Below are 72,089 nucleotides of genomic sequence, written 5' to 3' on the forward strand. Positions count from 1 at the left end.
TATTAAAATTAAAAAAAATAGCTTAATGTTTGAAAACACATACGAAAGCGCATTGCATATTCTACCTAGCATGTACTGCAACATCTCATAGTGTCCAATACGCGTGTCTGAAGCTGCTGAGTGTTAACCGGCGTTTCAAACAGCTCTTGGGGTTATTTTTGGATGGTAAACATGACGCAATGGCACGATGTCGTCTTTTACTATTAGAATGGATATTTTTAAACTTAATTCTTAAAATCGCTTAGCATAGATTTGCATGAATGCCATGTAGGCCATGAGTTTACTTTATACTTATTTTTACTCAGTATTTTCCGACCGGAATTGTGCTCGAAATGAAATTCAATAATGCATCATTAAGTATGTTTACAGTCCATGCTGCTAATCGTTTTTTACCGAATAAATGGAAATTCGATTTTCAACACGGCATTCTTTAATGGTAGCGACGACAGTTTTCCTGCAGCTTTTCCAAATCTGTGAGGTGTTTGCTAAAAGGTTTGAAAGTCAAATTATCAGTTTGTACTCAGATTGTCGCCGATGCAAGCCCAACGTCTGATGGTTTCCATGTATAAATCACCTTAAGCCGACTACTAACTTTTTCCCAGAAGGCATTTCCTCCACTATTTTATGCGAAAGATGCTTGAGCTCATACTCCACAATTCAATGATAGTGTAGCGTCCACGCCACTAGCATTAAATACAAAAATGTCAACGGATCACTTTCGGACAGTCGGCTTTAACTCGCTTGAGTAGCAAAAACTAGCATATAAGGAAAGCATTTTTTATTCTTTGATATCAGAAGGTTTTGACAAGTCAAGCTGTAAGGATCTTCGATCCGAACACGAGAATAAAAGAAGTTACCACCACTTCAATAGCTACGGCAATTCCTTAAGTATGCCCTGCACAACAAGGATTTGTACCCAAACGTTCTACGTCAGTGCACGTTGTGCAACGTACATTGAATCCGTAAGCTTCTGTATAATGCCTCGTTAAGCCGTCTTCGGCGGACGAACAATAAACAATAATAATAATAATAATAATAATAATAAATCTAGAATCTGGATTTGATGCCACGGACCTAAAGATAGCTATAGATATGGTGTATCATTCTATTCTGGTGGCTAAATTAAAAAAGCTAAGGTTTTGTATAGTATGGTCGATGAGCCGAATCCTATCTCTCCTGTGAATTGTATTGCATCAAGCTTAGGAATAGTGTCAGTGTCAAAACACTTCGGTTCGGGCAAGCGGTTAGGATGAACGTTTCGAGTGGTGAGAGTGCGATCATGTAACGTGGATATTTGTTAAGTTAATATAGTATTGTAACACGTGTTGTAATTTGGGTTATGTGTCGTGATTTATTCGGTGTCCTCCCATCGGCCAGAAAGAAACATAAAAGTACATAGAAAAAAAATTATTACAGTGTTTGGCGTTAGATAGGATGTGTCGTGTTACTTACTAAATCGCGTAAAAACGAATAACAAAAGGCGTGAAATTGATAGCGAAATGCAAAACGATATCGCAAGAACTAGATATGGAATCGCGTGAACAATCTACTGAATGCCAAGCTGTTTACGTATATGCGGATTCAAGAGTTGATACGTTGCAAGAGTTGTACAACTCTTGAAGATGGGTCTAACGAGACTTGTCACTCGACCGAATCACCCGAATGTAAAGGTTTTGAGAACAGAAAGAACTAACGAAAGAGAGGAAACTGATTGGAACTGAGAATTCAAATTTGTTATGCACGTGAATCTGTATTGCGTGAAATTTGGATATGTATGACGAGGTATCGCTTCAGGGGGGACACTAACGGTTAGTTGAATTTAATAAAAAAATAAGAATAAAAAATACCAATGGGCCACATTTCAGCCGTGCTTTATTCCGTGTTGTGGAGTATGAAAAAGAACGCTGTGCAGTCTGGATGCAGGTATAATCTGGAGTGCGTTGAAATGTTCTAACTGCAAAGGCCTCCATCGACTGCAATTAATAAAAGGTACCCAAAAATATAAAGGACTCATTTCATGTACTTCTTCATTCAGTTTTCGTAAGACCCGCCAAATTTCTCGGCCGTTATAACTTTATCTGGCAGTCCAGGGTTTGTTGACTCTTGGTATAATCCATTTTCTTCAATATTACCTCCAAATATATTGATGTAGGGCATCTTTTGGACGTGCAGAAACAAAAAATAAAGATTATTTTTTGAAAAATAAAATCGAAATGTAATGCTTTCAGGATGGAAATCTAGCAGCTATAACTAAGGGTCCCCTCGGCCACTCAGTCCGCTTCTGTCCGTAGTTGAATAGTCATAATCCTACGTATGGAGATGGATCCGGTGCCACCACAGTGCTCGAATAAATCGTGTTAGACTCTATTTACTATCTTCATCTTCATCTGAACGTTTTCCAGTCTTGGTGCTCCACGAATGGCTTAGAGCTTTGCGCTGACAAGTGTGTTGTCGTAACATTCGCCAGAAAATGCAGCCCACTGTTATTCGAGTACGTCATTAACGGATCTGCCCTTGTGCGTCAAACTGAGTCAGGGAGCTTGGAGTGCCTCTTTGATGCTAAATGGAGCTTCCACGACCAGCTAGAGCACATTGCCACTAAGGGCAACCAGCTAATTGGCCTGCTGAAGAAGTTCGCTTTCATTGACCAACCACTAAGACGAACCGTTTTTGGCACAGTGTTCCATTAGGATAGGTAGGTAGGTACTGACGCTACGACACGACAGGAACGTTCCAAAATCCTTTCCGGATCCATCCCCCATTGTGGTAGTACTACTTGAAGTATTAGTAACATTGTTAAGTACCCTTGAAAGTCAGTTGTCACCATATGTTGTTACCAGAACATGTATGAAATAAAAGAGTTTATGCGAGTTTCAATCCGTATTAAGCTGAAAGGACCTTCAAGACATTCGTTAATAAAGAATTAAGAAAAGAATCTAATATTGTATTTTTCGAAATTTATTTTGTCACAATTTCTCAAACCCCAAGAAATAATATATCCAAAAATCATTGCTTAATGCCTTTTTATATTGCAATTTTTCCTTCTTAACAATGCTTGTATTACTCTCAAAACTCATTTCCGACTAAGATCGAGCTAACGTTGCAAATTGTTGAATATCAGATGTATGTGTTATATATACTGTAATGAACGTTTGTTTCTTTTCGTTTTCTTATTTTCATCATTGCTTCCACATCCGATGGTATTGCCTACCGCGTTTTATCCCATGTAGCTTCATGTTTATTTCTATTTGATGATGGCGTAACAGATAATTAATTCACGATCCGCGGTAAGGGAGCAAATGATTGATACGTTTAGCCTCTTCATTAAAATGTTTTCAACTGGATTGTTGTGCGCTTTTTGATAAATTCAGTATTAACAAAATTTGTTTGCAACATAAACAAGTAACATCTTTTTTAGGGTTAGCATTTAATGAGGAAATGAGAGCTATCATTTTTAGATAAAAGATATCCGCCTACGGCGACGACTTGTCTTATTAAGCTAGTTTGGTGCTATAATAGCGGTTGTTGATTCTTATTGTTCCTAGTGTTGGTTCCGCGCTTGGGTTGGCCTTTCAGAGGTGCGCCGTTTTTTCTGTTAAAACGCTCTTCCAGCATCAGTTCGTGAGCTGCTAAATCCATTTCTTCTTGTGTCATATCTAGCGCCTCTTGCATTTCCATTTGAGCACAATGTACTAAATCGAGATCACAATATTTACCCAGTCCTTGTTGCGCCAGTACCTGCAACACAGATAGCAATAGATTCAAGTAAGTCGTACAATTTCAACAAATATATCTGCAGATCCATCGTATTACGTGATGAATAAATTCGAATACAAATTTACATCGTCAAGTATGCGTCGTTATTTTTGCACCGTGTTCATATTCTGTTCTGATTTTGTTGTCAGTTTTAACTACACATAATAGCTATTAATGCTATTGACTGCTGTTGACTTTATGTTCTTTCGTAGGGATCGGATGGTTGAGTCGAGTATAGAGATTCGTTTGGCACGCGGATCTGCACGAGGACTAAGGTCACTAACTACTAAGGTCGTGCCTGACATTTCTGACTTACTACTTACTAGACTTATTTTACCTCCTAGCCGGATATAATCAGTCCTTGTTACGAGGGATAGGTCTGGATGGGATTTTGGTCCGGTCCGATCGTGTGAAGACCGGCGACCATCATGCCACCAGACACTCCCGCCACGAGGGTTAAGAATTGATTTTTATCAAATGAGAAACTGTTTGTGCTGCAGCAGCTACATGATGTGCAACTTGACCAGTTGCAAAATCCAACATGTGACAGTACTCCTGAATATAATACTCATGCATAACATGCCAGGCATCCCAAATGCATTGCCTATGACGGTTTGGGGAGTAGTCTTCAAATGCGAACACCCTCAAATGAAAGTTCTTTGCAAAACAAGCCCAACTTTGATAGATAGTCAGATAGAGAAGTGTACTTACCCTTCCCACAAGACTTTCGGCCGACCCGATAACTTCGCCCGACATTTTTTGGGTTTCTTGGGGACTACCCGGCGTTGAATGGATAAGACGATCTTCTTCGAAATTAGCAACTTGATTATCTGAAAGCAGTAGAAAAACCGAGATCATCGCTCATTAAATAATTAATTAAAGACGCTCATATCACACAGATCTGGGTACTAAATTTGATCGAGGTTTTCAATGATTCAAAGTTACTACGTGACATTCAATGTACAAGAATCTTCGTGTTTTGTCACGATCGTACAATATATCAAGTTAAGCAGAACTCGATGTATTCTTTTGCAATCTTCAAACGCTGTTACGATGTTTAACATTGTAAGATTTCACCTCTAGTCTCATACAAGAGACTGGTTGTTTGTTTCTTGTTTTTTAGAAATTTTGGACCGTTTTGTACAACATATGGACACCATATTTATTATCTTTTTATATTTCATAGTAGGTATTTTTATGTAAAAGTAGTTCAAAATTCACATTCTTGTTCAAAATCTAACGTGTCGTTGTAATTTTAACCGAGTTTGTAATTTAATAGACGTTAATCACATGAGTTATCGGCTATAACGTAAATAATGTACTAAATATATCACTTTTCTATTTAATCTTTTTCCTAAACCTCTTTCTTCAAAACAAATTGTATGGTTAGATTTGTATTCAAGTTTTTGTACAGAGAAATCATACATTTGGTATGGTTTGGTTTGTATTCAAGTTTTTGTTCAGATAAAATCAAACATATATTATTTCAATATGTTAAGTTCTCACGATTGCGAAAAGAAGTACATCAAGTTATGCAGCTTTTATTTGACAAAAATATTTACAAAAAATAAAAGTTAAGAGTATTAATAACAGTAATTGAGAGATTACGTAAATAAAAAAGCAGAAATTTAATATGCAAAACTGAGAAGCGTAATAGAATTGTCAAAACAGATCAAACTTTGCAGATTTTTTATCATTTGACAAAATCAAACTTACGCAGCGTAACTGCGTAACATAACTGTCAATGCACCTGCATATTATACAAACTTTTTTAAACCATAACTGTTTTATGTAAACCTATCCAGGACAATGAAAATTAAAGCTTGTAAATGTTTCATTTATCATTTGTCAGATTGCTTAATATTTTTATTTACTTATACCAATTGTAATGGCTCTTAGCCGCATTATCAGATTGCTTGATATGCTATACATCAATTGCAGAAATCAGCATAGGTAGGTGTAGGGATAAAGTTACATTTTGAAATGAAGAAAAGTCCAAATAAGAAAGACATGTTTCAATTGTTCTCGCGCTCTAATCAAGAATTACGCACCCACTGAAAACCACATTTTCAATATTCTGTTGCTTTGGATTGTTGGGCTCTCAAGAAACAGGTGATGGTGTTATCTGTCCACGCCTTCGGAGTGGATGGCGTTACCATGTGCTGGATCTGTGCATCAATGAGATTTGTACGATTTGTATCAAGTGAGGCGTCATTTTTGACAAATGGATAAAAGAAAAGAGAAACACAAACGATAAAGTTTGCATTGTACTAGTTTTGCTTGGTGCAGACATGGTTTGATTAAGTATATCATATAGAAACAAATTTATTTCAATTATTATAGTTTCGCTACCAAAAATCCCCATTACTTCCTCCGAACTTCAAACGTGCTTGTGTACAGAGCTTGATACGGTTAAGGTGTAACCCCATTTTATGGAACTGTGTCGAATAGTAAACTTACCAATCATTTTCAAGTTCAATTTGTTGTGCGAGCCGATGTTAATACTAGTAGCACTTCGGAGGCATGGCATTGCAATTTAACAGAAAAGGAATATTAGTAAATCGAGAACAAATCAATTTCAATTGCAATGATAACGTATACTCACTTGGCAGTCACCCTTTTCAAGTTGGACGAATCATCTAAAACGAGTGGGCGTAGCGGAATGTCACCCGGATTTCCTACGTTACTCGTCCCAAACCCGTTGCCGTAGCTTCTTCCAAGTGGTTCATCATGTACGGCATGCAAAATGCTTTCAGCTACATGATTGTATGTATTAGAACTGTTCACACAGTTCAGCTTTGGCTTTATATCAGTTTGGCTTGACCCATCATTAGGTCCTGTTAAAACTGTATGCATAGCAGCAGAGGCGGCCATGGATGTGGCAGACATTTTATTGTTCGAACTCCACTTTTGTTTAGATCCAAACGGACCCGGACGTCGAATGGATGACCACACATTTCCAAATAGAGTATGGTTACGCTATCGGATGGGAATTAAAAGTTAGCTGCATTTTGGTCAATCTAACGACTCTCACGACTCGACATACCCGATGCGACGGCTCCGGATTGTCATCACCAATTTCCTCCAGGTTGCCTGAGATAGCCCGCTTCAGTTCGGGACCCGCTTCATGTAATGTTCTCAGTCCAGCCTGCAGAGTCATAGTGCGCCGTTTATTCTGATCGCTGTTGAGCTTATTATCGTTCTCTTTGCGCTTTTTGAACCGTCTAAAGTAATCTTGTATCAAAAAAGTTGCATAAAATTTACCTACGGTTACCTCATCATCTACTCCCGGCGGTGGAACGACCTGATCCAACAGTTTCGGATTTGTTCGCTTCCAAATCTGTTTGATTGTGTTCCGTAATTCTGCATTCGCATCATCGATATTGCCCTCAGTTTTGATCTTCAGCGAGGTGCGCACCACAGCGAACAGTGTCGCATTAAACAGCACCGTACCGTCACTGTTCAGGGGCATATTCATCGATACAAGCCGTTTACAAGCGACTCGGTGCGGACACAGCTTGCCAAACCCGAGCGGTGGAGATATTTTGCGCAACAGTGTTACCACGTCGAGATGTTTGATGCGACCCTTCGCATCAGGATCGTATTCGCTCCACAGCCGCACAAACTCGTCTAGATGATGCGGTCCCAGTATGGACCAGTCTCGCGTAAGATAGTCAAAGTTATCCATGATGACCGCCACAAACAGATTTATGATCAGGAACGAACATAACACGTAGAATGAGATGAAATAAGGGAAAGCAATATTTGAACCACATCCTTCGGGAGAGCCTGCGTCATCTGATTTTGCATCACAGTTCACCTCTCCCGCACGAGAGGAACAATCCAGCATTATGTCTTGCCAGGCTTCGCCGGTGGCTGATCGAAACAGAACCAATACCGCTTGCGGAAACGTTTGAAAGTTATTGTTTCGATGTATTGATGTGTCATCGTCCATAGCTATTTTTCCAAACACCTTAAATAATGAAAGACATAATTTTAGCGTTTTGTAAAGCTTCAGAACTTGTGCGAATGCCTTTTGCAAATGGCTTTAAGGTTTGGCTTACCTGCATACCAATTACAGCATAGATGAAAAACAACATCACTATTAGTAATGCAACATACGGCAGTGCTTGAAAGGACTTGATGAAGGTCCACAAAAGTGTACGAATTCCTTCCCCTCTGGCCAACAGTTTAACCAACCGCATTACACGAAACAGTCGGAAGAAGTTTATTGAAATAATACTAGATCCTCCCTATAGTGAGTAATAAAGGAAAAGATGATATATTATCCTGCTATAACTGATATGAAATGGCAATACGGTCTGACCGTTCCTCACGAATAAAAAAAACTAATATAAAACATACTAACCTTCATTCCTTTACTAATGTTAACTTCTGAGTATACGATGTCGATGAAACTACCGAGCACAATTATAAAATCGAACACGTTCCATGCATCTCCAAAATAGTTCTACAATACAGTAAAAGTTAAATAATAGGCCAGTTGGTACATGTAACGTTATTTCCCCCTTACCTTAAACCTAAACGCTGCTAATTTAAAAACGAACTCTAGTGCAAACACCGCCGTGAAGATTAGGTTCAACAAATCGAGAACTTCGGTATAAATCTCTGGTTGGCGATAAAATTTCATCGAAAGGGTTATCGTGTTGATCATGATCAGTATAAATATCATATACTCAAATGGCTGTGATGTAACAAACCACCACACTTTGTATTGTATCCTGTGTTTCGGTATGTAACGCCGGATCGGTTTCGCCTTCAACGCGAACTCTATGCAATTACGTTGGTTCTTATCCAGATCGCAGTTTTTATACTCCTGTTCGCCTTCATTTTGGAATGTGACGATAACGAAACCGACAAAGATGTTTACCATGAAGAATGCTATTATGATGATGTATATTATGTAGTATGCCGCAACTATTGGGCGGAAATTGTGTATTGGTCCGGAATCTTCTTCGTGGGAGTCGATCGACACATACAATAACCTTTAAAAAGAAAGTTGACAGAAGTTTGTAATACAGCGTTGTTGTTTTTTCAGATCTTTGATAAGTTCGAAAAAAACGGTTACAACCAAAATTATTATAAAAAATCCCTATGAGTTGAACAAAAAAACGATTGGAATGAACAAAAATGGTTGTTTTACTCAAATAAATATATCAAATCTCATTTACCAAAAACTCAATCTGCTTGTTGCAATAAGCTAAACAACCAGCTGAATAACGAAAACAGTAGTTTTAAAATAATAATAGCAATTTTGTAACCATAGTTAAAAGGATAATGATAACTAAACCATTCCATCATCAAACCCGAGAACTTGAACATAATCCTAAATGTATCTCACTGAACTGCTTACCCAGGCCATCCTTCAAAAGTAGATACAGTGAAGAGAGTCAGCATGGCTTTCGAAACGTCGTCAAAGTGGAAACGGTTTCTAGACCAATATCTTTCTTTTGAAACAGGTTTATCTACGTTGCCATCTTCATATACCAGATAAGTGCCACTGAAATTAGAACAAAATATCACACGTGAAAGTTTTAATATTGCATCCGCCACATGCGTCATCATTGGAATAGTTTTCACTACTCATACTCACTGGCATTCTGATTCTTGCATTTTCGAGCCATCAGAGCACGAAAAGAACTTGCCCTAAATGAAGTGGAACAAATATTAGGTATACTGGTTTTTGATTTCCTGTGAAACTAAAGCATCTCAGCTTAATTCACACCTGTCACAGGCTTTAAATATATATTAACCATATCATCCTACAAACCGTCAACTTCTAGTTTTGTAGTTTAGTTCAATAAAAAGCATTACATACATGGAAGTTATAAACAAAAAGCACACATCAACTACTGCAGATTTCAGTCAATTGGGATGCATTTATCGAAACATATTATGGACAGATGGGCTGTGACATAAGTGCAAAAAACAGCTCGGTTAGAGCAAATTAAAAGCATGCAATACATGCACACATATTCACTAACTATAGAAAACTATTCACACACTCGCTACTACACATATGTTCAAAGGATAGAAACTCAGAAATTTAACAATTTAAACGAAACAGTAAGCAAAGTCAACGAGTAAACCGATATTACCAATTGCCAAGGAATAGTTGCACTATTTTTTTTTATTGTAGCCGGGAAATTGCATAATATGAGAATGTGATGAATGTTCAGAATTGGGTTTTCACGTTAGTTTAGTTGCAATGCACCCATTGTAGTAAACGATACCCACAATATTGTAATAGAATACTACCTTAACAGGCTTTTTAAGCGCTACTGCCAAGTTAGATAATGTGGCGGATATATATTTTTAACTAAAAAAACTGAAGAAGCATAATCATAACCATGATGATTTTCATAAAAAATTAGCAAAGTTTAATGGAATTGAGTCGCGCCAAGGTTTAATTGCTTAAATATTTTTTCCCACATCTCCTCATACGTAAATACTTACAGAAATTCATCCATATCTGTGGTAATGATAGCAAACGTGGAAGATGTTTAATCAAAATTTTGTAAAAGGTTGGTCATCATCGAGTTAACCAACAATATCTTTGCTTTTCAACTAGTTTTCATGATACATATGGCATCAAAAAATGGGATTGTAATGAATGTTTATGCTATGCATATCAGACGCCGCAAACATGACCACCACCTTCATTGTTGAATCACCCTGATGTCTGTCTTAATTAGTACGATAAGATTGTTTTGTATTTAAAGTATTGACGATTTACCTATCCAAGAATTGAAAAAAAAACCCAAAAAAAGGTTTAATTTGTTTGATTTAACGATGTATATATTTTTTTACTTTTATCTCCTCGTCTTATTTACAAGTTTGTCGAAATGGTACAGAATTTTGTTAATGAAGTTTTTTACTGATGGTTGAGAAAAATGTTTACACCGAAAAACTTTGGCTGTAATGATTTAATAAATCAAAAATCATTTGAACGGTAGTAGCAAATAACTAACGGTTATCGAAAATGGCCAAGTCTAGTTTTAACTTAACTGGTACATTAATATATTTCATAGGATAAAATAACAGGTTTATTTCTTTTTGCTAAAACTTTCTCCAAAAATACCATTTTATCAAAACTATTCCTATTAATGGTCTCTTAAAAATATAATCCATAATCTAAAATTAAAAATATTTACTCACTTGAAATTATGAACGGAATGTTTTTATAGCATTCTAATTTGATTTCCGTTTAATCAACATGCATTTCGGCATGCAAAAATACTCGTGTATAAGTAATTTCACGGATGAGCAAGCAATTTTGAGAAAAATTGTGACCTATAGGATTTTCTATCTGTAACAAAAAATTAAGTGGATCGTGACGTGAGTTTTCTAAAACTACATTCACTATAAAATTCATTCAAAATATTCTTAATACTTAAGACACAAATAACAGTTGGTGGTAAGTCACCACGGAAATTGTATGTGTTAATAAATATTGCTAAAGAATAATAACAAAGTGTCGGAAAAAGTGATAAAGATGACACAAACCACAACGGTTAAGCAACATGAACAACAAAATTATTCTTACTGTAAATATATTTATATATATACATAAATGAGCAAATAAAAACTGTATATGTATAGGACAACAAATGGCATTTTGCTACTACGTAACAAAAATTATGAACCAATATAATAACATGTCAAGCTCTACTGAGAACAACTAAATTAACATCTTACATGATGATTCTATGAAATATTAGAAACAAAATATCATAAACAGTAGGGAATGAAAATAAAAAAGGTGTGTAGGTGGCAAAGTAGATCATATCATAGGCCTAACTAGACGGCTAAGTGAAACAATAACAGCCAATAAACGAGCTATCAATTACCTTAAACAATTGTACTCCAATCACAGCAAACATAAACTGCAAGAGGTACGTCACTAGCATAATGTTGCCGATCGTTTTGATGGCAACTATCACACATTTTACTACGTACTGAGAAGAATTTGGGTGTACGGGAAAGAGTTATAGTTAAAAGGGTTGCATTTTATAATGTTTCATGGTTTTAATATTTTGCTTTTCATGGTTTTTCTTTTCATAGCTGATTTCCTTTTTTTTCTAAATTGATAGATTTAGACGCTTGACGGCCTCACTGATTCAATACGGAATAGGTCTTTTTAGTGTATTACGGTACTTTGAAATAAAACTAAAGAGTTTTATCATCAAACTTTGAGATGAGATAACATAATAAAGTGATGTCATATTGCCTTTTTTATGTTTCATTTAGTTGATGAGCTTAAATTTCAAGTTTTTCACTCAGATCTTCCTTCAAATGTAAGGAAGGAATGACCAACTTTTGTTGTTAAAGTTTATGTTCCGATTTTGTTCAAGTTCTTAGATATTACCTTTACCTTTAAATAAGTTCTGGAATTGCGTATGTTTCGTTTATGCCTTTTCTGTCTTTTTGTTAGATGCGACTAAAAGTGTAGATTTTGTCGAGCTTCAAAAAACCTTTTTTACAGAATAAGAAACTGATTTAATTCTTTGTTCTAAAGTGTTACGATAAGAATCAGTCTCCAACCAGTATCTAGTATATAGTATTCATTTTTCGTAAATCTCGACGAGATAAACAAAAAAAGAAAAAAACTGATACAGACAGAACTAATCCATAAAGAATAAAGCGTTCGTTTTAGATATTCGCAAAGGGAATAAAATTGGAAGCTAATTATAGCTGAAAGTAAAAGCCTTGATTAAAACTATAATTGAAGAAAACATCAACAACACCAAAGGAAAATTAAGTATATAGCGCCCTTGTATGGGACACCGAATAGCGTTGAATAATGTAAAAGTGGAAAACACAATATCAGGAAAAACACAAGTAATAATCTGAACTAAAGAACAACTCAAAGTAAACGAAATTCCAAATCAAACACAAATCTCAATGTAACAGAATCACGTCGGGCCGCTTTTTGCGTCCTACCTTATACAACTGCACTCCAATTACGGCGAACATAAACTGTAGCAAGCAAGTGACCAATACAATATTGCCGATGGTCTTTACTGCTACTATAACGCATTGCACAACATGCTGAGAATTATATAGAAGAATCGAAAAGTTATAAAGAGGTACTGAATGCATAAATCTGAACGAAGCATACAGTTCAACTAAATCTAGGCATACCAAATGCCCAGCAACGTTCTGGAAGCAAAGGCTAGAAGTTACATATCTGCTATGAGAATATAAAAAAAATGTGTAAAGTCATGGATTGTGTCCTATAGTATCCATACTTAGCGTGCACTTCCATACGTAAAATGCACTGCAATTAGTGTGCATTCTAATCAAATTTTGCTCGAGTGCACCGGCTCTCATAACACTTCCTATAAAGAGTTGTGTACACTCTTAGCTCCAGTAAATTCAAATGATACTTCTCAATCAATGCACTATGGATATAAATCTTGCATCTTGAAAGGATCACTATAATAATCAAAATCAAGCAAAGGAACAGAGCGTAGATCCTCATTTAATTACCATTTCCTGGTCCCACATTGTAAAATGTAACATTAAACATCTTACCTTCAATCCTTTTGCACGATTAATTGCACGTAATGGTCGGAGAACACGAAGTACACGAAGTATTTTTATCACAGAGATGGCACCAGAACTAAAATGAAGCACAAATTATACAAGTTTGCAAATTACGTTTCAAATTATGCATTATCAGTCTTACCTGAAGAACATTGATATCAGCGACACACATACGACTAACAGATCGAGCAAATTAAATGCCGATCGACAGAATGCACCATCATGAAACAAAAATCCATAAGAAACTAGCTTCAACAGCAGCTCGATTGTGAATACCGATGTAAAGAAGTAGTCAAAATAGTTCAATATTTGATTCCTTTCGCTGTTCGCATTAAGTGGGTCTTCTGCCGCCAACATCGCCGAGGAAAACATAATACAGACGAGAATAATGTTGCCGAAGGTGCTATGATTACATAGCCAGTGGCAGAATATGCGAAATCTAATGAAGAAAAAAAACCAAGCGATATTAGTACTGATTTGTAACATAATGCAGGAAAGGTTTGAATACTAAACAAAACAGGGAATGAACCGTTCGTTAGGTTTGCACGGGTAAAAACAATTATATTTACAGGAAATAAAAGACGATTATCATTACAAATTTGCATTAATCATGTCGATTGTTAGTTCTTACTAAACCGTTACTTGATTGACCAACAGCTTTAGAGCGGCGAGGGTACGGTCGATTTGCTTTTCTACAAATCGTACATACCAGTGCATAAGAGTAATCAAGCATAATCAAGCAGAACAACCGTTATATCAAATTGTTCGGTTTATACAAAAGTTCCTGAACCTCATTGTACAGTAAGTCTAACAACTGAAAATAATCAATGAAAGGTCCAGCAATATGCGTTCATGCCTTTAATTAAAAATGTAAATATAATCGGAAGACGTTAACGTCACTACCAATAATTGAATTTAAATTTCCGAATAAGTTAACGCTGTTAAAAACTATTATTGACCATGGACAAAATTGAAAATAAAATTTACATATCTAGACATTTAATGACGTATTGTTAATTCTGAAGACTTGCGTCGCTTGGGATAACACGCATTAGTAACGTAGAGTTAATACATTAACGGAAAATTTATCAATAGCCGGTGGGTAAAATGCGTACTAATTCATCTGTAGCAACAAGGATATAGCAAGGAGAGCTAAAGAGTCCAAGGCACAAATGTTGGGAGTTTGCAGCTGTCATTTATTGACACAGGAAGGGTAAGCAATTGCGATATTATGCTAAGTCAAGACTATTATCTATCATCAACCTGTTTGTCTTTGATAATATAAAAAATGCTGAACCCTCCGGTATTGGTACAATTGTATTGATTACATTCAACTCAGACATTCGCCGAGGTCTAGCCACTCTAAGCCCGTCATCTTGTGAATCTGTATTGTAAAACATTGTAACAGAAGTAAACAGAAACAAAAAAACACGTTAGTATCATAAACTTGGGGCACTCGACAAAATGAACGAACTTTCATGGATTCCACATATCATGTGAATAAATTTCGAGTAAAGTCGTTCTATTTGTTGAGTGCCCATTCAAAATTACCTGTTGGTAGGCGAGAAAATGAGCAGAGCGTTCGATTTTGGAATGGGTTTTTTTGATTTCTTCACACTCAGTTCCGATAAGCGACGAGGACGAGCTGAAGCAGTGGGCGGTTCGTCAAATGTCTCACCTAAGAAAAACAGAAAATTTATTGTTCAATTACTTGCCTAGTTTTAATAAGTTTAGTTATGTTTAATGTAATGGCACAGGAATTGAAATCTTTTCGAGCATAACCTCAGAATACTTAGTCGACTTCTCAATCTTTCATGATCTACTGGGATTAATGATAAAGTCAAAGCAGAATGATTGTCAAAGCAACATATTGGTATCTTCTCACTCCCTATAGAAGAAATCAATAGATTTTCTCTTACTCGATTCTTAGCTTATTTGATTATTTTACTAACCTGGAGTGTCTTGCTCTTCATAACCTTCGTCGTCTTCTGCAACCGGCGTTTTAGAATCCGAATCATGGCCATCATATTCATCAGATCTTAGATTGTAAAAACCATAACAGCAAGTTGATAAACAATTCACATTAGTAATTTTTTTAATCTCTGCAAAAAATTCATAATGTAAAACAAAAAAACCAAAGTTACTCACATGTTCATAGGGTCATTATCAGAATCCAGATTGTCTTTGTCGTGCTCCATAAACCCATCGTCCCCGTGCTCTGTTGGAGTTGGTTCGTGAGATAACTTTTCTTCTTCTCCCTCGGCATTTTCCCCTTCCTCTTTTTCAACAGTCGTTAGTGAATCCGCATCTGCTAAATTATCCACAGCAATGGCTAAGAAAACATTTAACAGAATATCTTTTGGTCGGCTGGTTAAGGAAAACCGTTACATGTATATCAAAATATTACGAAATATCATCTAATGTATGTTAACTCTGCTTTTTCAAAAGGATACAGTTGCCGCAAATGAACAGAATGATGAAATAAATGCTTGCAATAATTCCAAGAGAAGCCACTCCTCCATATGCTTGAATTCCATCATACATAACTGCGTTCCAATCTTCGCCGGTCAGTATCTGTATGAAAGAACCATTATTGAGCAACGTTTAAGACATCCAAACTTATACTTAGACATCGCAGGGCTGTTCATGATGTTGTGGTAAAAAAAGAAACTCACCTGAAATACCGTCAGCAAGCTTTGAACAAAACTGTCAAAGTTCGAACGAGGCTTATCGATTGAACTGTTAAAATTAAACTTTCCTCCAAACACTTGCATGCCCAGTAGCGCAAATATAACAATAAACAAAAACAGCAGTAGCAAGAGAGAAGCAATGGATTGAATAGAGTTCAATAAAGATGCTACTAAATTCGAAAGAGATTGCCAGTATCTGTAAAAGGGGGAACAATTATAGACATGTATTAGTTTTATAATGAAAGCCCACTACGGTTGCTGTCTCAATTTAGCCTAAACAGACACTCACTTAGTTACTTTGAACACACGTAGTAATCGGACGCACCGCAGGACGGATACCCCGAGAGGAGGCATGATTTGAGTGCTTGTTAATATCATCTCACCTATGCTACCGATCACGACAAAACAGTCGAACCGGTTGAATAAGGACACAAAGTATCCCTGAAAACCTAAGCTGTACATTTTTAGAAGCATTTCCATAGTAAATAATGCTACGAAAAACATGTTTGTGTACTCTACGATGGTAATTAAAACAACAAAAAAAAATAGATTAGTACTTCACGATTCACGAAATACATAAACGATTTGGTAAAATGATGCATTTCAGTTCGTTTCCCTTAGTGCATCCTTGCAAATTACAATCAAAAAGTTCACAAACTGTATTCAAGTTTTTCGTGTTGCACACTGCTGACCAAAGACGTTCGATCCTATGAATTTAAAATGATTTTGTATTAGAAAGATTTTAATTTGGTTGAGTGCTACTATTACGAAAAACTGGAACGAACTTCTGTTTGTTTGTGAATCTTTCAAGGATATGTTGCAAGAACACACTACGGCACTACGGGCCAATGTAACAATACTTGCAAACACAAATCTTACCTTGGAAATCATCCAACCACGGTGGTTGTCGATAGTGTTCAGTAGCTAAAACGCCGGTATTCAAAAATACCAATATGATAATAAGCCAATAGAATGCTTGCGATTTCACTGCTTTACGGCAAGCTCGCCGCAATCGCCGATTGACACGATCGATCGATTTCCGTTTTCTGGCAAACCATGATTCATGCTGCACTTCCCCATCTTCCCCAACGTTATCCGAAGAATCGAGCTCGATTGTATTTTTCATTTTTCCTTCCGGCATTCCACTTGCATCATTGTCCGGATCAATGTCCTCAGCTTGCGTAATCCAATCGAGATACCCGCGAAGGTCTTCCTCAATCTGTTGTTTTTCTCGAAGTTTTTGAAAATCTCCACGGTTTTTCGCCTTCGTACGTTCTTTAGAAAATTCACCGCTCAACACACCAAGAATTAGATTCATCACGAAGAACGCACCAAGAATAACCATGGAAATGAAGTACACCCATTGCCAACTGCTACCCATAGCATCTTCAATCTAGGAAAATTAAAGTATATATTTAACCACTTTTAGGGAAGGAATATAAAATGGAAGATACTCACATAATAAAGCATATCCGTCCAGCCTTCCAGTGTAACGCATTGGAAAACCGTTAACATCGACAGACCAAAGTTGTCGAAGTTGGTGATTCCGAAGTTGGGTCCTTCCCAGTAATAACGACATACCATCTCTGGTGATATGGTGTCACAATGAAAACCGTCCTCTCCACACGGATGGGGGTCATCCATTATCTCTCCTGCATCGGAAGCATTAAAATGAAGGTTATTTTAACGGTCAATACTGAATGGGTATTTGAGAAGGTACCGGTCTCGTTGTGGAAGCAGGATTTGTGTAGTTTTCCGGAGAAAAGCTCGAGTCCAATGATAGCATAGATGATTATCACAAACAACACCAATAGGGCTATGTGTAGCAAAGGCACCATGGCACGTAAGATGGAATTCAAGACGACTTGCAAACTAGGTACTCCAGATACTAAACGTAATGGTCGAAGAACACGAAACGCACGGAGAGCTTTCACATCGAATCCCTCCTTCATTAGGTTGGAAAGTGCAGTAGATATCATTCTGAAAAATAATATCAATAACATACCGTTGGGTCAAATTACACTTTTTTTTTAAATTTTGATTTCATCCGTTTAAATCGCCGTACATACAGACAGACAGAAAAATCTCGGATAGACCATACATACCCTATAACAACAATGGTAAAATCAAGTATATTCCATCCGTTACGTAAGTACGATCCAGGATGCAGTATGAACCCGTAAGCGATCAACTTCATTATACACTCTGCTGTAAAAATCACTAAAAATATATACTCGATCTTTTCCAGCGCTGCATTTGTGCTATTGGAATCACTGTTTGGAAAAGGGGTGTATACAGCTAAGGCAACACAGTTGGCAAAGATGGTCAACAGGATCAAGTATTCGAAGGGCCTAGAAAACCATATCAAGCGTACATTAGACGTATTACCTGATAAAGCGTACACACAACATTGCCGATTGGGATTCTGCACAACACTTACTTCCATTCCACTATAGCGATGCATAATTTCCGCAAAGGGTTAGTCCGAGTCAGACAGAACAAGGCTCGCATGGGTCGATCAGGCTGAGGCTTTACCCCTGCTCGTCTGGTAGGTTTTTTCGGTGCAATCGGTATGGTTGTTCCGCCTATATTGATTGCTCCGCCACCTGTTGCTCCCGCCGAGTCTAATCCAATTCCAGTGCCACCGCCACCCATTTGCCCATCGGTTAATCCAGCTCCGGTCAAGTTGTGATTGGGACCACCCCCCAGACTAACATCGCCACGCACTGCACTGTTTACTAGTTCGGTGTCATCCATTTTTGCCGCTGCTTGAGTCATTGCCGTTGTGGACCGCAAAGTGGTTTGCCATACATCGGATAAAGAATGTTGCCGCTTGAGAAAAAATGAACGCGAAGAGCTTTTCTTATGTGGACGAAAGGCTCGCACTTTTCCACTGGCCGATTCACCACCACCACCTGAATGATTTGGCACACGTTTTTCAGCGGAGCCAGTGTCTTCACTTTCGATCCCCTTTTTTATCCCCAGCGATTTGTTACGCGAAAATGGTTTGTTTAATATGCCAAGAAATTGATTATGCTGCTCAGGCTGTTGCTCGTTGACTTCCGGAGATATCCGAGATGCTAGGGAGTACGAAGCGTCGGATGTATGAATTGCACCAATCAATTTGTTTCCCGATGCAAACACATCCTTAAGCTTGTTCTTATTTCGTCCTTGATTTGAATTCGAAATATTAACCAAAAGATCTCCTGGGAAATGAAAAACATAAAAAGGGTTATAACACATACGTTAGTATCCTTCCACAAATTTATATTAGAATATTCGCTGAAAACACAGTTACACCACACGCAGGGAGAACATTATATAGTGCATTAAGTTTTCTATGTTTTTAATTGTGCCTTGACTACGATTCAGTGACACAATTGAATATCATTCCAAAAACGCTTACCAATTGGAAAGCCTGTTGAAAGGCTTTTTGGCTGAGGATGTTCTGCTATTTCTGACGGGTGATCCATGTTATCTAAAGCTATATTTGCTCACTGTTCCTACCATTTCAGTACGACATGCACGAAACAAGGCTGTACGCTTGTTCCATCAATGTTTATTTTTCTCATTATAAGGAACCGTTTGTATGATTTGCTCAGCAAACCTCTGTCTTAGTGCTCCATCCATCTTTACGCTTTATCTCAGCACAGTTTATTTTTCAATCCCTTCAAGCTTATCTTCTGATGTTTCATAAAAGTTCCACTATAAAGTTGACCGGTACGATAATACCACAACAGTGCAAATCAACGTTCATGCAATAGAATTGATTACTTGCACAGTAAAGGAATTTTTTTACATGATGAATAGCGCTACTGGTTTGACGGTGCTTACTGCATTCGATATTGCAATGCTCGTTGCAGACAAAACAAGAACAAACACGATTCTCGTACAAACAGGAATGTTTTATCGAAACCTTCCACAGCTGTTTTCACACAACACACGCGTATCGTTCCATTTTATTATCATGCTAATTCACTTCTAACATCTAATGGTATTATAGTGTAGTTAAATAAAGCATTTTATATCTACAACTATGGAACAGCCTTTATCAACACCACGAATGCTTTGACGAAAGCAATGTCCACTGTGGAATACATGTTACTTGTTTGCTTATTGATTTGTTGTTAACTTCTTTAACTTTTGTCTCATGTTGTGTTGCAGCAGTAACACACATTAAATATCTATACTAGTTTGTTGATAAGTCTCTAAATGTACACTTTCTATTTGCATTACTTTTGTTTAGCTTCTTACTTTACCGAGTAGAGAATGCTATGTGAAAGTGTGTTGGTAACAATATTCGCGCTTGAAAGCCAGTGCGCAGAATCTCGAACGGAGAGTTCGTATCACATAAGGGTTTCTAAAAAAATAAAATTAACTGTTTTACTCGTTGTTCCCTTCGCTCCATTCAACTCGCTGGTACTTTCGTTTATTCTTTCGTTTATTCTCTGGGTTAAACTATACTCACGGCGACAATGTATTGCGAGATTGTTTCTCCAACATGTTGGTTCGCTATACATTTTATCTCGTTACAGTATTCATATTTTCAGCACGACATTGCTGCAGAAACTTTGCTTAAATACATGATAATGTCGTACAATATTTACAATAAAGCAATTCCACACATGTTCCTTTGTTTCTTGTAATTGTTTCTTAGATATATTGTACATGTTTGATGCCATATTTGTGTAACACATTGCATGTTATTATTATTTAATGCCTCTTTTGTTTGACAAAATGCCGAATGTCTTGTTTTTTTATTTAATCAAGAGCGACCAGGCCATATTGCTCCAAATATCTTGTGTCTTAAAATTATTTTCTTTTTACTTTGTTTCCTACTGCCTTGTTGTACTTTGCCTACTTTGTTGCTTTATGTTTCTTATAGAACTAAATCGATTGTATGTTGTTATATTTACAACGGTATGCTAGAATTTCGATGTTGGGCAACTTTAGTTTTTGCTTTAAGTAACGTATTTATATATTTTAATGATTAATGAATCAGAACTCATAATTTTTCTTTCGTTTTGTGAGGCTTAAGGTACATTTTAACTATTTCCACATCAAATCTTTGGTATTTTGCTTATAGCGTAATAGGACATAGCGTATTATTTTTCCGGAAAATTAGAAATATACAGATATATCAGTGTTTTATCGATGGTTTGCAATAAGGAAATATTGGCGCGGTCGGTTGGTATATTGGAAGCGGCGCCGTTCTTCGCACGAAAGAACCGAGGGAAAATCCCATCTGTACAGTTCCCCCGCAGCAAGGACTGTCTATCCAGCTACGTGGTAAAATTAAGTCGATATAGGCCTGGCCGTTAAAAAAAATGGAAATATTCAAATAAAAAAAATCTATTGGACAGAACCCGTGGTTATCATACTGAATTCTATTGCAGTTCATGCAGTTAAAATATGATTAACAGCAGATACATCTCGCGATCAATTTTCATATTTGATCCATTTATTTATAACACATTTTGCTTTACAACTAATTCTTTTATTTTTCGCTAAGATTATTGTATTAGCTTTACCACAAAAAAAATCATTCAGCATTAATAGTAATTGGTTTACAACTTTTCAAAACTCATGCTCAATGCGTACGGTTCCCCAAATGCCAAATTGCGTACGGTTCCCCAAATACAAATTTTAAAAATTTGTAGCTGCCTGACCACAGTGAAGCCTTAACGAAGCCTTAAAGCGGAAGATAAACCGCCAATATCGAAGACAACCAAGACCAAGACAACTGTTTGAAAAATAATATAATCAAAAATACATTGCAGCGAGTCATTAGGCAGCTGGACATTCAGCATCACTGGACATTGAAAATTTACTTAGTTTATACCAAACTTCACTTCACTTTAAAGTTAGATTATTCCTATTTTTGTTTATATTGAGGTCCGTGACCACGTGTATGCAGAAAAGTCTGTAAAACGTTAAAGGGCAAAATTCAATACCAATGCATTTGAAAAAGATCATTCTTGATTAATGGAATTTGTTGGCATTAAACGCTTTGCGATCGCTCGAGTACACCTGAGGATAAGACGTCTTTTCACAGTTTCAAGCAGGAAATGTATTAACATGGATGTGAATCGTGCGATATATTATGTTACTAATAGCTATAGCAATGCGCTCTGGCCGTGCTTTTTGAATAAAAAAATATCTATAAGTCATTCTTTTGTTGAACTAAACTTGACATAAAATTTCCGTTATCGACCATACAGCTAGTTCCAGAACATCGAGGAGCCTGCCTTCCATTTTTAAACGCAACATGATACTTTAAAAAATGATAATAAAAATGATAAAAATAAAAATGATAAAAAAAATTTAATTATTCCAAAGTGAGGGTTGTGCTTGTAAAAAGCACATGATATTTGTAACTCTTAGACTACACACACACACACACAGCCACCACTGCACGATCACTAAGTAAACTTTTGCAGTGCACCTAATTTGAGTTTCGTTTAGTTCATCAACTGAAGGTAAAATATTAATAAATAAGCCTTGTTGCTTATTTTGAGCAGTTCATACTAGTTGAAGTTGAGGCATCATCAGGCAAAGTTGTTGCAGTTAACCTCATCATTGTAAAATCTGATACTGAAGGATCTCAAAAGATTCGGCATCTTTCGCAAAAGATCGTGTGGAACTTGTTTATTTATTTATTTATTTATTTCATCCAATATTACGGCTTTTGTCGATAGATAGATCGCAATACTTGACCTTTTAATTACACGACATTTGTGTATAAATGTCGTACCAAATGTTATACATCCATCAGCTTCTTAGGATGAGATAGATGAAGAGTTGTGGAACTATTTCGCAATCCCTTACGTTGCAACATAATCTGTAGTGTTATCTCTCTATTTCGTGCGGGCTTAAACATTCGATAGTACTCGAAATTAATTTAGAAAGCATATCCAAACGTATAAATAAATCGTGCGCGAGTCACTTACACTTGCAGAACATGACCTTTACATGCGAACAAATCAAACTAATTCGTTATTATGCATTATGCCAGCACCATAAAATAAAAACCCAAAAAAGTTCTATAACAACACCAACCAAACTCTGTAATAAAGTGCTACCAAGAAAAGTCTTTTCTCGTATTAGTCATGCGGAATTTATCACTTTTCTCTTCTTTGGACTGGCCTTCATAGCCGTTCTAATGAGACAAACTTACCATTCTATCGAAATATGTTAGTTGCCTTCGTTTAATGGTTTTTCACTTCTGGTTTTGATGTCTTTCACATTATAACACTATTGCAGATTTTTTCGATACAACTCGAACTTTCGCTAATTAGCTTTCATAAATTCCGTAATACCGCACTTAACTCATAGAAATATCACAAATCGCGCGTTTCTTCCTGTTGTTTCAAAACCGCGCAAGCGCTGAACACTTTAACTTTCATTGCCTCACTGGTGAGCCCGGGTTAATCGAAACATACTACCACTGACTTCCACAGCACTTTTCCCACAGCACTTGCATACATATTGTTACCGGTTAAAAATAGAGCTCCCTTTGCTGAGCTACTTAATGTAGTTCCGGAAAGAACAAAACGTAAGCTAATGATTGTTTCTTACCTCAAGTTAACTAAATGAACACAACACGCCATTCGTAAACGGTGACTGATTCTTCAACGATGTCTTTCGATAGTTGGTCAATAATAGAGGGATTCTAATTAATCACCGACACCAAACACTTGTTCGCCGGGCAACATGCCATGTGGTATTGTTGAATCATTTCGGAATGGAAGATGGTTAGACCAACTTTTAGAACAGACCGTACAACATGAACTGCGCATGCGCCAATAGTTTTTAGTACAAGTACCAATAACAATACTGTTTTAACACTATACATTTAACACTGATTAATGAAAATTGTTGTTTCCAAATCCAAAATATTGTAGTTTTCAGCAGTATAAGTATATAAAATAAGTATTATTTTCAGCAGTGGTAGCATATCGTAAACGTTCAGCATGAATTCAGTACGACAAAGTGTTGTTAAGTATGTACACAAAAGATCAGAGTAAAGATATCGAATAAATTCATCATTGAACTAAAGCAAAAAGATTGAATGGACAGCGCACATGAAGTGAAGCGCACATCAGTGCTGTCAAATAATACAATTAAAAATGGTTTCTGTAGCCGGATGCGGTGCGTACCTTCTCTGGTATATATCGATCTCCAAATTAATTTCCAATTTCAACCTCATTCAGAGCCTGTAGCCTGACATTGCGAGGAGTCCATGCGATTTACGAAAAAAGCATTACACAAAACAACAGTATAAAACTAGGTAAATTTGATAAAAGTGAAAAACGACCTGGTAACAGTAAAATCAAAAGTACGAAATCAGACGAATTAGCATTAGAAAGAGATACTGAAAACGTTGGAGAGAAAGAGTACGAGAGCTAAACGAACGACAGCAGGTTGAAACGTCGGGCGAAAAAGCAACGGCGAAAACCCAATCGTTTGATGTTTTTTTCATGAGAACGGCTAGACCGTATGTTTTAAAATTGTTTGATTGATGGTAATCATACATATGAACATAAATTCAGACGACTGGGTTTAAAAGAAAGCTTTTAACTAATTAATTTGTTTTTATTATTTTTGTCAGATGTTCCACCAGAGCATTGAATTTATGTAATACATTGTCAAATGAAATGGCCAGGTAAATTCCATTTTCTTAATACCAAAAAAAGATGCTGTCAAACGATTTGCAAACAATCCATATGTCCGTATGAAATCGGAAACGTTTTCCATGTTTGGTTGCAGAGCCGAATACACAAGTGAAGTAATAACTATCCAATGCAAAAGCGTGAAACGAATGTACCTCTAGCAAAGTCATGAAATATTAGAATTTATTTTGCATGCCTAGGCGCCTGTAGTGTGTTACAACTTACGCCGAATTGCACATAACAATACAAGTGTGAACAAACGTCGAGAAGCCGAACGCTATCGTTACGAGAGTTCTATAATTATAATCGAACTGTGATTGTAAGGTTTGTATTCATCCACGGCAAGGTAAAATAGAATGCGCTTTGTCATTGTAATGGATTTTTGATATTCACAGTTCTGTATTGAACTCAATCGCTTCACCTGTTTTAAGTGCTGAGAGAGGAAAAATGGGCAGGAATTTGGAAATGGCGAGAAAACTATCCATGAAAACCTACAACGCAACGGATAACACGTACGAATCGAGCTCGGGCAGTGATTCAGATGAGAGCAATGCAAGCTTATTGGAAAGAAGTTGCCTTTTAAGCAACAAATTTATGCTACCAAAGGATCTCTGCGAAAATGGTAACATTTTTGATGAATTTTTTTCCCGCACTCTGTGGAATACGCTGCCTCCAGCCATCCAACATAAGTTGGCAAAGTTACTGCCAGTTGCCAAAGATGATATGCCGTCGGCGACGAAAGTGGTGCATGATTTGCTGTCGCACGACTTGCACCGCTTCGGTAAAGAACCGATGGATGATTTTCGCTTCAAGCTAGCAAACGGAAACTTCCGCGTGGATGTTGCCAAATTGCAGCACAATTTAGTGAAATTAACGACGAAAGATCGGCGTATGGTCGAACTGCAGCGAATGTCTCGTTCGGCGCAAAACGTTATGTTATCCCGTGAAGCCGTCTTGTACAGTGAGTTGCATTCGAATGATGTACGTGCTTTACCTTCTACTGGCCGAGTAACGGACGGTTATAACCATCGTCGGCAGTGGGATTATGATTTGCCCGCTTCTTCCACAATGCAAAAATGTCAATCAGCTGCAAAAAAGCGATATTTAAGTGAAATTATTAACATATGCGATGAAATCGGTTTGCCAATGACTCTATCTGATGAAGAAGATTGCATGCATGCTTTACCAGCAGGAACAGTACGTAAACAACGACGGATGGCAGGCAGTGGCCCACAGTCTAGCGAACAGTCAAGCTTTCAACCCCGTCCCGGCATGTTAAGCAATTCAAATAGCATTACAGCTGGCAACACATTTGATGGCAACATATTCAACGCACCAAAGCTGTTTGTTGTTACCGAGGAACATTACAAAAAATTGATGTTACAGCATAGAAAACGCAAACTGGAAGAACCCGATCATCCTGAGCTGGACTTGGACAATATAAAACTAAAAGATGTCGTTAGTCGCACTCAAATAGCCGCCGGATATCGAAGAATATTGCCACTCCCCAAGGTGTACATTTCGAACACTATAAAGGAAAATTCGACAGCGTTGAAAGGGAAAGTGAAGACGCATAAATCTTTAAAAATACACCGATCTTCTCTAGATCATACCGATGCAAAAAACACGATCGATTGTGATTATGGTGAACACAGTGTTGATAGAGCTAAAGTCAAATCGGAACCAACGGTGGCGATGAATGTTAAGGTTAAAGAAGAACAACCATCAAGTGATTGTTTTGATTCAGATTTGAATGAGAATCCCGGGTCGGACTTTGTTTCAACCAAACAGTACATTCGCTCAGAAGAGAAAGGTACGACGTCTTACAATGAACCAACAACCAGTCCAGAAAGTAAGCGAAATTTGAATCCGACGGAAGAAACAAAACAGGAGGCCATTGAAATTGGTGTAACAACAACAGTTTCTGGTACGACCCAATCTACCACACCATCATCGAATGCATCGTTGCAAGACACAATGGTAGAAAATGCTGAATCAACCAAAATAGAACAAAATGTTGTAAACTGTTTGTTCAGTAGTGGAGCGCATGCCTGTTTCTTAGCGGTCGTCCGTGACCTGTTTTGTTCTAATCCCGATCATCGATCCACTTTACCAGAACTGCAACTAAAGTTGGATGCTTGGACCAAGAGTCCTGTTGCGAAGCGCAATGTATGGTTTGAACAGTATCGAAACAATGGCGAATGGAATGAGACGCTGCAGTCTGCCGTACAATTTCTTGCTGGAGAATTTCTAAACCAACCGGAAGATTTCGTCCCGTACATAGAGCATAAAGTAGCCCTTAACATACTACAATGGATTGGTGCATCTCGCGATGGCGACAGCCGGTTAGTACCGCTATGTGCATACTGGCAAAGTAGAAAGCAAGAGATGAATAAATCCTCAGGCCTGCATGCACTTACGACTAGCAACACCCCAAGCACGAGCAATTTCATTGCAAATGACTCATCTTTCACGCAAGTTTCTGCTTCGCCCAAAAACAGAAGCAGATCAGCTGCTGGATCTAAACATGTACCTTTTTCTCCAATTTATTCGTCCTCATCCTCCATGTCATCAGTGTCTTCGGTACAGGTTGCAGGAGATAATTCTGTATCGTTATGTAACGATTCTACCCTATCATCGCTATCGATAAAGACTGCCACTGTGTCCGAGGATGATGGATCGATTAATGAACGTTCGACAGCAACACCACCACCACTGTTCTCAACAGACTGGACCGTTCGGAAAGCTACCGACGAGGAAATACAAAGCTTTCGCGAGCAGGAAAAATGTCGTTATGAGAACCCGCATATGGCTTTCACTTATAAGCAACACTCTTACGATAGTGTGGTTGGACCCGTTAAGGGTATTTATACACAAGCTCCAGGCATCTCTAAAGCCCGTGGTCACAGTATGCTTGTTGCAAATCGTCCCAATTTCGTGACCATTCTTACCCTAGTGAGGGATGCCACTGCACGATTACCTAACGGCGAAGGTACACGGGCAGATATTTGCGAGCTGCTGAAATCCTCGCAATACATTTCTCCAACAGCAACTGATCATGTCTTGCAAACCATAGTCAGTGGTGCATTGGATCGAATGCACACAGAACGAGATCCGTGCGTGAAGTATGACGCCAAGCGCAAAATTTGGATCTATTTGCACCGAAACCGTACCAAACAGGAGTTTGAACGTTTGCACATGCAATATCAAGGATTCACTAAACATAAAAAATCCAATATTAGGAAATCGTTAAGGCAAAGCAAAGAAAACATGTCAACATCCAACACGACTAAACTCGACTTGTTGAACGATAGTGGTACTTCTGTTGAGAGTTTTACTTTAAACAGTTCTATGATTGAGATGGATCAGGATAGTTCAGCAACAATCAGCGATAGTGCAACAGATCCGACTGTTAGTACAGGTACAACAACTATAAGCATTACCGAAATACCAACAAGCAGCATGGCTGGTACGACTGCGGGAAAATCGTCTACGTCTTTGTTAAAAAAACAAATGCCCCTAACGACACCATCAGATAACATCACTGTACAACAACCATGCACAGGCGACATTCATTCCATAAACAGCATTGCAAAGAGTGTAATAACGGATGTAAATACTACATGTCAAACAGATCAAACCAGACAACCTATATGTATCGTAAAAAACCATCAGACAGTACCTCTAGAGTCTAGTACAGATGTAATGTATAAGTCTGCCGGTAAATTGTGTGGTGCCGTCACATTAATTTCGTCCGTTGGAAATAATGTACGCACGATTCAGATTCCTAAATCTTCATTAACTTTAGCAAACAATCTGGTAACATCCAACACTGGTACAGCGATAGTTAATGAAACTTCAACATCTGACGATGTTTTATCGCCAGATGCATTAGGAAACATTAATCCAAAAACTCCAAAGAAGATTCTAGTATCATCAATAGTGTCTTCTGCGAAATCAACCATTTCCCCATCCGCTGGTGCAAATGCTAAATCTGTAGTCGACATTTCACGAATATCCAGCTCGAAGCCCATACTAGTGCAAGCTATAGGAACTGCTGCATCTTCGCATACACCAGCCGCAAGTTCCTTCGTTACATCTCCAAAAGATGGTATTAAAATTGGTTCATCCATGGCTGGTACGATCGTGTCCATCCGACCGGTGAACAGCACTTCGGGCATCAGTAGTGTTGGTAAAAAAAATCAAATGTTGCCTTGTGGACAAACGACTACATTGCTATCTCCACAGTCACCGGCACAGGCACAGGTGAAAGGTACACAATTGTCAATCAACAATGCTTCGTTTGCGAGCTCTTCTGGAGGAAGTGCGCTGCAAAATATGAAAGGTGGCACGGTAATAACAGCTACAATAGGCAAACCGATTTACAGTTCCTCCGTTGGTCAATCACCTTTAAAGCCAGGCACTAGTACTGCTTCCATCATACAACAAACCAATCTTCCTGGCACGGTATTTTCGCAGAAAATGATGGTCAGTTCTGGCAGAGCGGAAACACCATCATCCTCCGGAGAAAGTAGCCGCGTACCTACAGTAGTAGCCATCAAATCAGCCAGCACATCGAATATTACATCCTCCACGCAAGCTGGTATCAATCGCATGATAAAGCCTGCGAGTAATGTCTTAAACACAATCACACTTGCCAAAGGACAGCAGTCTGTGCTAACACAAGCTAAACAGAGACAAATTATTCAAAATTTGAAGCAGTCGATTACAGGCAATCAAATAATTTCTCAAGCAGCGCTGCTCGCAGCGAGTGCATCATCCTTAACGAAGGTACAAACTGGCGATACAAAACAACAGTACAAAGGTAGCCCATCGTACCTGGTGGAAAATCAGACAACTGGTCTAGAGTTCAAAATGAATCAAAATCAAACGTCAAGCTCAACCATTAAAACATTATCTCCAAAAATTGTCAAAATAACTCCAACACGCTCGAAACCTCAGACCTCCATAAGGCCTGTTGCCAACATAGGCACAATTGTCGGTTCCTCTAATACCGCTCTACTTCCGACGACGAACCAAGCAGCAGCACCATCTAGTTTAAAAATGATAAAAATGAGCCCATCAACAATAATTACATCAACTGACATACACGGTATGGCTAATACTGGTACTTTAAACACAGGTACTGCGGTAGCTGTGACTGTATCAAGTAGTGCTGGGACTATCACTCCGTCTAGTTCTAAAATCGCGACTATGCGAGTACTGAAAACGGCAACCGGATCTACAACCGTTATCAAGACAGAGGTAACAAGGGGACCATCCGTGCAGCAATTATCACAAAGCAACGCTCACCACGGGTTGGAAACCCTGCGGAAGGATCCATCTTCGCAGGTTAGTTCTAAATTGGTTGTAAACCCCAACATCAATACAGGGCAACTGATTCCGCTGGAAAGCTTGTTGCAAAAACCCGGAATAGGAGCCACGGTAAACAATTCTCCAGGGGGTGTGAATACAATTTTGAAGCTTGCGGGTACCACCAAAACCGGACAACAACAGTTCATACAGTTCGGTGCCAGTGCTAATCTCACCAATTCGTCAACCTCACCATCTATCACAAATTTACCATCGGCCAATAGTGGAGTCACCACTGTTGGGAGTGTAGCCCATCAATACACAATTTTACCGCAGACACGAAATATAATATCCGTCGCATCGACGTCTGCAACAAATCGGCCAACGAACCTTCCCTTAACCATTGTGTCATCGTCAACAGAATCAAGTGGTAAGCGTTGTTGAATTATTGTTAGTGCTACATAATCAATTTACTCTAAATTTCTTTATCATCAAGCATTTTAAATGGGTCTGCTAGAAATATTTGTTTAATTCACACTGCACCGCTGTTTATTATTTTGCAGAAACTTTCCAGCCTGGGGGTTCCATTATTGTATCAAATAAAAAAGGAAATCTAAGCGAAGTTAATCCTTCTTCTGACTCACCGACTACCAAACTAATGCAACAGGGCACGAAAGTAAAACTACTTACTACGACCGCACACAATCCAAACAGTTTTGCTTCTGGCCCTGCCGTTTCTGCATCTCAGCAGCAAGGTTCGGGATGTAATACTAAAACATCCGTGCCCTCCACGGTGAATGTTAGTGGTGAATTTTTAAATGCAAAAATTATAGGCGTCCGCAACATTACCGCGGCTAAACTGAAAGGAACTTCTGCATTAAGGTAAGCTTTCCTAATTACGGCTTTTTTTTTAATTTCAATCGTTAAAATGTAACTCTTTATCGTTTCAATAGCTTGATGAATGCAAATGGATTGAATATAGCGCATATAGGAGGAAAACCTGTTCTAATTGCAAACAATGCGACGGTCGGACCAAATCAAGGCATTACAGTCAGCGCTGCCAAATCTGGTCCATCTAGCGCCATGGTGTTAACGGGCAGTAACAGCTGTAACAGTCTCGTACTGGGACAGCAAAATGCAACCAGTGTAGTAAGTCATGCGAAAATGCAATTGATTATATCTGTAAAAATCGTGCACCTGTTATGTATTATTTCAAACAGACCGTGCCTGGGGCATCTTCGACGACCGGAAGAGAAATCATGCGCACGAACGTTGTCAGCGGTATAACCGGTCAAATTCAAACTGTTCTACTTCGTAATAATTTACTGAAGGTTCAAACTGTACCACCGAATACTGCAAATAAATTGTCTCATCAACAAGCTATAGTTTCTGGAACCGTGTGCAGCAGTGGAATTAACCCAGCTGCTACCACACTGATTGCTACGACCAATCGATGCACTACAGCCCAAGCAAAATCACAGTTACAACAGCAACAGCAACAAAAATCACAGAAACAGCAGCAAACTATCAGCACGGGTGGAGCTTCTGTCATTTTAACACCAAACGTACCACCGAACTCCATGACCCTAGGAACAACAGTTGGTGAAGAGACGTTAACGAATTCATTCGTTAAATTACAATCTTCTAATGCAGAGATAACAAACGTGAGTAATAACACATTTTAAACATTAAGATTATATTCATTTCTTATTACAAAACAGCTACAGTTACAGCTTCAAGTTGTTTACTTAAAATATGATTTTGAAGAAAATTGTTAAATTGCAAACTTATTTTGTATGGAATCAAAATTTTTTAAAAATCTTTGTATGTATGTTGTAATCTCTGTGTCTTTGTAAAACTGTACCTAATTGAATTTATCATTTATTTTCATTGTTGAACTATTTGTTTATTTATAGAATACGACTTCGGCGCCACAAACATCCCGGGTAGTTATTACGCATCCAATTATAATACCATCAGATGTTCAAAAATCTGGTTCCTCGATAAATCTTAAGCGACTTAAAGTTATACCCATAAGTAAACATCGAAGCAAATAGGTTACTAATGAGTATAGTTTCATAAAATCGCATCAATGCTTATCATGTTATGTTAGCACAAATATACATATGTAAGTATGTACATAATTATGTGAGTATAAGTAAATTAAATTAATTTCGAGTATAGTATTTTTCCGAGTTACGCCGTTTTTTTCCCTGGCACGCATTATTCGCAACTCGGAAAATGACTTTACTGATAAATTAGAATTACAAAATTAAAAAAAAAACACTTGCAGCTCAATTTCATAAACTGGTTATAGGTGGAAAACTAGCTAAAAATCAAAGAACTCTGCTAGAATATTTGCAAAACTGCGAAACCTACCTATTGAACTTACTGAAGGTTATCATAAAACAACCCTGCTACAAGCAAATTTACATGTTGCCTACGATAACTAATAAAGCTGACGTGATCATCTCAAACGCCTGACTTTCTTATTAATCGTTGTTGCGCGACGCCGTGGGGAGTTTTATTAACTTCTTTAGTAAGTCCTAATCTACCTAGATGGCAATAGATAGAGGCAATAAGGAATAGATTCTGAGGCTTGAGGAGTTGTTAGCCCGTATACTGGCCCTCCTGGCTGGGATATGGGTTCTGTATGAAGATTCTCTCCTCTCACAATTGCAAATAAAGAAAAAAGGTATGGGTACGCATAACCTAGCAGGATGTTACGGTCTAAAATCGATAATAATAAAATGTATGTTTATAAAATCAATACTTCGACGAACACGCATTTTTAATCTATTTCCGAAATCCTCAGAAAAAACGCTTAATTCAGTATATCTTCAAGTGCATTCTTTCGGCTTGTTGATTACGTCTCCAAAATTACCCTGATCAGTGAGCTATGTTTATCCTGGTTTGCTAAGGCAAATAACCATTCGGTATTAGTGTTGATAGAAAATGGTGAAGACAATTGGCTTTCGTCGGATAACGTTTGTAGAAACAGATTGCTAGTGTTGTGTGCACCTTGGTCACGTACGCAGCCAGTTCGTTATTCGTTGCTGTCTGGAAACTGGCAGCATCCGATGTACCGAAAACCTTGTGCGTACTTCTCGTTTGTGCATCCGCAACCGGCAGACGTTTTTGTTAGTCTACGTGTTAGTCGTGCTTGCGTGCACGTGCGTGTCTACGTGTACGTTTTTTGTGTTATAATTTTAGTGGAATAACCGAGTTTTAATGGGTAATTGTCGAAGGGTATATCAGAAACAAAAACCAAATAAGGTCAGCTCAATTACCAGTTCCAATAATTCAGCTCAGCACCTGTGTTAATAGCCTTAGGAATACATTTTCAAAATCATATTTGAAAAACTATTGAAATTCAACCACAGTAAGAGCGATCAAGAAACTGAACGAACTTGCGGTAAATAAGAAATAATATCTTTGCTGCATTTCAACCGTTGCATGCCAGATACTTTCAGGATTATAAATACAGCATAGCCATTCAAACGAGAATAACATCAATGTTCATTATATCTATAATTTATCTTGTTTAACGATTGCCATAGAAACACAATGAATGGTAACATCAATTATAACGCAGCACAAAACTTTTTAATCTTCCGTTATTTTGCACGACATTGTCGTTTATTTCTTATTGTTATTGATTTTTCATTGATTTGATTCAACAGACCGTTAATGGCCCCTTGAAACGTTACCTCTCTATGCAATTTACAGTTTTACACATGTTACATGTTTACACGCATAACAAATTCGTTTTAAATTTTACGTAGACGCTCGCACTTCTTGTGTACAATTCAAAAATGCGGAATGCGACAGGTTTGACTCAAAACGATCACAAACGACATTGCATTTCTGACACATAACATGGAACGCAGCAGAGGAACCAGAACAAGTACGGCATTCCCTTACGTTCCCCAGCACTTATTAACCTTTGCGCGTTACCATCACAAATCTCAATTTAAAATATGGTACAATGTTTTTTACGCATATGATTCTCAGTTATCTATACAAATATACTTGTTCCATCAATAAAACGAATAATGGAGATACCCTGCACCAAAAAAGGAGCGTGACATATATTTTCGTAAATATGTCTATTTCTAAACTCAATTTGGATACAATTTTATTAAACATATGTTGGAATTGCAAAAAAAAAAGTATGAAAGTACATGAAAGTACAATCCTTTCGTGTATTTATATTACATTATCTGTTTTTGTTTATGTTTTATTAATAACTTTTTGCCTTCGTATCCATATCAATCCATATATCCAAAAACAATACCTTAACAATCATCGCACTGTTAATAGAAGTGCTTCTATTAATAATGTTTGAACTACTTAAGACTTTTATGAGAGCTTAAGATTGTTTCAACAAAATCAAACTTATTTTGATTACATTTTGAATTTTTCATATGTTTATACATGCATGTAAGTATACGTTACGTTATTATAGCAATATGTTTCGCGTCATACAATGAAAACATCTTTCGCAACTTATTTACGAGCGTTTTATATCATTTTGGAATTTATATAAAACGCCACTACCTTTATACCTATACAAGAATTTATAATTCGAATCGCAATGCTTCACAACTGTTTTCTTCTTGGTTGAACGTCTCCAACCCGTAGATAAATTAGTTTAGGTTACTAAGCTCCTCTCTAGCCTATACTAGATAGAAATATCCTCTAATCTATACGTGGATATTACCTTGCCCAACACGAAAGGAGTGAACTGAAGCACCGACAATTTCATACATAAGATTGATGTCGTGATGATATGGAACGCCTGACTGTCTAACCATTCGTGCGGCGCCGAGGAGCTTCTGATAGCTTCATTATTTAGCCCAAATGTACCCTAAAAGGTACTATCCATCCGGTATATGTTTTGATGCTTGTCCGTAGGTGCTTGTGCGAATCGTGCAGTTCTCAGGGCATAGTGAATACTCCTGCTTGAGCAGATGTCCTTGGTGAAATGTGGGTTCTCTATGGAGATTCTCTCCTCTGACAATCTACTGGGCCGCCCGATGAGACAGTGGTTACGGAGTTGGCCTTTCACACGACAGCACCATCAACATATCTTCTGGACTGAACTCCCTTAGCAAAATCTTTTGCAAATCAGTTATAGTAGGCATACCCAAACAGGACGATACGCCAAAAAGAAGAACTTCCCTTATTTGGGATATGAAGGGTAGGATCATACTAGCAATGATCATACTGAATGATATTGAGATAGACACACATTGTGAATTGAACTGCAAAGCCTTGCATTGGCGAACAATATTATTCAACTAACAACCCTAATTGTCATCGGCGTACGACGGAGCAAGCCGTGGATATAGCTAAAACAATAATTGAAGCAAAAATTAATGAAACCACAAGTTCTATCACACTTAAGTAAAAATAAACACTCACCCCAAGTAAGTTTCTTGGAACGTAACCTTCCTTGGCTAAGGTATTGCGTGCCCACCACCATTCACGTTCGGCTTCATCTCCTTTCCGAATGATAGTGAGCTTATCGTTCACAAAAAAGCTTAATTCATCAGGCTGTTGAGATTCGTACGCGAACACGGCATGCACTTCTCCATTATTCAATATGCCCAATTTTTCCTGTATACCTGTGCAGAAATAAAACAAAAATACCGATACCGATCGTTCAATATAAATTGCCATTGCAAATTTTTCATTTGTCTACACGACCAACTATACGAATATAAAACATTATTTAAAGAAAATTAGCAAGTTTGCAAGCCGAGAGATTTGTATATCATATTTTCCTATGGTGGTGAGGTTTGTCTACGTACTGTAAAGATATTCAGAACATCCGTCGAATCCTTCTTCGTCTTCCTCACACTTCTCGGCAGGTGTTTCGTGATCAGATAGTGTTGCTGCGAACAAACAGGCACCAGACTCGACAAGAAATTTGACCATCGGTAAATTGTTGCAACTAGCGGCACAGTGCAATGGTGTCCAGCCGTCGGAATCCTGTGCATTGACGTCGCATCCAAAATTTACCAGAAATCTGTTGTAAAATAAATTAGTTATAGTAATTTTATAATAACACGTACACAAACTATTTTATCACTTACTTTACTATCTCAAAGTGACCCGCACATATAGCATTGTGCAGCGCGGTGATGCCTTCATCATTGGCTGCACTTGGATTAGTGACCTGTAAGCAACGGATGTTTATTGAAATTAATACAAATTTATAGATATATAGTACGATATTATTGATTCTGGATGGTTGTTTGAACTTACTTGCATAGCAGTTTTCTCTACCAATTCTAATTCACCTTCCAAACTGGCATCCAACAAAAGTGCCAACGGGTCAAAGCTTACCCGCCGCGACAATTTATGTTTGCTTCCTTCGCCAACAATTGATCCTCCAGTACTATTCATAGCTCCAATACTGCCAGCATTACTCTGACTGTCGGGAGTTATTGCAATGAAATTACGCTTCCGTCTAGTAACTTCATTATCAGTGTTCCCTGCACCGTCACTGCTATTTGAACTACCACTTTTTAACTTTTTTAGGCGTTCTATTGGATGATCTCTTCCTGTCATAGTCTCACTAATGTCTACGGCGGATTTCTTGTCCTGCAATCCTTCAATTTCGTAAATACCATAATGTGCAGTTTCATTCCCATCGCCACCAGTTGCTACTTCCTTCCGTTTATTTGTTATCTGTTGCTGCTGCGTTCCGGAAGTAGGTGGCAATTTATTTAGCCCCGTACTAACAACAGTTCCGCTGCCGGAATTAAACGAACCGGTAACATTTTTTAGCCTCGGTTGCTCCAAAAATGGATGTTTCCTGATTGTCAAGGGTTTAGCTTTGATGGGAAGTTTATCATTTGATGACGATTGTTTGCTAACTGTTGCCTGCAGTCCCAAATCCGGAATATCGAATGATGTAGAAGATGAAGAGTCCTGCTCGTTGTTTGTCAATCCTCCTTCTAAAGTAGCATTAGTTTCGTTACTATTTTCATCGTTTGCATTGCTATTTCCCGGAACATTTGCTGTACCTGAATTGCCGAAGCATGGCGGTTTGTTAGGTTTCGGAGGTAGTGCCGGCCGACTGTTGTTATTTGGACTTGTAGGAATTGATGCTTGTTCAGCTTCATTCATTGTCACACCACCACCACCACCACTGTCAATTCCTAATGGAACCTTACGTGTAACACTAGTTATTTTTGCACTTGTGGTTTCATTCATGATGGCCGAAGATCCAACCGCAGATGTGACAGGCTTCATAGCAAGCGTCGGTGCTACGCTGTTTATCGGTTTCCTCGGAGGTACCACCAAGTTTCCCAATGGAATGTTTTGTAGAAAGTTGTAGCTAGCTTTCGGTTGGTTGGAATTATTTTGTTGGTGTTTCTCTTGATTATTGCCATAAGCCTTAGTATGCGCAATATTATTATCCCTTGTCTGTCCTTTATCGTTAGCTGTGCTAGCAACAGTATCTAAGTCACCCTCACCCGGAGGTGTGTTGTTGTAGAATTCAAACAATCCCTTCTCGCTGTCATAGCCTGATACCGTATTAGGATTGATTTTTATATCAAAATCGTTTGCGATCATATGTTGTTGCGCTTCCGGATAGTTTGGCTTTTCAGTCGCAGAATCATCCTCCGTTGTCATTTCGGGACCTGTAACAATCCCAACGCTTTCTGCGTAACGGGAACGGTACTGCTGTTGCTGTTGTTGCTGCCGAACTGCTAATTTCTTTTCATCGCTTTCCGGTGCTAGCAGCATAGCCTCATCGCCGCCCATCATCATCGCTTGTTTTTCATTGTCCCACTGATAAGTTTGAAGTTGATGCTGATGTTGCATAAAGTCAGTGGCACTAGAAATTGGTTGTTGCATTTTCTCATTCGTGTTCACCAGCGGAGACGGGGATGGCGAAGGGTTTGATCCATGTCCAAACGACGTTGATTTGACAGGAACATGATTAAACGGTTCCACTGCAACTACATTACCACGGCTCAAAGTTCGTGAGTGCGAAGGAATTATGTGTGTCGATGAGGACCTGTGGATAAACATGGCAGTTATGAAAAAGTCCCTGGAACAATTGTCTCTAAATGGCCTATGAATATATAAATTGCTCTATATACAATTCATTATAACAATTACCTCACGTGCAACGGATGGTTAATATTGGACGGTATTGTTTTACTGTGGTTTTGTCCAGATCCTGGGCTATTATTTGCTGCATTTAGTTTGTAATTCTGCACATTGAGTATTCTTTTCTTGTTAATACGACTTTGCAATTCAACGATGCGTTTGTCTACTGAATGTAGTTCTATCTGGCGCTGCTGCAATGCTTCCCTCTGCATATTCAAGCGAGCATTTTGTTGCATTGACAACTGATTGCGATACTGTAAAGCAAATGAATACACTGTGTATATCGAACACTTGGCTACATATGCTCGTGCAATGCAATATACTTACAACAAGTTCCAAACGCAACTTTTCCAGCTCTTTGCCCGCAGGCGACCCATTGTTATTTAGAGCATTTGCATTTAGATTGTATGAAATGCCATTTGTACCGACTCCTCTGCGATCACGTCGTAGCTCTTCTAGTTGTCGTGTCAGCGCTTCTACCTTAGCCACAGCTAATGTAAGCTCCTTTTCCTTTTCGCTAAATAATGCTCTTATCGAGTCTAGATCATTGCCCAGCGTAACATTATAGGTTTTCTGCAAATCCACTTGACCACGCAACGCTCGGAGGCGCCGCAGTTTAGATTCCTGGGCTTCTACGCGCTCGCGTAGTCTTCGAAGGCGCTCTGCTTCAGCTATCGAAACAACATTACGCGTTTCCTGGGATTTTAGAAACCGTAAACGTTGTTCCTTTGCCGCCAACATCTGGTGCTGTGTGTCTATTTGTTGCTGTTGTCTCATTGCCATTGAACGCAGTTCTGCAGCACTCGGTCGATCAGCTCCTCGGTCGTGCAGCTGAAACTAGGACAACACAGAAATTAATTTCCACCTTACTTATAGCCTTATGGCACGCATACATTATCTTCACTAAAACTCGGTTGCTTCATTCCATGATATACATTCAACAATCGACGCAAACGGTGAATGTATCTCTGATAAACAATGCTCCGTACTGTATTAAAATCAAACGAATCGGAAAAATATTTAGTGAATATACCTTTGCAAAGCAAGGATGAGATATAAAGTGACCCACAAAGAGTTAGTTATTGAGTCACGGATAAAACTTTAGTTGAACCCACTTAAACTGCTGGGCGCTTATTTTGACGACAAATACACATCGCTGTAACAACAGTACATACCGATTGTTTGACAAATGTATCGCACATTCCAAACACAAGAACGTTTCACAAATATTGGGGTGCTATAGCAAACGCATTAATAGAAACAATTTAGCAGCATTTACACCCCGCATTTTGAATAACGAGACAATATTTATGTATTCTTTCGCACACTGACACACGAAATCGCTAATTACGTTGCTAGCTTGCGTTGTTTCTCTGAAATATGCTGCAGTATATTCACTGTATTAACAACAATATTTTATAATCGATGACGACTGCACGCCATTTTGTATGTATTTCACATTGATATACGAAACCAGCCAGAACACACCAAAAACAAATTGACACTTGACTTCGTGACATGACTTGCTTTGACAGTAGGGGTACAATACAATCACGAATAAGGTTTATACATAGTTACGAATTGCACTGGAAAGCAATTTGGTAGCAACAATGATGAACTTTTTTCGGTCCTTCGTATTTTAATTCTCCGAATACTGGAACTTCAATGAGACCATTAGAGTCTCTATTGTCAACTGAATTTACAACCGTTCTTCTTGAGGGTATGGGAGGAAATAAACACACAGCTATTTGTTGAACGCCATGTTGGATTTCATTTGACAATTACAAACATATGACTGTTTACAAACGTTATCTCAAACAAGCAAGGAAACCCCTGTTCGGTCAGTATGTTAAAAAGCCATGATTTTAGGTTGGAATTTGGGAAATACAACCTTCATCACGCAAAACCCAATGAAAATAGCAGTCGTTTATATACTACGATATCAGCCGGTGTAAATGAAACGATTAATGAAGTACCCGAACATTGTCGCACTTGCCGTACTTCCGTTATTACATTTACGCTGACGTTTAAAATTTGTATGGCCTCGTGCGATGTTGGAAATTACAACACTTTAACTCTAAACAAGTATAACAACTTCGATAACTTCTTCACAACGCAACGACCTTATTGCAACGCTTATTGCACTGTTTTCGCCAAGAAACCGCTACTAATCATACTGTTAACAACTATACCTTCTATTAAGTTAACCGGTTCTGATTAGACATAATAAATGCAATAAATACAAAAAACGAACATTGTACGGCTACGGCTTGCCTGTATCCTGCTCCAACGTAAGTTGGAAACAACAATTCAGCATTGCATTAATATTGGAAAAATAGAAATAATGCATGTTCTACTGCAATGAAGGGCTGTAACTATTTAATGCTTCAATGAAGCATTGGTCCATGTGTTACATGGCCACGATGCTTTGAGGATATGATTCCAGCAAGAGAGATATTCAACAAGGACAGCAAAAGAAATTGCAGTAACGTACATATTGCGCCTGCGCAATAGGAACGTGCAACCCGTTTTCCAGTCGAGATGACGGTGACAGGGAAACGACATAATAGGCTCACCGTCGCATAAAATAAAAGAACCTGGTCAAAGCATAACGAATGCCGTTTAAAGGTCCTCGCAGTTTCGCTCGGTTATCGGCGTGTTGGTGTTGCGGTCACCTTTTTGTGTACTTCAGGCGAAATTCGGAGTTTCTAGCTACCTGTGTGTTAGGCGTGCCCCAGGACATTCTGCTGGATGTGTGAATTCCTTGTGCAAATGGTTACCGTTCCTTACTTGCTGTCGAATATTGAACCATACAAGTAAAGCTAAATGCGTGCTGCGTCTGGGCGACATGGGCTACGGCCTTACGTTTGAGTAAAAGAAAAACGCTATATTGCAATTTGGTGTCAGCTTATACCTTCTCTGGAGGATAACTAAGTTTATAAAATAAATCGTAGAAGTGTAGGCTAACATAAAAGTGATAGGATACTTTCCGGAAGTGCCAGTGGGTGAGATTTGTCCTGGTTCATTCGCAAGTTGAGGTTGAGGGGCCATACTTTGCGTGTTTTCCTAGCTATTGGATATCACGAGTAACATACATGCATTGTGTTTCGTGTGCGGTATAATTGACGGTTGTTCGGCAAATATCCGCTTCGTTTCTCTATGAGCTGGACTATGCGTGAACTGTGATCGGGGTATAAAATTTTACACGATTTGTTGGTTAGTGTAGACTGTCGGTGTTCTGGCCACAACAAATCGTTTTAAACGTCGTTGAACAATAGACTCTCTGGTCTCTGTTGTGAATAGGTAAGTAAAATAAGCAGAAACATTTAATTAAACTGTAGTAAAGCATAGGAAGAATGTAGATTTAATTATTTGTTGATCTAGAAATTAGAATACAATTTATTTTTTTATTTCTGCGCTATGTAATAATTAGATAGGTGTGATTTTGTAAATCACAATTTTTCAGACTTTTGTTGTGTATCCAATTTAATTACCGAGTAATAACTAGGCAACTTTACACAACATAACTGTTAAATATGTGCATACATAATGAAGGATATTCAAGGGTTTTTGATATTTTGTTGCATGTTTTACATTTTGTTGTTATTCATATCACACACATTATTAATTTTTGCTTTAAAAATGCCAGCAGCTGGTTTAATCATACACGTTAAAACATATTTATATTTTTTATTCATGCGATGGAATTGCGTATAAAGGACGATGTGTTGTGTTTAGTGTGACCTACGTCATTTAAGACGCGATGATGTCATTTTATTGCAGAGAGTCATAGCTTGTCATGAAAGCGTTCAATGAAAAGTTCAAATGAAAAAAGGTATTTTTTGCTAATGAAACACGCAATATAAATCCTGCAGATTGGTGTAGTAAGCTATGCGGTTGATGTACAAAGTTTTACTTTTGAGGTTTTTTTAAAGCTAGCTTTTTGGTGGTTTACTAATTTAGGTTAGAATTTAAAATCGCACGTGTTTCATACTGGTTATTAAATATAAATTTGAGCTATACAAAATAAACGGAACACTTCGTACAATTAATAAAATTTGATTATTTTTTTATTTTACAGAAACACATTGAAACCGAACCATAACATCTAATGAAGGATGGACATCGTACCAGAAGGAAACAATTTCGTGATCGTTAATGAAAGCGAACTACCAGCAATGATGGAAGAGCTGGAAAAATATTTTCCTCATTCTTTAAAAGTATGCCATTCGTTACCATTCTTAAGGAGCTCAAATTTAGAAATAGAACAAACAGTATTCAAAAAACCTGTTGGCCTTTCTACATTACGTTACAGTTCCATCAAACTATTAAAACGTACCTGAATGATAGAGTATGGCGATTTCAATTTTATAGAGCAAAGACTTGGCCAGAAGATCCCGTTTGCTTGCATTTCCCAGGCTGCACATACACGGTATTTATGCTATGATAAATACACTATTTTATATTATTTTATCAAATTTCTATTAAACCACAGACATCCATTGATCTTTACTAATTGAAATTTTACACCTACGTCGATTCACCTTTTTATATATTCTTTCAGCCGGATAATAGAACAAACGAAAGCGTAGGTATTTTTTGTCCGCCAGACAAACTAGAGCGAATGGATCTGATTAAAGAGGAGGACATTCTTTTTGAATGGCATAGTCCACTGTACATGAACTTTACCCATGTAGGCATCATGTTTAAGATGGAAGAGATTTATCGGGAGAAAGTTAATGGAAAGCTAGATGGGCATATCTACGGGGACATTTACGTGCATGAATGTCCAGCTGAATTAGATTTACCTTTGGAACCGTTAGCAGCGAATGAAGTGATCATGAAACCGTTGTGTATCGACGATGTCAAGGATATTCACGATTTGTACCCAGCAGGTGATATCGAAAGCCTTGAGCTGTTTGAAAAATTAGTCCGTCAGCTTCCGGGATTCGGCGTGTTCAATCAATTGGACAACGAGCTAGCTGCATGGAGTTTGCAGTCCTACTACGGTGGAATGTTTTCCATGCAAACAAAACCTAAATTTCGAAGAAAAGGGTATGTGTCTGATAATTGCATAGTAATCATTTTCTAAATACGAAAAATAAATAATCATCTTACTTTGGTCTATGCATTGACTTTCCATTATAGGTACGGTATTCAACTTGCACAATCTCTGACAAAGTTGGTAATCCAACGGGGCTACATACCGTTTGTTGTCATAAGGCCTGAAAATGATGCTTCCCGTGGACTCTACATGAAACTCGGTTTTCGAAAAGCTTTCGAGAGTGTACGTGGCACATTTGTGCCATTTGCTGAAGAAAATCATTCTCAGATTGGTTTGCCAACTGACGTACAAAGTGGAATATCCACTGATGATATATCTCGAAACCCACATTGCACAATAGAACCGTCTGAAGTAACAAACGGTATCCTTGCGGACAAAGAAAAGAATATATGCTGAATTTTATTGAACGTTATTAAACACGGGAAAAGGCACGTGCAGATTATATTGATAAAGTGATCTTCGAAAACGTTTTAAAGTAAAATAAAAACCAGGTTCCATATTTATCATTATATCGAAAACATCCTGCAACCCACAAGGATTAACCGCTAATGCAACTAAAGCTAAAGCAGCATTAGCAGATGCGGCAAAAGCAGTAGCGGCGGCAGCAGCAGCATAAACATTAGCGGCAGCAGCAACAGCAGCAGCAGCAGCAGCAGCAGCAGCAGCAGCAGCAACAGCAGCGGCAATAGCAGTAGCAGCAAAAGCAGCAGTAATCGCAGCAATAACAGCCGCAAATACAGCAACAGCAGCAGTAATGATTATTCTAACAATGGGTTTCTGCTGCTGTTTTGCTGTCATATAGCCGCACCCGCAACAGCCTATGCAGTCACAAATAATAGATAGTTTTCTTATATAAATTTCGAACCAATATATAACTTTGCTTTACCTTGAAAAGAGTGATATATGTTTGAAAAATTTTACTGAAATTGAAAGAAAATAAAAATTGCAAATATTACAGTGTGCTTTCCTAGACGGAATATGCGGAAACATTCAGAAAAAAACAAAATTTGTATACAGTCATGTAAAATAATCATTGAAAGAAATTTGTTTAAACAGATGTTGTAAATATAAAAATTAAAACTATTTATCTGCGATAGTCGCTTGCGTGAAGTTAATAACCTGCTACCGTTCTGGGAAGCCGTTATATTAACCGCCGGAGCGTATAGAGTCTTTTCCGAGTTACGCGAATAATGCGTGCCAGACCAATCCACGTAACTCGAATTTTGGCGTAACTCGAATTCCCTTTGTAATATCGTTTATAATTAATATCCAGAGAACGATTTCTTCTTTTCAAGGTGCAAAGCGCATTATTAATCGATATTTTTACGTTTATTTCGACAATCAGGATAAATTTTTACCAAAAATTTATGTTTATAATATAAAAATGTTACGTATATTTTGGGAAAATTTAAAATTAAACACATAAAAAATTAAATTCCACATACAAAATTACACGAACTGTCAAAATTTGGAGATTCGCGAATCTCGATTTTGCGTAACTCGAGTGTCGCGTAACTCGGGAAATAACTGTAGATATTTCCATCGCTAATTGGTACGCTGACGTTGCATGCAACACGTCCTCGTCTTTTTCGTATTACACATTAAACTTTTAGACCGATTATTTTAGAAAGTTTCTAATAACTAAACTTAATCAAGAACCGACTTAGATAAGTCGCATGTCAGTGATTTTTTTCTACATTAGCAGTTAGCGTGTTGTTTTCAATTTTTTTATTGATTTTGATTGATTTTGATGTAGTAGGATAAACTTCTAGTTGTTTATTATTCAAATGGCATCACGTATTGAACTTTTCATTTTTTTCCTTGCTCACAAAAAAATAAACCACTGTTCAACTATCTGGGGCTTGATTAACCAGCGGGCGGGTTATCCCTGAGTAAAAACATGACAGCTAGTAGAATAATTTTGAATTTTTAACAGTTCAACCGGCTGACCTAATAGGAATTTGAGAATTTTCTATAAAGAGTTTATAAAGTTAAACTACCTGGAAAATGGTCATATTGCTAATGAACAATAACTTAAGACATATAAATTCTATTAACGTTGACCTGTCATCTTCATCTTCAATTTCTATACGTACGAAGCTGAAGGGCCTATTATCCGTGGAAATCGATCAACCGACATGCGGTCGGTCCGCAGTTGCCATGATAATCGACGTTCTATTGTAGTTATCGTGGGGCCTCTGTCAAAGCTTACTTAGTTTTTCGCTCACACATCAGCACATCACCCATTTTTGGGTGATACGGCTAGATGGTAACTATTGTCATCATCCAAATTTGGGTTATACGGCGCTGAACATGTTAATTTGAAAACTCGCCAGATGAGTTTTTGTATGAGGCCTAATATTAGCTAAAAATTCGAATACACTCGAGCAAGAGTCTTTTCAAACTTTTCAGCTCGTGGGCCACATTTGTTGAAATTACGGTATCATGGGGGCCACTTACTATTATCTAGAGGGTAATTTACACAGAAATTGCGCTAGTGATTTTTGTTTTATAAATCCCAGTATTTTGGATAATCTCACCAAGTGGGAAGATAGCCTTGGTATCACGTTTTCTGCTTCAAAAATGGACATGGTAGACTTTCTTGTTTTAGTGATACGGTAAATAACAGACAGAGAGGACTATTTGAAGGAAAAACTGATGTCTATTTGTATGGGGAGCATGGGTCCTGTGATTGTACAAGACTACAGTTCTATCCGTTGTGGAATATGGAAACATATGCTTCAATTGGGCATCCAAAACGCAGCTCCTCAAATTGGAGATATTACAGTAGACTCTTAGACTAGCACAAGGCAGCATAAGGTTTCGCCCGAAAGTCGTTCCGGGCTTTTTTAGAAACAAGTATGGCCATTTCGATCCTTTAAAATAGTTCAACTCTGATGGATCATTTTTTGTGGAGTGTACGGGCTTCGGAGTTTTTGGCATAACACCGGAGGTGCGTTCAAGTTGAGGCAACTATGTAGTGTATACACTGTCAAGTGTGCTGCAATGTTTTATGCGCTAATTATCATAGCTGCAAGCTCTTCTGGTCAGTACTTCGTTTTTACTGATAGTTTAAGCGCAATCGAGGCGCTAAAAGCTGAGAAGGTTGTTAAGAGCCATGACCATTTTATACCAAAAATTATGGAAGTTCATTTCATTAATTAAGGTTCCTTCTCATTGTTTAATTCCCGACTCACTGACCAAAAAAGGCGCAACCGAGGGAGCATTTTACGACAGACCTATCTCAACCCATGAGTACCTTCGCTCGCTCCCCACTACAACTTTGTCTGTCTCGCTGGTAGAGCATGTGGGAGGCGGATGGACTCTGGGGATTCTTCTTCTCGATCTCACCGCAAGTGTCCTGTGGCCCTGGAGTTCTCTGTGGATCGTGCGTTCTTCGGCATCATGTCTCGGATTATGTCGAACCATTTTGCACTGAATGCACATCTACAGCGCATAAACCTGTCGGAAACGAAGGTATGTGTCTGCAGTGTAGTATTCCAAGATGTGACACTGCGTTGAATTCGAAACCGCCGGACTTGACTTGCTGATCGGACTACAACCGGGTGCTCCAATCCGCAACGTGCTAGCCAGCAAACTTGAGGTATATGGTGATTATATACCGCTTTATATACCGAGAAAATGGTCTAATTGTTCCTTTCCTTAAGTTTCCATCCTTCCAATTGATCCATTAAATGTAAAATGTCGTCCTACGTTATATTCGTATTGTGTCACATTGATTCCGACACCATCGCGACCCCACTGGGACACAGCAGTATCTCCGAATATCCAGAGAGTTAGAAAAAACACAGCTACACTTACCACGGTTGTATCGCTTACATGTTCAAATGTTACACCAAAACTGCGTGCCTGTTTTATGTCACCTGTCCATGGAACCACCAACAATAGACCTGCAACAACAGCCCAGCATAACATCACACATAACATCGCCACCACCACTATTGCTTCAACTATCCACAACACAATATCAATATCCCACCCCACATTTCCACCCGCCACTGCAATCCATAGTTATAAGTTAGTTTGTAAAACAACCGAGCAAGCACGGGAAAAGTCTCATAACTGGGAGGAAATGCCCATAGACATTCAAACTATGTCGATCATACGGCCTTTGGCCGTCATTATGTAAATAAAGAAAAAAAATAAAAAAATTAACCATTTAAAATATGTTAGTTAATATTTTTTTAATTAAACCGTTTAAATAAACAGCTTATTTTGATGAATTAGTATACAGCACAAAGTATAAGGAAAATCTGAAAAAATTGGTCTACAATCCTTTTTTTGTCATATAAAACTTATCGTTCTAACTTATTTTAATGTAAACTTACTAAAAATCGCCTGAATCTTTGAATAAATTAAGTGCAGAGAAGGGAGTCGACTCTATGACTATGAAGTATAAACGAAATTGCATCAGGTTTCGACTTACGCGGAAATTCGATTTTTTTCCCGGGTTATAGCGGTCCTCGGGGACCTCGGGGACCACCTGTACACTCTTCCATCATCAGCGATCGTTTATATGATGTACTTCTAGGCGCTTTTACGCATGTAAGATTTGAATGGCTCAATGGAAATGGATCATGATGATTCATAGATGTAATGTATTACGGTATTAATATTAGAAGATGTGTAAATTATATGATGAACAATAAATAATGTCATAATTGAGTAGGTAAATTCAATTAATAAATTTGTCAATATTTATACTTCATGTTTAATTAACATTTACATCCCTTTAAATCATTCAAACCCCCATCCTTCCCTCTCCAATCAAATTTCTAAAAATGGGGCCCCTAACTATTATTACACCAAGAGCCGCCAAGGGGATTTATCCTCCACTGCTTGCACATTGCTGCATTGTGCAGCTGTGTTGTGTCTATTTTTGAGGTGTCCGAGACGATTTGGTAGTTTAAATTAACACACTATGACTATAGACACAAACGTTACAAATAATTTATTTCAATTTAATTAAACGCACCGCCCGTAGCACACCGAACGCTAACTCTTTTCTGAACCCACGCTTAGCTCCTGCCGATTGCGCGCTGAGCCGATCCTGCGGTTAGCGCCCTTCCGGTACTCACGCACTCATCACACGTGACAACCATAGCCGAGCGGCTGTCAGTGCGTGGCGCGAACAATCAGATTGGGCCATAACAAGCTTCACGCGATCGAATCGAATCCCAAATGACGGATTCTAAAAGGATTCGATCCGAATGGGATTCTAAAAGGATTCGACTCGAATGGCATCCTACAATAATTCGATCCGATTGGGATTCTATAGGGATTGGATCCGATTGAGACTCTAAAGGGATTTCATCCAAACGGAATTTTTTAGGGATTTTGATCAAAATGCTTTTGATTGGTAATAGAGCAGTATAGCACGATTGTCACATATTTTTTTAGAATATTACATATAGTAAGTATTGTCCGGACTCCGCCGTGCACCAACCAACCGCGAAGGTTGCTGGTCTCCCGGTGCCGCTAAACTCCGAGCAACAAGAATGCCCGCCGATTGTCGCCGCTCTACGGTGTCTTCACCGACAGGGTTCGCGCTTCGCAGCGACTGCCTTCCAGCTAGTTGCCCGAAACTTGCGGGGGCCTATGCGGCCTGAAGGGGAACCCTGCCAGCAGGTCAAAACGCTCGTGACGAGCCCCTTTTTTGCGAAGCAGAGAAGAGTGACCACCGCCTGAACGCCTACTATGTTAGAAGTATTGGTGATGCGCGGATATCACTAATACAATCACATTGACATTGACAGTAATAAAGTAGAAGTTAGTTAGTGCGAAACCGTCAACCAAGTAGGTTCTGTTTTCTTTCTTCTCCGCTATCTAAAAGATACCTCCGCTCGATCTAGCCAACATACTGGTGTCCAAACAAAATTACTTCGGGAAGGGTTTCGATCGGATTAAAAGGCTTGCGAGGAATGCGAACGATTTCGGTTGAAATAATTCTCTGCAATCAATTTCTCCTTGCTACTAATTTAAGTTTTATTTTGCAGACCATAATCATCGTTTCCATACATGATGCTTTAACAATGTTTATGTCTACAATAAAGGAAAAACATTTTCCTTCCTGTTTCTTGATTCGCAAAAATAATTCGTCCTTTCAATTTCGAGATTTGAACTTTATATATTTCTAAACTCGCTCGCTCTGTTGTGCCTACGCACTTCCGATGCACTCGGCTCGCTTAGTAGTGTATAGTAGATCCGTAAGTAAAGGGTGTCCCCGAAAGTATAAGCACGATGTCTAAATGACGTATTTAGTAAACGGATGGCGTAAAACAGCAGATTCTTGATATGCTTGATTGTTTACATTCAGAGCTACTAGCTAGTGCATTAAAACAATTTTTTTCAATAGCGTCTGTTGAAATGCGAGGCATTTCCGTCGAAAAGCGCAAAAGCATTCTGCACAAATGGTGCTCGACATCTAACATTTCGCTCAAGTCAATTAGCGAAATCGGAAGGTGTGAGTATCGGAGCCGTGCGAACCGCCATCCAAAAGTTTCGGGAGGAGTCTAGCTTCGAGAATACGCCGAAATGTGGCCGAAATCCTGGTACTGTCGATCAACAGTTGGACCGGGACATAGCAAAAGCGTTCGAGCAAAGAAAGGAAAGTTCCATTCGCTCATGTGGCTCAAAAACTGGGTCTATCAAAAAGTAACATCCAACGTGCCAAGGCAAGATTGAATTTAAAAACGTAAGAGAAACCGAAACGGAGTACAAAACAGGCCGCATGCGTTAAATATCGGGCTCAGAAGCTGTACGACAAGCTGCTGTGTCGCCAATCCTCATGCATCGTGATGGACGATGAGTCGTACGTAAATTTTGACTACAAAACTCTTCCGGGTAGTAGATATAACACCGTGCCTGAAAGCCATGACGTCGAAGAAGCCGACAAATGTATATTTCTTGAAAAATTCGGAAAAAAGCGATGTTGTGGCAAGCCATTTGCGAATGCAGTATGATGTCCGAACCATTTATGACAACGGAGACGATGAGGACCGATCCCGACATCCGGAAGTGTTTGAATCGACGTTTGCTGCCCTTGAAACGAAAACATATTGGTCCAGTGTTGTTTTGGCCAGGTTTGGCCTCTGTTCACTGTGCCAAAAACACGATCGCATAGTATGAAGAACATGAGGTACGGTACGTGCCGAAGGAAATGAATCCCTCGAACTGCCCTGAAGCCAGACTGATTGAGTTATTTTGGACGCAAACCATGTCAAAATTGAAAATGCATTTTAAAGCTGCGGAGGACATCGACAGTTTTCAAAAAGACTGGAAGAAAGTGTCGAAAATCGTTCGGGACAAGTCTGTGCTGAACCTGATGGAAGGCGTCAGATCAAAAGTGCGATCATGGGCATACGATAAATTTTTTTTTTAATTTTTTTTTTGGGAAATAATACAGAATACTCCACAAATTCTATTTATCAAATAAACATTAAGTTTCTGGAACAGGTTTTTTTGTCTAATTTTTAAATCCTCTTATACTTTCGGGGGCACCCTTTAGTCACGCGCGCCTGTTTCCTACCACTCACGCATCCTTTCGCAATATCGCTTACACATTCGCGCATTGTCACTCACGTAGTTAAGCCGCGCCCGTATGAGTGGCGTGCGTATTTCTTAGCCTGAGCGACAGTAAGTAATCCCGCACGTGTATCACGAATATACATTAATTTGTTTTAAAGAATTTTACTGAAATTAAATAATGTACAACAATGTTTCATTTAAAAAAAAACAACAAAACAACATTAAACGATAAGGATTGTCAGCTTTTGGAGCAAACAACATCAGTTTTAAACGTCTTTAATGCTACAACTGTTGATGTATCCACTGATAAATCTGTATCCACTGATCATATCAAAGCCAGGTGTACTAAATTACCTTTTTTTACTTCAAATGGAAGATAAGACAAAGAAAACAAATTTGCTTAAAGAGACATTGATGTTGATAGACGCATTTACAAAAGCGAAAACATAAAAGGATATTATATACTACAACATTTTATCACTGCAATTATTCTAGATCCAAGATTGTATATCTTTATGGAGAAGATTTCATTAATGATACAATTAAATTTAAAGAAACATACGACACAGGTCTTTCTGATGCAGTTTCATTTATTGTAAATAAAATTTCAACTTCAGTAAATGAAACTAAACGTGATTTAGTTGAATTAGAAGAAAAAAAATTAAAGCTGTAGCTACTAAACGAAGCAAAGCGGATACATTGTATGCCCCAAAAGTGTCTGCTAAGTCTGATTTGGAAAATTATTTAAAAGAACCTCATTTAAAAAGAAGTTTTGATCCATACGAACTGTGGGGACGAAAAAAGAATTTATACCAAAATCTTTCTCATTGTACTAGTATAATCATCATACAGACTGCTGGTGACTCCATAGAATATAGAGCATAAACCCAATATTACCAACGCTGGAATTTTTTGACAATGAAATCTCTTTGTTGATGACATATTATAGCTATAATTGGTTCACTTACCGCACTTTTAGGTGAATGGGCTGACAGTTCACAATGAAACTTTAACGCGTAGAAATTACTGGCTCATATTCACCATGCACCATGTGCGATGATCCCAAATTTTTCATATCCTACCTATATACGCACCGCTTATTAATTTTACATAATTGTCATGGTATACTAGAATCAATATATCTTAGCAGCTTTGCTTCAAACCGACTGCAGTGTAAATTCATTAATAATTCTTTTTGTTATGCAACTTTATGTTATTTTAGATGCAACGGAGTACATCGGAATCGATTCTTAAGATAATTATCAACGAAAAAGTATGGTAATTAATATGATTACACTCTGAATTCCACAAAAAATCCTCTCATTCAAATTATGTCGTTTTATCTTATGTTATATTCCGTTTTGATTTTTTGCTCTTGATAATTGTACTTTTACTATTGAAAATTATTTTTCAATACTCATTCGTTTCTCAAAGTATACGCTTTACTAAACCGGGATGTGTCGAATCCCGACCACCATTTTAATTTGTTTTTACTAGATAATAATACATCTGCCAGGCCGTTCTAGATAATAAAAAAAAGATAATACATCTGTTTCCACCTACGTCGGAATCGAATGCCATTTCGTTCGGATACGTGCCGTCATATAATAACTCGAAAAAACTTGCATTACCCAACAATTATTACATCAATGCTTGTGGTACAAAGAGTTTGTACCAGCTATACAAATATTTTCTACTGAAAATGAACACCTTCCGCTTTACTGGTTGTAGATTGTGGTACAGCACTTTACACCGGATGTGACGAATTGCAAAGTGAAGATGGTTTAATCCAGGTACTTTATCTCCCTCCAAATGTCACTTCTGTATGCCAAACTATTCAATTCGTTCGATTTATATCTGATTTCGAAAATCGTGTGATAATCGTTATCAGTAAAATAATATTCAATTAACGCTACCAATAACGCTAATTATAAATTTTAGCCGTTTATTTTAAAACAAAGAGAATGGTTGTTTTTCCAGCGAGATTGTAGGATATGAACGTTTACACTGTGCAGCATAGAATTTACTTCCTTGTATAATATTTGAAGTTTCTTACCCTATAAAAAATTAAACAAAATAAAACTAGACTAGTGATTCAAACAATCACTTTGTTTAAGATCATAATGAAATCAATAATTTATTCAACATTTTTTTATAATTTACATGAAATCTTACTATGCGATCTAATCAATTATTACGTCATCGTCTTCAGTTTCTTCGTTGCCATCCATCGCTAACATTTCTGCTATTTCAGAATTCATGTAGGGTGGCGAAAGAGCTTGAGATTTTCCTGCATCTTTATTTTGAGACATAGAAAATAACGAAGTATTCTTTACCATGTGTCGCCACTTCATACGACGATTTTGAAACCAAACTTTTACCTAAAACAAACAAAAGCAAATAATTCAAAAATTCATTTTTTTTTTCGGTTTGGGGTTGGTGAGGGATCAATAGTGAATCGAGCTTATTGGAGTCCCTAAGCGGAATGGCGGTTGAGGCCGCTTGAGGCTTGGAAGATGCTTTTCTCGGGATGTTTTCATGATTTTGCAAAGCTTTGACTTCTTACAATGCATAAATTGTACCAATTTCAATTCAAATGTGATATGTTATTTAACAAGTCATTTTTTCTATAATACAAACAACTAATAGCATCCGTTATAACTACCAGTTCAAGTGATCTATAGCTCAAAATAACAGTAGCTATTTTTTCAGGAACTGTTTGCACTTTGTAAGCACTTTTTTCTTGTGAAACCTTGAACCAAACGATTCAAATAAACTAATAGAGAATACCTCAGTTGTGGGAAGAGAAGATTTCTTTAAATTGTTACAATTGCCTTCAATTGTGATTAATGCTGAAGATGAAAAGACCGCTAGACCAACCGATTTTTGTGTAACAGAAGTAACAGAAATCCTACCCAGTTAATTTTCTTACAATACTGTTTTGTGTTTTTTCACACAAAACACTATAGTATGCTTAAACCTGAGGAATATTTAAGATTGTTAGATGTTTTAAGAATATCAAAATGTTATTGTTATACATGAGTTAAGTAAGAATTGTTATGACAAATTTTCGATTGTTTTTTAATGGTTAGTAGCTCAGCCTATTTGAAAATACCTTTTTCCTTTAGTTTTTTTTTTCGTTCCAGATTACCATCCAATGAATAAAATGCTCTGGATACGATGCTCTTTTCCGGCGTTAAAAGGTTAGTTTGATTACGGTTAGGTAATTGTCTGTAATTGTTAGTAAAATTTATTTAATCAAACAATTTAAAAATTGCAGCACATTACTGTACACGAATTCTTGGTAATATAATGTAAACTCTATCATAAGACAATAATAACGTATTCGAGGACTATAGTTACCTGTGCATCATGCAATCCAAGTGTAGCAGCAAGACGTTTTCTATCAGGTTTAGTAATATATTTTTGTTCTTGAAACGTTTTTTCGAGTCCTTTCCGTTGTAAACTGCTAAATACTGCTCGTGACCATGATCTTTTGCGACGTGAAATAATCGATTGAGTCCCCGACTTGTTGAAGGCACCAGCTACACTGTTGCTCGACCGTTGGCTGTGTACGTCTCCAGGAAGTGTTTGTGTTTTAAATAGCGAACATTCGTTATATTTATCAATGCGATGAGGTCCTGATGCATCACAAGGCCAAGATTCCACGTAATGAGAAGTAGTCGTCGTCTGTGGAAATGCGAACGATTCGATTGTTTGATGAGATATGATGTCGCCTTGTCCTGTAGCAAATAAATGATTTACATAAAGAATTAAAATTTGACCTTGCAGCGTCAAACGCGAACGAATGAACAATGTAATATGAAAATACGTATTTTCAACTTATTTCAAACTCAGTTTAAACGTTTCCTAATTACACTAAATACACCCTAAAGAAGGTTATGCAATTACAGAAACTAATGCGCGAAAGTGAAATAGAGCTCGTAATCTACTTCTACTTTATATTTTAGAATTTTGGTATATATTAACAATATTACAGTGCTGTGTGAAGGGCAAGTACTATGTACAGTAGTGTGCGACCCGCGTAAAATAATAATAGTTAAATTAGGATTGATTAAGTGTCACTTCGAGCAGACGGGTCAATAAGACTTGTCAGATATGAGACCGGATGTTACGGATTCGACTGTAACAAAAACGGTTCATTTTTTCCGCTAACAATTAAGGTAAGTGTGTCAATAGTGGTGGTAGTGGAATAAATTACCATCCATACGACAAACTAAACACAATAAACATATTTCTAGTAATATGAAATGTTCTACAGCGCTCTATATATCTTTTAAACTCACAAACGGCCTAATTTTATGTTAAAATGAATTAAATATTCAGTTTTTTCGAACGGGCTGCAACGTCATGCAAACTTTTCTAACAATTACTTTGTAATAGGAACCATACCTAGGAACCAAAGGAAAATACCTTGTAATTTTTTTTATTAAAATCGCTATGTTTAATGGTGGATATCGTTGTTTTTAAGAGAGAAGCGTATGTTCTATCCTATTTTAAACATCAAAACTTGCTCCTTCGAAACACCTTCAACATGGTTTAAATTGTTTGCATGTTGACTAATTGTACCACTATTGCAATACATGTATTGTATGTGCAATACCTTAAATTAGTCCCCATCCTAAACACAGACGTTAGAGTGTGCTATTGAAATGCACATACCCATATAATATAATCCATTGGGTTAATTTAGTTGCGATTAAATTGGATTGAATTTGTACAACTTATTTGTCGACTTATTTGAAATTTTGAGGGAATAAGTTCAATGCAATGCAATTTAAGATTTTATAAATCTCTACTTCATGAGTAATAGGTAAACAACGAGATTTGGGACGTAAAATAACGGTGTGGATATTTGATTTTTATTAATTTAAATATACATTTCTAGAGATCATTAACTTTCTTTTATATAATTTATTTGTTAGCAATTTACAATATATTCATAAACAAGAATATCTATAAAAGCGTAATTGAATGAGACATCATTCACTAAACGGCCACTCAAATCTATAATATTTAGGAGCTAGAAAAGTGAGAGACTTTAAATACACTTTTAATTATTTTAGTTCCAAACTAACGGCCAATGGCGAACGAGTTTGTTGACCTGTTGCATTACTGACAACAATAAAATCCTCTCATAAGCAATGCAAAGTTTATTATGTAAACTCGTAAACAAAAGTGAATACAAAGCAGAACTTATCGATGAAACATATATGATTATTATGTACAATTTGACATATTTCCCGCCAAATGCAGTTTGTCATCATCAGCTATTTGTTTGTTATTTTTTTTCGTCCGAGGTTTGGTAAACACTATAATCACATATGTCTGACTATTTAGACTTGAATAACAAACTAAACTCATCCACTTTTCGAGATCACTGAGTCAAACGAACGATATCGTACTCCAAGTGAGAATAACCCAGTAGAATTATATCAATCCACACCATAAGTAGAAGGAGATAGCCAACTAATGCACGAACGTTGTCTAAAAGAGAAATGAAGCAAGTTCTAAAACAGAGCAGTGGATCTTGTAAACAAAACAAACGATAATTTTAGAAAGGCACCAGTGGCATCCAATTGGGATTGTTTATTGGATATAATTAATTATGTTTCACGGCATTAACGAAGCACAGTGGCTAAAAATGATGACTTAAAATACAACTGCTATGCGTTTCGAATAAAACGATAAGTTAAGTTGTAGAAAAAATATGAAGTCAAAGTGTTCAAAACGAGAGCACACAATAACGGAAAGCACATGTCGAAGTGCTTCGATTGAGGAACGAAAAAATGTAGATCATAAAATATTAGTTCCGGCGCTTGAAAACAAGCATGTTACATTTTAATATCAGTTCAATACTAATCATAATTTTTCAGGTTTTAGTATGGGTTGAGCCACTGTTACAGACAGATAAGCTAGGCAAGCCAAATCCAACAACGGTTAGAAAGAATCTTAAAAAAAAACGGAAAGTACCAAGCAGTATGGTCATTAGGTTGGAATCTAAATATTCAAAATTGGACAAACAAACAGTAACTCATGTAGTAAACAGCATTCGTTTAGAGAATGTAAATTATACAAAAGTGTGTGTGTGTACCATTGCGGCATAACGGTTGATTTATGCCATGTGTTAAGAGTTCGTAGCATAGAGGTTAAAGAAAGAGAAACATAAAAAAGATATAACATGCAAGTTAGGTAAAATTCTTATTAAACAAATTGAAATATTTTTGTTCTGCGCTGGTTCTTTTAATAGATTTCTTCCCATATTAAGATGCTTGGATTTTGGTAGCGGCGGTCGAGTTGTGTATTTAACTATTTGTGGTGAAATATGTAAGCCGGAAATGTTAGGCATGACCTAGTAGGTCGTTAAGCCAAGAAGAGAGAAATATATATGCTCTTCATGAACTATTAAGTGTTATATATATGTTTATGGTGCACTACGATCTCACAAGGTTTTGGCCGACTATATCAAGCTTTCTTTAACTCTATTCAATCCTTCATATAAACCATTAAAACGACATACAAATCATTTTATTGATTAATTAAAAACTGAAATAATTTCATCAATCTATTCAATTAATCTACTAATTAACCTAGCACGCATTTATGTTTTATGAAGTAATTTAATTAATAAAGGTTAGTTTTCTTGGATTCGGAAAAACATATCTTTTTGATATAACAACCGGATCAGTCAAATTGATTGTTTGTCCAATATTTTGAATTTCCCATTTTTTATCTTTCTTTTCCTCATAATTTGAATTACTATCTAAATCGATCAACATATGTTTCCAGAGCAACAATATATTATACAGCTGCAAAACAGTTTAATAAATGTTTCAAACATGCGATAATTTCATGATATCAAAAATCAAAACTTTTATTATTATTATTTAATGGACGTATGTCCAATGGAACATGGATTACAAACATTTTACATTATAGCAATCTTAAATAAACTCTATCATATCCGTTTAGATAGGAACTACCTTGAAAATAGAAATCAATATCTCAGAACAATTCATTTGCAAAATACTGTAAACTATGGGGCGCAAAAATGGTAGTGCGAAATTTAAACTATTAATTGTAAAACTAGCCATTATGACTGGACTGGCTTAAGCAGCAAACGCTCCAAACTTCAGGTCATAAAAAGATGCATGTAATGTTCCTATTATGACACCATTTATTCAAAACGTTGGAAAGATGCATATTAAAAATAATAATAACAATAATTATGCATTAGAACGAACATAAATAAAATGTTCAGTGGTATATGAATGCTTATGAATATGAATAAATATTTGAGAAAAATTATTGGAATACATTAATGACTCTAAGATTGGCTCTAAGATTTTCTGAATCATGCCTGAATCTGAATAACGGATTTATGCATACTTGCGATGCGATGCGTTTTTAGTGGTTACCGTACCTGTAATATCCAGACAGGCACCACTACAACTTATCCAAAAAGACTCTATTAGATCAGAGGATCCACTCAAACAGTAAAATTCCAATACACATTTACTAATATTAGATCGACAAATTGATAATAATTCCCTATACGCAGGGCTGATTATCCAGCTAGCAGCATTGCCATAGTGGTCAATACAGTTAAAAAAAGGAATAAATTGCAGGCCTAGGCTCTTGAAATTATTGTGCCGGTTAAGAAGGCAAAGAATTAAAAGTGTGAAACAAATAAGACATTTCAATAAATATCTAAACATTACAAAAATACTTCAACTAGTCAGACTTTCATCTGATTTTTAAACCCATAATGGGATTATCCCAAGCGTACCATTATTGACCAGGGTTTTTTCGGAAAGTTTTCCTTGCCGTAAAATGCCGTATAAATCAGATAGTTAAGCATCGTCATAAAAAGAATAAAACATTAAGCCTCAAATATTGAGTAAAAGACTAATATATGTGTATATGTGTCTCGAATATAATTGTATGTAACAGATCAAGGAAATAAACTACTACTACATAACATACACAATTTTTAACTCTTTGATGGGGGATCGAAGAGTTTAATGTAAACTATTACCATATTATCACGCATCACGCAACGATAGGCCTTTTTAATTTACACACTTAATATAATGAATTAATTCATTTCGATGTACGACCATTCCATTAAAATGTCTATAGAAGATGGCTATAGAAATCTATGAGGTGCCCGACCATTACACAAGTTGAATAGAAACGAGAAACAAAATTTTTACGAAATGCTAACTAAGTTTGACTATCACAAAAAATATGATTCAAATTCGTAGCATGATTTGAAGACCACATCATGAATTTGTGTTTTTTCGCTACATACTTATTTAAAAAATGAATTATTAATGACCATTGAATGATACGTTTCACTAACTGATTAAATCGATTAAGTGAAAACTAAATAGCTATAATACTCTGTAAAATCCAATAAAACATGGTTAATAAGGCTTGGCTTTACGCAAACGAATCAATACATTAGAAACAAGAATTGAACACAAAATTAAATGTATTATACACAAACCTAAATGTACACTGGCAACTCGCAGTGGCAGTGGTTTACATATTAATTTGGAACATCTCTTATCGCTTTCGTATGCACCAAATGTCACATAATTCACCGATTCTCCACATTGGTCTACACTTTTTCGGAATTTATGAGTTTTGGTTTCACATACACTGTCAGCATATTTGGATTTGCTCATATCTTGTTCACTAATCAGGAACTTTGAAAAATTGGACAAAAACCCATTGCCTTTGTGTTCTTCACAACATTCACATTTTCGCACTGGATGGTTACTGTGGATTTGTACCTCTTCTTTATGAGAGGCTGACAAGAAAGGTTCACAACGCTTTATTTCAGGTTGTGTAGTTGCTGGCATACTCAACAATCGTTCGATACCGAAAGTTAATTTTTGAGTTGAAGATTCTTCTGCTTCCAACGATCTTTCACACACTGCTCGATATTCAATGCAACCGTTTTCAAATAATCCATCACCTTGTACCATGTCGATGTTGGTATCCCACATGGTTTCAGCTAACTAACAGCTATGTACGATCACATCGCTGCGTCGGCAACTGCTTGCCATACGTTAGCGTATGCCGAGTGCAGGAAGATATACTTTCCTTGTATTCTCGATCATTGCCAAGCAGTAGGCGGAGCCGAATTAAAAGTAAACAGAGCGATTATTATGCGTTTACGATTATTAGTTGCCATATAGAACAGGTATTACAATTTTCAATGTATTTGTTATTTTAAACATTTTTGCACAATCAAATATTAAACAACACACAAATAAGCGATTTAAAAACATTATTAAAATATACGTACCATTTAATGATAAAGTATTTCTGACTTCGTTGCGGTACACATATCTAATACGTCAGAATGGTACATTAATACGAATAATTCAACACTCTCAAAGCTCTTTTAACCATCCCAAGCCTGAAAAATTTCATTCGATCGCAGCAGATCGTACATTAGATAATAAAACAGCATGAGTATGGTGTGGCGAACAACACAGGATACCACGTTATTACCGTGATGTAAAAGCTCCACTCATCGATAAAAATATGAAACAAGAAATCAATACTGCAGCTTCTATTCGCATTTGCATAAAAAATGTTACCAGGTTTAATATTTTACAACATCGATATTACGAACTAAACAGAGTTTTTTTTATCTTTCTTTATGTATCTTCAACATTCTCTCAGTTTCTGTATCATCGTAATCTTGATTAAAACTTAAATCAAGAGAGTGGAGTTTGAATTACAAAACAAGCTTCTTTTCATTTTTTTTCGATCTTCCACACAACGATGAGGAGCGTTTACACTCAGAGTAAACGTAAGAAAAAAAATGTAAGAAATGACGTCGAAAGAATAATATCAAAACCGAGTGGTGGTGGTTTAGGGGAATCCTGCAGCAGGCATAAATCTGTAAGCGGTCGTAGCAAAATATTATTTGAATTCAGAAATGTACAATTTTACAAATATAAAAAAACCTATTTTTTCAATATCTAACTCGCTTCTGGCTTGTAATCAGTTCCATACGACAGAAATGATACAAAATCCCATCCGGACCGTTTCCTCATAGTAAAGACTTTAATTTGATTTTATTATTTATTATTATTATTATTATTATTATTATTATTATTTTTATTATAATAATTATTGTTATTGTTATTATTATTATTATTATTATTATTATTATTATTATTATTATTATTATTATTATTAGATTGTTTTAGAACGACCAGGCCGTATATCTGTAGCAAAGATTGTATTCGTAACATAATAAATCGGTACGGCCAGTACTTTCTAGCGAAAAAAACTCGCTTTTGTTGAGAGGTGGTTGAGTTGTAATGTTCGTCGCCGATACTTTTCGAGAGCGTAATGAAGAGTTATTCTAATCTAATTACGCTCTACCCTCACGTACTGCTCTTCAATTTGTTTTTAGAAGTAGCCGTAAAAAATGCTAACTCTTGCTCTTCTTAACAAATACTTTTTGAACTACAAATTTGTCTTTCGTTCATTCTTTTGCGTTCCTTTGCCATTCCAACCAAACTAGATTTCTGATTTATTTTATTTTATTTTATTTTTTTTATTTGCAACACTTATTTTCCCAAACTGCTGTCTTATACGTCCGTCCAAAAACTAACTATACTTTCGCTCGTCTTCCTAATTATCATCCGATCCTGTCTCCGAAAGGATCTTGTACGATTTTTTACTGATCCTCTCTTGTGTTACACACAAACCTTACACACATGAGTGCTCCTGATGCATCTTCATTTTCTCTTTCTTACTCTCCAGGTTTCTATAATATCCAATTTGCATTCTCTCTCGTATTTCTAGTTTATTCTATTCTCTACAGTTAGGTCTGGTTAAACTCTATGTTGTGTTTTCTCTTATGCCAACTACTTTATTTCATGCAACTTACCATACTGAAGGTTACTTCGATACGCGTAATACCGAAGTGAAAAGCACGGCCTCCTAGAGTCCGTTTCTAATTGTCGCTCATTGTCAACGACTCATATCTCGCGGATGCCATACATGACACTCTATTAGATTACACCACACTATCAGTTAAGTATCTTTAGCCCTGTCACTGGCAACCAAAAAAACACCCTGTTTCTTGCAACCGGGCTACCCGTATAGCCCACAACTTTAAAGTCGAATAACTTTTCAATGTTTTACCCGATTTGGATGAGCTATGGAACAAAAATTAATAATTTTTTTTTTAATTCCTTAATCGGTTTTGGTTGTGCTTCATTTTTCAGCCGTTTTGATGATATTTGGCTGCTTTAAAAAATAGCGTTTTTATTTATTACGATGCACGAACACCCGGCGCTCAACATTTTGGCCCGGCGCCTCAATAGTTTGGTCCAACTTCGAACCCGTTACCGTCCTACAGTCCTCGGTATGTACACGTAAACGTCCATCAACACCTGTGATACGATTGCATTAACGTATGCGCCACACTATTTAAGTTTAGTAATTTTAGGAAGACACAGCGTATGAAGGCGTACTTCCTGCGATGTATTGGAAATTGTAGAAATCCATAAAATCTGCGTAAATCCAACCCACATTTGACCGACCGAGAGTTGCGTCGGTTCGTTCCGTGTTACAGCTGTCTATCCTGGTAAAGATGGCTTAGTGCGAACAGTCGACGTATCCATTGGAGGGTCTAGATATCGTCGTAGCATAACAAAAATTTCAGTGCTATCAATTGAGGACAATATTATCCCAACCCAATCCAAACCATCCATTTGTGAGCCAAACCTTCCAATAATTTAATCCCAGAATCCTGTTCTAACGCTCTAACGGGACGAATTTTTATCATTGAAATTATTAAAAAAAATTCAAATGGCTTAGCAATTGGCTAAACAATTAGTACGCTGCGCTGATTGCTGTGGCGTCTTATACGGATAGCGGTTTGGCCAACCAGGCATGCGAAAGATTCTAATAAGCAACAACAGACACAGTACACAGGTACATACGCTGTAGGCACACGCTTTGACGATTGGACGCGATTGAATGAGAGGTTGAATAAGCAATTGCTCTGCAATTATTACTCTGTGGGTTGTTAACAACACACACAGTATACAAGTACGTACGCTGTGGCGACATTGTGACTGAATTTCGACAGTTTTCGCTGTGTTTTGACATTAAAGAAAAGTTGCTTGAAAAGTTGGGTTACAGGATTTGGTAATAGATATGCTAAGGCGTTAGGCAACTTATTTAATCGCGCAAGTGAATACGATAATTATAATTATTGTTGTTGTTTATTAATTAAAAGTTATCCAGCCTAATGTGGCCTAAATAACTTTACCAAACCTCATAGTATACATGAAACATTTTAAAACGTGCTACGCAAGATTAATTTAACATTATTCATACTTGTGTTAAGATCGACATAGTTATTTATGGAGCAATATGCATTAACTATTTTTAATAGGGGGTCGTTCGAGCCAAATTCTGTAGATCTAAACTCAGTACTCCAAAATGGTCGTGTTCTTAAATACCTACTAGAAGCATGAAAGTTAATTTGTTCTAGAATGGACGGGGCGTCAGTTTCACCGCTGATAAAAAATAAGCACTTACCACTGACAGATTGTGTAGAAATAAGCACTGCGCCGTCATACGTCTATGTTCGAGAGAGTCAAGTCCGAAAAGAAGACACCTAGCACGGTAACATGGATAACTTGCAACACGAGACCAAGACAAACGATAAAAAAGTATGCGTGTAAATTTTCTTTGGATTGATTCTAGCCTATCTATTCTATATTGCTGGGTTGGTGTCCAAATAATACTGGCGAAATCTAAAACTGGCCTAACAATAGCACAAAAGAGGGATTTAAGACTGTGGGGGTCCTTAAAATCTTTTTTCTAGCGAATGTTATCACAGAACATTTTTGAACGTTAACACGCATGTAGTTACGAGAACACCAAGACATGAAGATTAGCAAACAGTTCTGTAGAGTAGCACAGAAACAGGCACATATATCTTTAGGTCGTCAGTATACAGCAGTTTACAGCAATCAGGCAGCGCGTATACGACGTCATTGATAAAAATAACAAACAGCAGAGGTCCAAGAATGCTGCCTTGTGGTACTCCAGATGAATTGATAAAAGGAGCAGAAAACGATGTGTTGATTTTCACCATAATGCTCCTATTGGTTAGGTAGCTTGAAAGCCACCGTACTAGCGCATCGTTTACTCCATATTTGGATAGCTTAGCAAGCAGTAGTGCATGGTCCACAGACTCGAAGGCAGCATGAAAATCTGTGTACACGAAATCAACTTGTTTACCATCGTCAAGCGCTGGATAACAGGAGCTCAGCAGTGAAAGGAGGTTGGTTTCAATGCTGCGATTGAGTAAGAACCCATGCTGATCGACAAATATGGCGTGTTTGAAACCGCTGAATAGATGCCGAGAAATAAGAATCTCGAATATTTTGCTGCCCGCACATAGCATGAAGATTCCTCGGTAGTTCTTCATGTCATTTTTATCAGCCGTTTTGTAAACTGGAAACATGAAGGCTGATTCCAATGTTCAGGGAAGCATTTCAGCTGCAAAGACTTGTTGAAAATAATGGTCAGGACAGGAACGAGAGCGTCTTTTCAACGAATGAATACAGCGCTGGGAATTAAGTCCGGCCCAGCAGAGTATGAAAGCTTCAGCTCATCTATTGCCGAGGAAACATCAGCCTCGGAGAAAAACGGCAGTAGGACGTCAACGGCATCTGGTAGAGAAGCGGTAAGTGCAGCTGTATCCGTAACGGTTATGTTATTTTTGGCATATTGGGTACCAAAGTAATCTGCGAAAGCTTGACTGATACTAACGGTGTCAAAGTAAGAACTGCCATTGAGTTGCATAATCGATGGAAGGCAGTCCCAAAAGCTTCTGGAGTTTTGTTAAAAAGAAGAGAAACAGTGCCTCTTCTTTTTAATAAAACTCCAGAAGCTTTTGGGGTCCCTTTTGAAGCGAAATTCAATACTTCGCACGTATAGAGAGTAAGCTCGTCGATTGAAGATTTTGTACTCTCTAGCTGCTTGAATAAACCTTCTACGATTGTTCTCGCTTCTCCATCGACGGTATTTCTTAAAAAGAGTAGTTTTTCGCTCTTTAAGGGTTCTCAGTTGGGTTCTCAGTGACCATTCAGGTTTCTTTGGGGTTTTAAAGCGAGGAACAAATTGATCAAAAAGGCCCACTATTGTATCAGTAAGTGCGTTTATGTTTGAGTTGAGATCTAAGTCTCTGGTGATAGAACTCCAGTCCACCTCTTGAAGGAAAGAACACAGATCCACGAAATCAGCTTTCCTGAAGTTCCAGTTCCGATCATTAGTGGCAGGAGATTGGGGCAAGATATTATTCGGGCTACTGTTTGTTGAGTTAGTCTGCATGTATAGCATGAGCACAGGATGGTAAGCATCGGGCTCAATCATAGCATCCAGCCCTTTCAGGAGCATTGAATTACTGCAAGGGATGCTATCGTCCACCAATATTAGATCCAGCAGAGAGCCGTTTGAATTATTATAGCTGTTAAATAGACTCAGGCCGCAATAACTAAACTCGTCGAGAAGTGTAGAGCAGGCCGGTGAAAATCGGGAAAGCGAAGAGTCCAAAATTACCACCCCATTCTGGGAAGATCTCCAAACAAGCTGTGACTGATTAAAGTCTCCCAGGAAAATTATTGGCTCCTCTGCATACTTGTCTCTTACGCACCGAAGAGTTGAACAAAAGCTGTTAACCGTGTCTGCGTCGTTAGAGCGATCCGGAGGCAAATAAACAGCACCAACTACAAAAGTCTGCAAGCCGGTACTCAACCTAATCCATACGCTCTCAGTGTTGTTAGAGAGAACAATGCAAGGATTGGAGGTGAGTTTCGCAGAAACTGCAATTAGGACTCCTCCGCCTCTCTTCTTCAAGCTATTAACAGCAGAGCGATCGGTTCGATATATTGCATATGTGCCATCAAACGCTTATTGCGGACTAGGCGGTACTATTATGAACGAAAACGAACATGTTTCTGTCGTTTCGTTTCGGGGGACTTTCCTAGTAGTTTGGTTGTCTGTGTGTGTTCCTCACACTCAAAAGCGGGTTTTAGCCGATCGATTGAAATCGATTCATTTCTATCTTTTATTTGAAGTATAAAAAATTTTCTGCACCTTCGAATCACGGTATAGGGACCTTCATAGGGAGCCTGAAGTCCAGTCTTGACCTTGTCAACCCTGACAAATATGTTACTTGTCTACAATTTTCTAGAGCTTTAGGTTTGTAGTTGGTTACATTATTTTTGTTCTTGGGACTCGATGGTTCTACTGATTTGAATGCTTTTTTCAAATCAACGATCAAATCAGTTGTATCATCATTGGTTTTGTCGCTTGATGGTACGAAAACTTCTGAAGGTAATCGGAGACTCTGACCGTAGACCATTTCTGCTGGCGATCCTCTGATCTCATCTTTATAAGAGAGACGAATGCCAAGAAGTATTAATGATAATCGAACTGTCCATCGTGGTGAGTCCCCTCTAGCTCTTAAGGCTTCCTTCAGTTGACGGTGAAAACGTTCAACCATACCGTTGGCCTGTGGATGATATGCGGTAGTTGCAATATGGTGTGTACCCATTAGTTTGGTCAACTCCTCGAACAATCTTGAGGTAAATTGTCTTCCTCTATCTGTCGTTATTCTTAACGGACATCCAAACCTGGACACATACTTCTCCACCAACGTTTTGGCAACAGTAGCCGCTGAGATATTAGTTAGAGGATAACACTCTGGCCATCTCGTGAAGCGATCTACTATTGTCAATAGGTATGTTTTGTCATCAGATGGAGGTAAAGGACCAACAATGTCCATGTGAATATGGTCAAACCTTCTTTTTGGAAGTGAAAACGATTCCAAAGGTGTTTTTGTGTGTCGAACTACTTTAGCTTTTTGGCAAACAGAACATGCACGAGTCCAATTGGCCACATCTTTATTTATTGCTGGCCAAAAATATCGATCAGTCATCATTTTCCTAGATGCTTTTATGCAAGGATGGCAGACGTTGTGCACACCGTTGAATGTTTCCTTACGTAAGGATTTTGGGACGTACAGTCTATTTCTTCCCGTTGAGACCTCAAAATCTAATCCTGTTTTGCTTAGCAATAGCTTATCAAGTTTATAAGAAGAATTTTTATTTTTCTCGTCCTCCAATATTTGTTTTAACTGTGCATCATTATGTTAGCGTTCAGAGAAAATTTTGTAATCTAAATTACTAACTGAATCCGTTTCTGCCACACGCGAGAGAGTATCTGCAACTTTGTTACTGTCTCCTTTTATGTAACGAATGTCACTTGAAAACTGAGAAATGAAATCTAGATGACGATTTTGTCGAGGCGATTTTTCAGCTTTTGACGACATCGCTGTGGTGAGTGGTTTATGGTCAGTATATATCGTAAATGATCTGCCTTCCAAAAAATGTCTGAAATGCTTGATGCTCAGCACGATTGTTAATAATTCTCTATCGAACGTAGAATATCTTTGTTCGGTTGGAGAGATTACTTTAGAGAAGAATGCCAATGGTTGGCAACTCCCTTGATACAGCTGTTCCAGTACAACTCCCACGGCGAAATTGGACGCATCCGTGGTTCAAGAATAAACTGCATCGGTCCTAGGGTGTGACAGTATCGTAGCTTTTGCCAGGTCCGACTTGATTTGATCAACCGCTTTGTCACATTCCTCCGACCAATCGAATGTCTTTAATTTTTTACAACCGTGCTGTGCTATCAAGTTGTACAATGGTCTCAACGTATTAGAAACGCTCGGTAAGAAACGGTGAAAATAGTTAACCATTCCCACAAATCGTTGTAATTGTTTAACGGATTTCGGCGTTGGAAATGATTTTATCGCCTCTACCTTATCCACACACGGAATGATTCCGACAAGTGCCAACGATCCTGTGATCGTTAAATTTGTAGTCGATATCCAATTTTTCTATTTCCTGTATGAAGCCGTTTATGGCTATTTGCAGGTTTTTGTTGAGTTCTTGTTCATTGGCTCCACTACTCAATATTACAAAATCGTCTTCGTATTGAATGATGGAGTTTCTTGGGTGTGTTTTTTATGGTGTCATGAATGTCCTTTGCTTATATGTTGAAAAGAGTGAATGACATGTAATCTCCCTGCGGTAGCCCGTCTGTTAATAGCATTTTTTCTGTTTTTTTTATTACTTACTACAGCAGCTCCCTCCGCTTTAAGCTAAATTTCGGACCGAACGCTTTGGTGTATATCGCTAGATGGTGCTACAGCCACACTAAACATAGATCTTGAAACTCTACAAGAAATCCGGTGGCTAGGGAATGATGTGCAGAACAGATATGGCAGAAGACGCTTTCTTCAACATCAGCCTTATCAGCCTACCGTGACAAGGACGAACAGGAGAAGGAACTGTTTTGCGACCGCCTCACAAAAACCATTGCCTAGTGTCCAATGTATGTCCATAACATCATCCGGAACCCTAGTTCAGTTTGCAGCAGCAAAAAATCTTGTTATTGGAAGCACAAAATTCACCCGACGGGATATCCACAAAGCCCGGTGAGTTACCAGTAATCAGAACAACCATGTCTTAATAAGCCGCTGAAAACAATTGAGCCTGTTGAACATAAGCACATATCGAGGTGCCAATATCAATTACAATCACTATTTGGTTGACCTAGTAATACGTTGTATAATCACTCGTTTCCGCGCTAATTAGAGTAAAGTAAACACGTAACGTGGATTCTCTAAAGGACAGTAATGTCCAACAACCATTCACAACCGCTCTACTACGTGAAAATTAATACACAACTACGAGCAAAAGATGGAGCACCCTAAAAACGAATATCATCAACTGTGCCAATGTCACAATCCCACCACGTCGGGCAACATCAGATCTGGCCGATTCGACAAAGAATGTATACAAGTGACCGAACATAAGAACAGCGAATATCGAACAATGCAGCAACGGCATAGAATGCGGGCATGTGAAGAAGAATATACACGGCACAGGCGGGAGGAAAAAAAAGTTCACCGCACCAAGAAACAACTCTGGGAGGAACAGCGAGTGCAGGAACTTCAAGCTAGTGATGTGCGGGTCGACCCGAACCTACCGACTCGAACTCGCTCCACCCACGGGTCGGAGTCGCTTATGGCTGCTTGCACCCACGGGTCGAACTCCGACCTAGTGAACCCGTTGCACCCACGGGTCGGAATCGATTCCGATGGGCTCGCACCCGACTCCGGGTCGGGTCGTAAAATGAATCGTATGACTCACCACTACTTCAAGCCATCAGAGTGCGTTATAGACTAGAAAGAAAGTTTTACCAAGCGATAGTATGTCATCGAAATAACTTCAGACTCACAGTGACCTGTTGTCGCATTATGGAATTATGAAAATCCGGTCAGCTACCTATGTATGGCTATGGGCTATGTATTTTGATTATTTTTGAGGTATGAAATAGTGAATCGATGACTTTTAATTGGAAACTTGCTATCATCTACCCTATATACAAGTAGAAAGATAAGACTCAGTAGGGTAGATCCAGTGGGCAAAAATGTATGCAAACATACCGTTTCTTCCAGTTTCATACCCCCCATTGTCCACAAATTTTTGGTTTGCATATAATTTTGTCCATAGGGGAGTACAGCACTTACAGGGGTATTACAGTGTAGAATACCGCGAAAATATACATAGATCCCAAAATATACAAGATACAAGAAATACAAGATTATCTTGTCCCATTCGTTGACATTGTAGTTGGAAACTACCAGAGAGAATTTCGAAACGAAAAATCATCCACTGATCAAATCTTCACGACGCGGCAGATCTTGGCGAAGATAACGGAGCAGCAGCTGCACTCCTTCCATCTCTTCATCGACTTCAAGGCCGCATACGAAAGCATAACTAGAGTAAAATTTTACAACGCAATGAGGTCGAACTTATCGGACTAGTAGAAATGACAATGACCAACCTATATGCCGGGTGATGATGGATGGAAAACTCTCAGGACCCCTTGCTACTATCAAAAATCTGCGCCAAGGACTCGGAGGTGGAAACTTTGGATACCATTTTCTTTAAGTCAGTCGAAATCCTGGAATACGCTGATGACATACAAGTTACCGCATCGCATACGATCGTATAGTATTATGTTAGTATTAAGTATTTTATCTATGTATTAGTTCTCGTTAATTATAAGGTGCGTATCATTTATAATAAAACTTTAGTCGATAAGCAACCACCAGAGTATGAAGACTCGTTAACTGGCGCCCGAATCAAGAAGAGTGAAGAAGTTGATCTGCGGTGCTGTAGCGCAATTAGGTGCGCTGATCGCTTTTCGGAAGACCGATAACCAAAAACGACGATAACGACTCTCACAGTATCCTGGAGATCTAACAATTTCCTGTACGTGTAAGTATAGTGAAAAAGAAAAAATATAGTGTTCGCAAAAACCAGGAGAAATGGAAACTAATATGGAAGAAATAAATATGTTTCTAGAAATGGGCAAAGTTCCCGATATAAAAATGTTACCGGAATATAATGGTAACGCTTGTTTCCGCGAAAAATAAAAGAAAGGTACACGACAAACACGAGGTAAACAATTAGCGCGAATCGGGCTGTATAGGATCGATGCGAGACCTGGCGATCGATCGCCGCGAAGCAGCCTAACGAGAGAGCGCAAGCGAGTTGGGACCAGTCTCATTGGCGAACTCGTACAGCTAACATCGCGCGCGATCAGAACAAACAAAACTACAATTACTAATACAATGAAATAAAGTTCACTCTCATGATAATACTTAAAAAACATTTGGTCCTTCGAACCGGATCACAGTATCTAGTGCTGACGATACTGTGGTAGTGGTGCTGATCCCAATATCTATAGCTGACGATATGGGGAGAGAGTGAAGTTTGAGTGCGTATCACAATATCTATTGCAAACGGTTTGTGATAGATTGTAGTTCGAACACTAATCGCAGTGCTTATTGCGGACGGTGCATCGTTGTCGTACAAAATTCGGGACTAGTGCGGACGTCGCTGTAATTTTGTTACGAATAAACTAAAACAATGCCTATCATGGCGTCACCAACGAGGAAGAGTGGTGAGGAAGCAGACGTCCAAGTAGCAGTGGAAAAATTTGAGACCTCTGAGGCGTTCAGAGGGTTTGGTGCAGAAAGTGTAGAACTGGCCGAATCGGAACGTGTGCGAAGCCATGTAGTGCGTAAACTAACGCGTTTGGAAAAAGTGTTAAAAGAAAATGACACAGTACACCTTACGGATCTTAAGGCATACGGTACTCGTCTTAGTGAAATCAGAGCGGATTATGAAAAGATCCATCTAAAAATGTTAGATGAAGTAGATCCGATTGATATCGAGACAATAGACAATGACTATGCGAAATTCGAACGAAAGCACTTGGACATTACGTGCTATCTGAATCAGCGTATTTCAGAAGTGGAACCAAAGATGCATACATGGAAAAAAGAAGCTAACGAGACAGGACTTACATCGCGAGTAAAGCTTCCAGAAATAAAGCTACCGAATTTTGATGGAAGTATCCAAAAGTGGACAGCATTTAGGGATGCTTTTAAGTCGCTGATTGATTCATCAGCAAAACTCAACGACGTTGATAAATTTACGTATCTGTTATCATGTCTTTCTAACGAACCTAAACGAGTGATAGAGGTAATCGACGTTACCGCAGCTAATTACAGCTGGGAGCAAATAAAATAGCATAATAGCAGTAGCCTGGGAGCTATTATGTAATCAATATGAGAATAAATATCGCATAGTGAAGTCCTACATCGATGCTATCTTTGCTATTCGCCCCATACGAAAGGAGTGCCCCAAGGGCTCAGCAAATTTGATCGACGAATTTGAGCGTAATCTCAAAATGCTGCAGAAGCTTGGAGAAAACACGGAAAATTGGAGTACAGTGATGGTTTTTCGGCTGACGTCGCGGTTAGATCCTGTTACTCTACGAAACTGGGAAAACCATAAGAGATCAACAGAAGTGCCCAAATATGAGGATTTAATCCAGTTTTTGCGTAGCCATGGTCACATGTTAGAATCAATATCGACTGTGAATCCACGAGTAAGCGAAGCATCATCATCAGGTTCACAACACAAGGCAAAAACAAATAAGATCCCAGCTACCTATTCCACTGTATCGCTTCAGGAAAAAAGTGTCCGTTTTGCGCAGAAACAAAGCACTCACCGTACAAGTGCCTAACGTTAAAGAGATTAACGGTGACCGAGCGAAAGGAGTTAGTGAAAAACAAACAACTCTGTTTCAATTGTTTAACGGCAAATCACT

General features: G+C 37.9%; 5 protein-coding genes across 6 annotated transcripts; 2 read left to right on the top strand and 3 right to left on the bottom strand.

Annotated features, from left to right (window-relative positions):
* Nucleotides 1–2,970: 2,970 nt before the first annotated feature.
* Nucleotides 2,971–19,529, bottom strand: LOC128305613 (muscle calcium channel subunit alpha-1-like). The gene is made up of 26 exons (XM_053043150.1): nucleotides 19,423–19,529; nucleotides 18,457–19,222; nucleotides 18,122–18,367; nucleotides 17,737–17,996; nucleotides 17,475–17,668; nucleotides 16,896–17,409; nucleotides 16,306–16,531; nucleotides 16,002–16,212; nucleotides 15,780–15,900; nucleotides 15,475–15,682; nucleotides 15,279–15,364; nucleotides 14,878–15,004; nucleotides 13,469–13,765; nucleotides 13,315–13,402; nucleotides 12,721–12,828; nucleotides 11,628–11,735; nucleotides 9,371–9,423; nucleotides 9,131–9,277; nucleotides 8,291–8,762; nucleotides 8,126–8,227; nucleotides 7,821–8,009; nucleotides 6,803–7,729; nucleotides 6,362–6,735; nucleotides 6,217–6,269; nucleotides 4,468–4,586; nucleotides 2,971–3,738 (listed from the first exon to the last, which is right to left on the bottom strand). Exons 1-26 carry the CDS (start codon nucleotides 19,487–19,489, stop codon nucleotides 3,511–3,513), a joined length of 6,291 nt encoding a protein of 2,096 aa, XP_052899110.1. The 5' UTR covers nucleotides 19,490–19,529; the 3' UTR covers nucleotides 2,971–3,510.
* Nucleotides 19,530–24,911: 5,382 nt separating this feature from the next.
* Nucleotides 24,912–32,757, top strand: LOC128301590 (uncharacterized). Its single transcript, XM_053038156.1, has 6 exons — nucleotides 24,912–25,012; nucleotides 25,084–30,431; nucleotides 30,565–30,883; nucleotides 30,955–31,150; nucleotides 31,222–31,665; nucleotides 31,918–32,757. Exons 2-6 carry the CDS (start codon nucleotides 25,136–25,138, stop codon nucleotides 32,056–32,058), a joined length of 6,396 nt encoding a protein of 2,131 aa, XP_052894116.1. The 5' UTR covers nucleotides 24,912–25,012; nucleotides 25,084–25,135; the 3' UTR covers nucleotides 32,059–32,757.
* A 971-nt stretch (nucleotides 32,758–33,728) lies between these two features.
* LOC128300397 (uncharacterized) lies at nucleotides 33,729–39,472 on the bottom strand. 2 transcript variants are annotated; one of them, XM_053036434.1, is made up of 9 exons: nucleotides 39,310–39,472; nucleotides 39,028–39,122; nucleotides 38,462–38,971; nucleotides 38,144–38,388; nucleotides 36,275–38,039; nucleotides 36,103–36,185; nucleotides 35,818–36,035; nucleotides 35,429–35,631; nucleotides 33,729–35,355 (listed from the first exon to the last, which is right to left on the bottom strand). In XM_053036434.1, exons 2-9 carry the CDS (start codon nucleotides 39,055–39,057, stop codon nucleotides 35,314–35,316), a joined length of 3,096 nt encoding a protein of 1,031 aa, XP_052892394.1. In that variant the 5' UTR covers nucleotides 39,058–39,122; nucleotides 39,310–39,472; the 3' UTR covers nucleotides 33,729–35,313. The 2 variants fall into 2 exon arrangements, with proteins under 2 accessions (XP_052892394.1, XP_052892395.1); XM_053036435.1 differs by lacking the exons at nucleotides 39,028–39,122; nucleotides 39,310–39,472 and having other exon boundaries at nucleotides 33,733–35,355; nucleotides 38,144–38,408; nucleotides 38,462–38,534.
* Nucleotides 39,473–40,716: 1,244 nt separating this feature from the next.
* Nucleotides 40,717–44,083, top strand: LOC128302420 (uncharacterized). The gene is made up of 5 exons (XM_053039241.1): nucleotides 40,717–41,437; nucleotides 42,216–42,354; nucleotides 42,450–42,566; nucleotides 42,699–43,189; nucleotides 43,283–44,083. The coding sequence occupies exons 2-5, from the start codon at nucleotides 42,253–42,255 to the stop codon at nucleotides 43,593–43,595; spliced, it is 1,023 nt and encodes a 340-aa protein (XP_052895201.1). The 5' UTR covers nucleotides 40,717–41,437; nucleotides 42,216–42,252; the 3' UTR covers nucleotides 43,596–44,083.
* An 8,847-nt stretch (nucleotides 44,084–52,930) lies between these two features.
* On the bottom strand, nucleotides 52,931–59,785 carry LOC128302276 (homeobox protein DTH-1-like). Its single transcript, XM_053039063.1, has 3 exons — nucleotides 59,281–59,785; nucleotides 54,111–54,490; nucleotides 52,931–53,128 (listed from the first exon to the last, which is right to left on the bottom strand). Exons 1-3 carry the CDS (start codon nucleotides 59,783–59,785, stop codon nucleotides 52,931–52,933), a joined length of 1,083 nt encoding a protein of 360 aa, XP_052895023.1.
* Nucleotides 59,786–72,089: the final 12,304 nt, after the last annotated feature.

Source organism: Anopheles moucheti, chromosome 3 (genome assembly GCF_943734755.1).
Source record: "Anopheles moucheti chromosome 3, idAnoMoucSN_F20_07, whole genome shotgun sequence".
In the NCBI taxonomy this organism is placed as follows: Eukaryota; Metazoa; Arthropoda; class Insecta; order Diptera; family Culicidae; genus Anopheles; species Anopheles moucheti.

Bases quoted from the DNA above. Each gene is read 5' to 3' on its own strand.
- LOC128305613 (XM_053043150.1), bottom strand. From the start codon at position 19,489: ATGGATCACCCGTCAGAAATAGCAGAACATCCTCAGCCAAAAAGCCTT. The intron at 15,683-15,779 runs GTATCCTTTTGA...GCCGACCAAAAG, and splicing joins TCTGTTCATTTGCGGCAACT to ATATTCTGTTAAATGTTTTC. The intron at 3,739-4,467 runs GTAAGTACACTT...TCTGTGTTGCAG, and splicing joins CCGAAAGTCTTGTGGGAAGG to GTACTGGCGCAACAAGGACT.
- LOC128301590 (XM_053038156.1), top strand. From the start codon at position 25,136: ATGGGCAGGAATTTGGAAATGGCGAGAAAACTATCCATGAAAACCTAC. The intron at 31,151-31,221 runs GTAAGTCATGCG...TATTTCAAACAG, and splicing joins AGCAAAATGCAACCAGTGTA to ACCGTGCCTGGGGCATCTTC. The intron at 31,666-31,917 runs GTGAGTAATAAC...GTTTATTTATAG, and splicing joins CTAATGCAGAGATAACAAAC to AATACGACTTCGGCGCCACA.
- LOC128300397 (XM_053036434.1), bottom strand. From the start codon at position 39,057: ATGAAGCAACCGAGTTTTAGTGAAGATAAT. The intron at 38,389-38,461 runs GTAAGTATATTG...TTTGCTTTACAG, and splicing joins AGTTGCGTTTGGAACTTGTT to TATCGCAATCAGTTGTCAAT. The intron at 38,040-38,143 runs GTAATTGTTATA...GTTTATCCACAG, and splicing joins AACCATCCGTTGCACGTGAG to GTCCTCATCGACACACATAA.
- LOC128302420 (XM_053039241.1), top strand. From the start codon at position 42,253: ATGGACATCGTACCAGAAGGAAACAATTTCGTGATCGTTAATGAAAGC. The intron at 42,355-42,449 runs GTATGCCATTCG...ATTACGTTACAG, and splicing joins ATTTTCCTCATTCTTTAAAA to TTCCATCAAACTATTAAAAC. The intron at 43,190-43,282 runs GTATGTGTCTGA...TTTCCATTATAG, and splicing joins CCTAAATTTCGAAGAAAAGG to GTACGGTATTCAACTTGCAC.
- LOC128302276 (XM_053039063.1), bottom strand. From the start codon at position 59,785: ATGTGGGATACCAACATCGACATGGTACAAGGTGATGGATTATTTGAA. The intron at 54,491-59,280 runs GTTTGTGTATAA...TATTTGCTACAG, and splicing joins AGTTGCCAGTGTACATTTAG to GACAAGGCGACATCATATCT. The intron at 53,129-54,110 runs GTAACTATAGTC...TGTTTGTTTTAG, and splicing joins TTGGATTGCATGATGCACAG to GTAAAAGTTTGGTTTCAAAA.